Here is a 69,287-nt window from a genome sequence, read left to right as displayed (position 1 = left end):
GGAATAGCAAGAATTTATAGGTTGTCAGTTAATAGCTTTGTAACTGTAGGCAAGTCACTCTAGACTTCAGTTTCCTTACCTATAAAATGATGAGGTTAAAAGACCCATCCATCTCTCATTATAATAAAGTATACTCAGAAAACTTAAGGGAGAAATATTTCCAGCTGACAAATTGTAAATATCAAAATCGAACAATCAACTTTTCCCATTGTTGGGGTAGGTGGGATTGTCCATCCCCTCAATTCTTTTTAGCATTCTCCCTGACCCCCACCACCTGCCTTGTTATAGATCAAAACTCATTTGCAAGTTCTCCCCCTGTGTCATTCTTGAGTCCATTCTTCCATTAATCTCCCATGAAGATTCCACTCACCAACTTGGCGGCTGTCCTTTAGGTCTCGTACTCTTGTCTCTTACTCTTCGCAAGCATTTGGGCAGTCCATCTGTCATCCCTTGCTCTTTAATCTCCTTTCCCCATCATACATGACCTTGAGTTTGATGATGCCTCTTAGGTCATGTCTTAGTCTGGAGCCAATGCTGGTTACTTTTTTTTTTACAACTTCTCTCATTGTCTTTCTTTTGTCTTTTCAATGAACTGTAATTTAGATTTTTCCAAGGTCTTGGAGTTCCATTAAAATGTATAGATTTTAAAATTATAATATGGTGCCATAGTTTTGTTTGCTTGTTCATTTTTGTTATGAAACTGTTGCAAATGATGAGGGGAGACCCATAAAATCCTGATGCCTGAGGTCAACCAATCAACCAACAAACATTTGTAAAGCAATTTTTAAGCACCTGGAGCAAGGCAACATTGGACAAAAATAAGGATAACAACTAGTTGGGGTTTCAGAGATTAGACAGACCAAATCCCTCATTTTACTGATGAAAAAAACTTGTTAAAAGTGACTGGTAGAGGCAGCAAAGTGATTTAGTGGATTGATAGGCCAAGAGATGGGGAGTCCTAGATTCAAATCAACCCTCATACACTTTCTAGCTGTGTGACCCTGAGCAAGTCACTTAGATCCCATTGCTGAGCTCATACCACTCTTCTGTTTGGAACCAATACATAGTACTAATTCTAAGAGAGTAGGTAAGGGTGGCTTGCCTAAGACCATCTAGATAATAAGATAATGGCATAGAGAGTTGACCTCAGAGTTTGAGAGGGCCTAGGTTCCTTTACAACCTCTGACACTTACTGGCTATGTGACTGGGTGACAAGTTACTGAACTTCTCAGTCCTCCAGGCCTCTCTCTAAGACTTCAAGGTACAGGGCAGGTACTTCTCTGCCTTAGTGGAAGAAGGAGGAGTCAGAAGCTCCTTACTCTGATGAATCACAGGTCTGCTTTTACAAATAAACATACTAGAGGATATAATGCAAAAGTAAAGTTGCCTCTACCCTTGAGGAGATTGCCTTCTATAAGGGAGATAAACATATACAAATACACACAAAATTAGGATATGGTGATTTTGTGGTGGGAGTGGGAGGCACTAGTGTCTGGACGTATCAGAAAAAGTTTCATGAAATGAGAGGTGTCCATCGATTGGGGAATGACTGAACAAATTGTGGTATCTGTTGGTAATGGAATATTATTGTGCTGAAAGGAATAATGAACTGGAGGAATTCCATGTGAACTGGAACATCCTCCAGGAAGTGATGCATAGTGAGAGGAGCAGAACCAGGAAAACGAAGTAGGAGAATGTAGTAGACTTCTCTACTAGCAGTAAAGCAATGACCCAGAACAATTCTGAGGGACTTATGAGAAAGATGCTCTCCACATCCAGAGGAAGAACTGTGGGAGCAGAAACATAGAAGAAAAATCTATGATTGATCATGTAGTGTAGTAGGGATGTGATTAGGGTTTTGATGTTAAAGGATCGCTCTACTGAAAATATAAATAACATGGAAATAGATTTTGAACAATGATACATGGATAACCCAGTGGAACTGCTTGTTGGCTTTGGGGGGAGGGGGGAAGAGTGGGGATGGTGGGAATCATGAATCATGTAACCATGGGAAAATATTCTAAAATAAAAAATTTTTAAAAGACGTCACGTAGAAGGTGGCATTTGAACAAAGCTTTAGGGAAAAAATAAGAGAGTCTATGAGGTGGCAGTAAAGACAGGGAGCAGTCCAGGCATGGGAGACATAGCTTATGTAAAATCAGAAATGTGGGAGATAGAACATTCTCTGGGAATAATAGCAAGAAGACCAGTTTGGTTAGAGAGTAAAGTGGGTGAAGGAGAATCATGGATAATTGAGCTGGAAAGATAACTTGGAGCCAGCTTGTCAAGACCCTTAAATGCCAGAGGGGTTTAGATTTGATTGTAGAAGCAGTAGGAAAACACAGAAGTTTATTCAATAATGCAATAAACACTTATTAAGTGCCTACCATATGCTAAGTGCTAGGGATACAGAAGGAGATAAGACAGGATAAATAGGAAATAATTAAAAGAAGGCAAGTACTGGAATAAAGAAGGGTAAGTAGAAAGTGAGATTTTGTTGGGACTTAAAGGAAGTCAGGGAATGACATAGCCATACCTATGTTGTTAGGAAAATCATAGGATAAAGTGCAATGTGGAGAAATGAGACAGGAAGACCAATTAGGAGAATATTTCAGAAGCAGCCAGGTTGCACAATGAATGAACACTAGACCCAGCATTGGGAGGACCTGGGTTCGAATTTGGCCCCAGATACTTCCTAGCTGGGAGACCCTGGGCAAGTCACTTAACTCTGATTACGTAACCCTTGCCACTCTTCTATCATAGAAGACAGAAGGCAAGGGGAGAGAGGTAGACAGACAAAGAGACCGAGAGAGACTATTGCAATAATTCCATAGTGGGAGATAATAAGGGCCTAAGCAAGAGTGAGTGGTCTTGTGTATAAAGAGAAATGACACTGTTTGGCAACTATGTAAGGTGAAAGAAAGTGAGAAATTGAAGACCTTAGTGCTACCCCTTCCAACGCTAGCCCTCTCATATGTGCTGTCTTCCTTGTTGCACATGAGGAGAGAGACTGTCTTGCTTGAGTCTTGTGATGAGACCATGAGGAGAGTAGGAGACTGGAATTCTACTCCACCAAAATAAGGAAGAAGGCTTGGTTTGAGGGGAAAGAGGAGGAGTTCTGAGCTTGAGATGTTTATGAAAGTCCAATAAGTAATTGGGGTGATGTGGGCCTGCAGCTCAGGAGAGACATCTACACTTCTGCGAGTGACCTACATGAAGTTGATCATTAAATCCATACAGCTAATGAGGTTTCTACATGAGCAAAGGAAGAGAGCAGAGGGCCTGGGACAGACTTAAGAATATACCTTCAGTTAAGGGTAGGAGAAAGATGATAGAAAAGGAGACTGAGAAGGAGGATCAGACAGCTAGGAAGAGAACCCTGAGAGAGCCATGCCCCAGTGAATGAGTCTTCCTGTATTTGACCACTGCCCTAACTGCTTAGGCTTCACACTTGGGCTCACTCAGGGAGGACCCTAGTATTTCTCTGTCTCTCCCTCCTCTGCTTCTATCACTCAATTAGTCTATCAGACAGTCCTGAGGGCTGGCAAGGTCCTGGGTAAATCAACTCACATAAAGTGATTTAGGGTTGCTTACCTTTCCCAGGAATGTAGTATATTATCAAGGGCAAATAGCAGAGGAGGGGAGGACAGTTTAAACCTTAACAAGCAAGAGGGACTCTAGGAAACAACCGCAAGTCCATGATGGAGAGGGGAAGGGAAAAAATGAACATAGTTGTTCAGTTGTTTTGGTCACATCCCACTCTTTGTGACATCTTTTGGAGTTTTCTTGGCGAAGATCCTAGAGTGGTTTGCCATTTTCTTTTCCAGCTCATTTTAGATGAGGAAACTGAGGTAGACAGGATCAAGTGACTTGCCCAGGGTCATATGGCTAATGAGTGTCTAAGGCTAGATTTGGACTCGGGTCTTCCTGACTCCAGAACTGGCACTCTATCCACTGTACTATGTTTATCTACCTGTATTTGTGGGAGAAACAATTTGATCCTAAGAGACTATAACTAAAGCCAATTGTTTGCACAATTTTGCCAGTGCTATACTATTGGGTTAAGCTGACTGCCAACATTCTGAAGTAAAGCTTTGGGAGTTACAACCAAGGTTTGGTCAGCAACACCAAGGGATGGCTGGCATCTGATGACCTGACTGGCCCACAGGGATGGGAGAAGTCATCAAGAAAGGTCTAAGCAATGAACCACAGGAAGCAAGACAAGTGGACAGTTGGCATCAGAAAGTTCGGACAGTAGGCAACAGACAGACATCTTCCTGGCAGGCCTGAGGAACATGGTGTTGTCAGGGAATCTGGCACCAGAGAATAGGCATAAATCCAGGCAGGCAGGCAGTTGCCATTGGAGAGAGCAGACAGTAGGGATCCAGCCAGAGACTGGACTTCATGGGAAGCACTAAGGAGTAGGAATGGAGGAAGGGCAAAGTTTCATTCATAGGGCCTAGGGTCCTTAATCTAAGATTATAAGGGACCTCAAAGGCCATCTAATCCATTCCCCTTTCTCCACTTTGAAGATGAGGAAATTAAGACACAGGAAAACTAAGTGAATTCCAGGTCATTCAAGGTGTAAACATCAGAGGTGGAATTTGAACTCAAGTCCTTTGATTCTAGAACCCTAAAGCCTCTGGGGGTTCAAACCAAAATGGGAACCCAATTATCATAACAAGCAGAGATCAAAACTATCAGGGACCTGAGATGCCATCTAATCCAGAGGATCATAACTTGGCATCTGAGTTTTTTCCAAAATTATATGTTTTTCAATTACATATAGAAGCAATTTTTGACAATTGTTTTATGACATTTTGTGATTTAGATTCTCACCCCCTCCCCATCTTCCTCCCCCTTTCCCATATCCCCACCCCTCCCTGAGATAGTAAATAGTCTGATATAGGTTATACCAGTGTTTTCATCTAATACATATTTCCATATTCCCCACATTGTGACTGAAGACACATATCACATAAACAATTTTAAAAACTCATGAAGGAAATAGGGTCTCTGGTATTTTTTTTAATTTTTATTTAATTAATTAATTTAGAATATTTTTCCATGGTTCCATGATTCATGTACTTTTCCTCCCCTCCTTCCACCCTCCTCCCATAGCCACTATGCAATTCCACTGGATTTTACTTGTGTCATTGATCAGTACTAAGGTCATCATTTAGAGCAGCGGTTCTCAACCTGTGGGTCGCAACCCCAGTTGGGGTCAAATGACCAAAACACAGGGGTCACCTAAAGCCATCAGAAAATACATATTTCTGATGGCTTTAGCCGCTGAGAAATCGCACTACTTTACAACAAGATCTCAGAAAGAACGGGGACCCTGCTGCCCACACATTGTACTAATATTAGTTACCTATCAGCAGTCCTCCCCCTATAAGGGGTGATTTACCCTCTTGCCTTGAGACCAGATTCAAACAGAGAGAGCACCTGGGCGCTGGCTCCAGAGGGGTTAAGAACCAGTCCTGGAGCGGATAACTCCTGGAGCAGATAATGGAGCCGAGTAACCCCAGCAAAGTGAAGACTCAGCTTAAGCTGGAGGGAGATGACAGAAAGAAGAAAGCAGCGTCTGTGGACTCCTTCCCCAGGTAGGACTTACCTCCCGCCCCAGCGCTCAGGCTGCCTCCTGCTGGATTAATATTTCTCAACATATAATTAAATATTGTTTTTGTGATTAATCACTATGTTTAAATTATGTTTGATTTGTAGCAATGAGAATGCATAATGCATATCAGGTATTTACATTCCGAATCATAACTGTAGCAAAATTACAGTTTTGAAGTAGCCACCAAAATAATTTTTTGGTTTGGGGTCACCACAACATGAGGAACTGTATTCTGGGGTCACGGCATTAGAAAGGTTGAGAACCACTGATTTAGAGTCTACATCCCCAATCATATCCCCATTGGCCCATGTGATCAAGCAGTTGTTTTTCTTCTGTGTTTCTACTCCCACAGTTCTTTCTCTGTATTCATGAAGGGGGAAAAAAGGATGGATTATATACTTTGATGTGCAATCAGACTCCAACAGTTCCTTCTTTGGCAGTAGATAGAATTTGTTTTTATCATGAGTCTCTTGAAGTTATCATGGAACCTTGTTTTGCTGATAGTAGCTAGGTTCTTTACAGTTAATTATCTAACAATATTTCTGTTACTGTATATCATGTTCCCCTGCTTCTATTCACTTCACTTTGCATCAGTTCATATAAGTCTTTCCAGGTTTTTCTGAACTCATCTGGTTCATCATTGCTTATGGCACAATAGTGTTCCATTACAACCATATACCACAGCTTGTTCAGCTGTTCCCTAGCTGATGGATACCTCCTCAGTTCCCAATTCTTTGCCACCACAAAAAGAGCTGCTATAAATATTTTTGTACAAGTAGGTCCTTCCCCCACCCCCCTTTTTTAATTATTTCTGGGACACAGACCCAGTAGGAGCATTACTGGATCAAAGGTATGCACAGTTTTATAGCCCTTTGGGTATAGTTCCAAATTAGCAGCTCTTTTTGTAGTGGCAAAGAATTGGAAATTGAGAGGATGTCCATCAATTGGGGAATGGCTGAACAAATTGTGGTCCATGTTAGCGATGGAATACTATTGTGCTATAAGAAATGATGAACAGGATGATTTCAGAAAAAGCTGGAAAGACCTATGTGAACTGATGCAGAGTGAAACAAGCAGAACCAGGAGAACATTGTACACAATAACAGCCATATTGGTCGATGATTATCTGTGAAAACTTAGTCACTCTCAGCAATGAAATGAGCTTGGACAATCCTGAAAGACTTAGGACAGGGAATTCTATCCACCTCCAGAGAAAGAACTGTGAGAGTTGTCTTTCATATCAGTATATTTACAGTTTTATTTTGGAATTTTGGTTATGTATGACTGTGCTCTTACAACAATGACCAATATGGAAGTGTATTTTTGCATGACAATGAAATAACTTTTTAAAAGAGCCACTAAAACTATTTATGAACAAGTAGGTCCTTTTCCCTTAACTCTGATCTATTTGGGATACAAACCTGCATTTGAGAATTTTAAAAGAAAAAATATTTTTATTGCTATATTTCAATGTTTCCTTTGCGATCCTATGTATTTTATTTTACATATTTAAAAATATGATTCTGAGAAGGGTTCCATAGGCTTCACCAGATTGGCTGCCAGGAAGTTCAGGAGACAAAAAGGGGTCAGAACCTCTTATCTAGCCCAACTGAACTATTTTTCAGAAGAGGAAACTCAGGCTCAGAGAAAATAACTTTCTCTTTACTCTTACACCAGAAGAGCTAGTCCTCCCCAACGACCTCTGAAGAGCTCATTTAATCACAATAGTTGTTTATGATCATGTGCCCCTGAGACCCCCCTCAAAGGGGCAAGTGGACTTTAGAAACACTGCCCTGGGCTAAAAAGAAACAAGTAACATCAAGCTTGTCTTTACTCTCTCTAATCCAATTCAATGACTAAAATCATCTTCCTAAAGGGCAGAACTGACCCTGTAACTCTCCTTCTCAACAATCTTCATTGGCTCCCTATGGGCAGGCTCGCCCTCATTTCATCCTATGAATTCAGCCTCGTTTCATTTTTTAAAAATAAATGTAATCTCTCTTTTATATAGGCACATCCTGTCTAATGTTAACTGGTTCCATGGAAACTCGATGTTAGGAGAAATGTTCAGGAGGGCAGTTAATGCCACAGCAACAGTGTTATAAATGGGTGCTTGGCTTCTTGACAGCTGAGTTACAGAGTTACAGCAGTTTCCCAACTTTACCAAAGGGAGGGGAACTGCTTAGAATGTATTAATGGTGTTCTCAGAAAAGAGCCTTGACCTGGGATGCCTAGTGTTGGGGCTGTGGTCCCACCTTTACCATTCGCCACTTTATTAGGGAGAAACAGAAGGAACCATGGAAAGGCTACTCACTGGTCTTGGAGTCAGGAGATCTCCAAGTTCAAATCCTCTGTGCCCTGAAGGAGTTAATTCACTGAGCAGTAAAATGGGGGAAGTATCCTCATCCTTCCCTCTGGGATTGTCCGAAGGGGCCCATGCAATAAGGAATGGAAATCCAATTAGCACCCTATAGAAATATTGGTCATTGTTTATTGAAGCCCTTTAAAGGCTACTGGGCAGAAGGTCTAGAGAGGAAGATTTAGTTCTGTCTAAAGAAAAATCTTCCCAATATTCAGAGCAGTCCCAAAGCAAAACAAGTAGTGAGCTCCCTGTCCCCAGCATTATTCAAGTGAAGGCTGTTTGATGGCTTGTGGGTATACTGCAGAAGAGATTCCTGTCAAGGTACAGTTTGGACTCAGTGACTCTGAGATTTGTTCCAGCTTTGAGATTCTTTGCTGAAGAGTAACATTAGCTGACCCCAGCCTAGGCAAGGGAAGGTGAGGTGGTTGGGGGGTGGCACAGAAGGATGCCTGAGGCTGGGGTTAAGCAGCAGGGGCTCTCACATGGGAAAACCCTTGTCTTTGGGGTTTGCCCAGGATGAGAAAGGAGATGTCTTCTGGGAAAGGGGGCAGCCCAGTGGGAGCCTCTTTTTTGTGGGGGGGCAGAGGTTGAGAACAGGTTCCCCCATCCAAGGAACTCAGCTAACCCAGAAAGTTGTGATGCACTCCATCCTGGTCCTCTGGAGCCCCCCACCACCACCCAGCATCCCTCCTTCCCAGGAGATGCTTTTAAAAGCCCCTCTCTGCGAGGTGTGCGTCTCCTCTGCAGGCAGCTTTCAAACGAGGGGCTGCCTTTTGCCCTCTCTCCCCAGCCCCATCTTTAAGCTCCTTTTAAGGAACTATTCATCTTATAGGTGCCTTGATCCCCCAACTAAATTTATCAGCTGATCATTGCAGCCAAGAGTTCAGCTAAATTAAACTTTGGAGACTGGAAGAGTGTATCAGATGGATTTCAGTGGGGAGCCGGGGGAGAGCCATGCCCTCCCTGCCTGGCCAGACCATAAGAGGCAGTGGAGAATAGTGTTGAGAGGAAGTGATGGGACTTGCAGCCAGAAAGACCTGGATTCAAATCCCATCTCAGATATTTCCAGATGGGGAAACTGAGGCCCAGGGAAGTGAATTCACTTTGCCCAAGTCCACCTAGAAAGAGAGGAGTGGGAAACCACATCCTGGGACTCCAGAATCATAGCAACGACCTACATGCTTTCCTCCCCTGTGCCTTTCCTCCTCACGTTGCCTCTGCCTAGAATAACTACTTTCACCTCTCTCTCCGCTATGCATAGCTCATCCTTCACAGTTTGACTCCAGTCCCACCCCCAGTTAGTGTTCAGTCGTTTTCAGTCAAGTCCCACTCTCCAATGACCCCAGGTGGGGTTTTCTTGGCAAGGACACTGAAGTGGTTGGCCATTTCATTCTCCAGCTCATTTGACAGACTGAGGAAACTGAGGCAAGCGGGATTAAGTGACTCGCCCAAAGTGGCACAGCTAGTAAATGTCTGAGGCTGGATTTGAACTCATTAAGATGAATCTTCCTGATTTCCAGCCCAGTAGTCTACCACTGTGCCACCTAGCCGCTCATACCATACAACAAGCATTTATTAAGCACCTTCTCTGAGCAGAGCACTGTTCTAGGTGCGAGGGGAAGACGATATCTGCCTAAACGTGTCCCTCCCTCCTGGATCTTCTGGTTTAGTAGGGGACACCCACCGACAGAGCTGTAACCCACCAGCAATCCACTCCTTTCCAGATGTGTGACTTCTGGTAAATCGCTCTCTTTTTGGACCTCAGTCCCCTCCTCCATAAAATGGAGACAATATTATCTGTCCTGCTTATTTGGAGGGCTATAGTGGGAATGGAACGTGATAATAATCATATTTCTCTTTCCCAAAGTGCTACGTGAGAGAAAATTATTATTATTATTATTATTATTACTCTTCCTCTCAGCAAATACCAATTTTTAGACAATCTTTATGGTCTTTGGCAGAACAGAGAAGGGTCTGAGGCCCCTCTCAGCTCTGATGTGCTGTGCTCCATTGCTAGTTCTTTTATACATCTTTTGTTGTTGTTGTTTTATTGCCATCTTTTGATTTTTACATCTCATGCCCAGAGAACCTTCCTTTGTCAGAATAATTTTTTTAAACCCTCACCTTCTTAGAATCAACATCTTGTATTGGTTCCAAGGCAGAAGAGCAATAAGGGGCTAGGCCGTGGGGGTGAAGTGACTTATCCAGGGTCCCCCAGCTAGGAAGTGTCTGAAGCCAGATTTGAACCCAGGACCTCCCCACTCTGGACTTGGCTCTTAATCCATTGAGTCACCCTGTTGCCTCCAGTTAAAATGATTTTGAAAGAAAGAACGTTTCAGTGAACCCAAGAGCTACACCGACCTTGTCTGATGCTATGTGCTCTGTGCCACACTCCTAGCTTCCCACATTCACTCAACAACCCATTCCTACCAAAGGCACTTCCCTGGGGACAGAAGGAGAAGACACTGACATTGTCTTCCTAGCTGACACAGGCACAGATAAATAAACTAACCAGAGACTGGAATCAGAATGTCGCTGGTACAGGGAAGTCCTGGATGAGGAAACTCTATCCACACAGGTTGGTGCCTTCTCTGACAATCAGCCTTCAAGAGCTGACAGGGACCCTGAGAACTGAAGTGACTTGTCCAAGGTCACACTGCTAGAACTTGAACTTGGGTCTTTCTGACTAGAGAGCTACTACATCACACTGAGTGCACCAAGTGGACAAATTAGAGGGCACTGAGTGAACAAAAGAAGGACAAAGTGCTTTGGTGACGCAGTGGATGGAGCACCAGGCTTGGAGTCAGGAAGGTCCAAGTTCAAATGCAGCCTCCTTTAAGAACTAGGTGACCCTGGGCTGTGTGACCCTGGGCAAGTCACTTGACCCCCATTGCCTAGCCCTTACCACGCAATACACAGTATTGACTCCAAGACAGAAGGTAAGGGTTTAAAAAAAAAAGAAAGAAAAAAGAAAAAAAAGAACTAGGTGACCCTGGGCAAGTCCCGACCTCTGTTTACTTCAATTTCCTCATCTGTAAAATGTGGATTAGTACTAGAAACCACCTTTCAGAGTTCTTTGGAGCAAAAATGAGATAACATTTGAAAAAACTTATCACAGTGTCAGCCACATAGTAGGTGCTATATAAATATTGATATTTGTCTAAATAGCTCTAATTTCCTACTTTTATTAGTAGTAGTATTTTATTTTTCCATATACATTGAAGAGGGGGCTCTCAAAGAAGGGGACCATTCCTCTTTTTATACCTGGTAAAGTGCCTTGCACATAGTAGGTGCTCAAAAATGTTTGTCAGTCACATCTATAGTTATAGAAATGTACCATAGAAGTCGTGTTTAAAAGCACTTGCCTTTGCCATCCTGAGATAGATTAGAGCTAGAAGGGATCTTGGAATAGGGAAGGGAGGCCAGAAGCCCGTGCTGACCCCAGCCTAAGAGCTTCCCTCAGCATCTCTCCTGTTTCTTCCAGCAAGGCTCAGAGAGAAGTCCAGCCATAGCTCAGCCAAGCTTCCCCCTCCTAAACCCATATGGGTTTCTTCTGATTGAATTACATAATGCAATTTATTTTCATATACTGACTGGAGTTTCCCTCAGAGCCAGCCTGGAGAAAGGACTTTCTCGGTGAGGGGAACCCAAGCCTAGAAGGGAAAAGCCATCTGTCTAGGTTTAGTTAGGACAGGTCTGGCCTAGAGCCCCAGCAGAGTGGATGGCTGACCACGAGGCGTGATTCAGGGGGCCAGCAAAGCCACCCTCCGCTTCGGTCCCCAGCTCAAATAGCCAAGACCTGAAATCCCTTTCCAACTAGACAGCCCCCCGATTCTCCCCGGGGCCACAGGGCGAGAGCTAGGGCTTAGAACCATGACCCCCTCCTAGAAGAGAAAGCCATGGGCCACCCTTTAAACAAGATCAGAAACTTCAGGGGCAAGGATGTTAGGTAAAGGGAAGAGAGAGGAGAAAGGGCACTGGAATAAAGCGGGAGGCAGAGGCTGGACCAACAAAAGGGACCAAACCATTCAAGATGGCAAGTGATTGGAATGAAGGTATTGCAGTGGATTAAGCATCAGACATGAAGTCAGGAAGACCTAAATTCAAATCCAGTCTCAACATTTACTGCCTGTTTGACTCCAGGTAAGTCACTATTTGCCTCAATTTCTTCATCTGTAAAACAAGCTGGAGAAGGAAATGACAAACCACTCCAAAATCTTTGACAAGAAAGCCCCAAATGGGGTCAGGAAGATGAGAACATGATTGAAATGAATGAACAACAAAGCCTCCATAACTGAAAGACAGAGAGGTGACTTCTATTTTCAACATACAGAATAAGAAGGCATCGATCAACAAGCTCTAACAGAAAGATCACTAGCTTTAGAAACTGAGGTCCTGCGTTCAAATCATAGCTCTTCCTCTTTCTGCCCATGTGACCTTGGGAAAGTCCTTTAAACACACTGGGCTTCCATTTCCTCATTTGTAAAATGAGAGAGTTGGACCACATGACCCAGGGGAGGCAACACGATGAGTGGAAAATAAACTGGCTTTGGAGTCAGAGAACTTGGGTTCAAATCCTAGCTTCAAATGTGATTCCAGACAAGTCCCCTAACCTCCTTGGGCACCAGTTTCCTCAACTGTAAATTAAAGGGGTTGGACTATGTGGTCTCTAAAGTTCCTTCCAGCTTGAAAGCCATGATCCTACAATCTCAAATCCCTTCTGGCTTTGAGATCCTATGTTCAAACCAATTCAACAGACATTTACTGAACTGAATTTACTGGGGGCAACAGGTGGGGGGACACAAAGTCTGGGCTTTAAGACATAATCCCTGCCCTAACTGGGTTTATAATCTAGTAGGAAACTAAGACAAATAAATAAATAACTACAATGTGCAATGAGTGGCATGGACCTATCCAGGCTCAGACTGACTCTGAGAACCCCATGAGATATTCTCCCATGCAGAAATTTCTAGGGGCTCAGAATGAGGCAATCAGAGGATCTGTGAGTAGTTGTGCCATCTTGATCGCCAGACACTGAAGGACGGAATAGGAGCTAGGCATACTCCATCTCAGCCCCTGGGTGCAGAGTGCCACCTTAAATCATACTCGGCCACAAATGAACCCTCTTCCTAGCAGCAAGCTCAACCCTCCAGGGATCTACACTCAGAAAAGCCCACAAAAGTGCCAGGGATTTAAGCGTGATGCATTTCCAAAGGCCTGTGGATCTGTACCCACATACATTCCCCTTGCCCCAAATTGATCACAAACTCTCAGCTTCCATACTATTAGCTCAGCCCATTCCTCATCATCCATTCCCTTTCTCTTTGTACTGACTTTCCATTTCCATTCACTCTCTGCATACTCTCAATCCCAATCGCCTCCTCTCTGTCCACTGTGCACGCCACAGTCCCAAGGGTCAGCTGAGGCCCCTTCCTCTACTGATGAACATCCTGCCCCCTCCTTTATTTATTTGCCAATTACAGGCAGCAACACGCCCCTAACAGCTGTCTGTCTTTTCAAATCAAGATCCTATGAGCCTAACAATAAATAAATTGGGTGCCAAGAGAGTACTAGGAAAGCTCTGAAGGGAGACTCCTGCCTGGCTCAATGTTTGATGGAAAAAGTGACATGTGATTTAGGCTTTTATGGATGGACAAGAAGGTGAGTAAGAACATTCCAAACACAGGGAACATCATGGGCAAAGGAATGTGGATGGAAAAACCTGGGGCATTTGGGCAGTAGTTTCCCCTGATCTCTCTTCAGTCTTGTCCAACTGCTTGTGACCCTGTCTGGGGATTTCTTGGCAAAGATACTGGAGTGGGGTGCCATTTCCTTCTCCAGCTTTACAGATGGGGAAACTAAGGACAACAGGGTTAAGTGACTTGCCCAGAGGCATACATGTAGTAAGAGTGTGAGGCTGGATTTGAACTCATGATAATGAGGCTTCCTGATTCCAAGCCCAGTGCTCATAAGGGAGATTAGTTGGGTACATTAACATGAGGAAAAGGCATATTAACCTCAAGAGTTTATATTCGGGGAAAGGAGAAAAACATTGAAACACCCAAAGCAATTAGAAGGAAAAATCAGAGAAGAGTTAAGGGAGCGATAACAGGTACTCCCAAGTTTGAATCCAACCTTACATGCTAGCTGTGGCACTCTGAACAAGTCACTTGACTTCTTTTCATTAATAATAAACTTTGATTAAGCACCTACTAAGAGCTCCTTGTTCAGATGGAACAGATATCAGCTTCATTCTATTTGGCCCCAAAGGGCAGACCCATAAATCATGGGGAGAATTTGCAATGAGACAAATTGGGTTTGTTTTCAGGAAACCCTCCATAATTAGAGCTCCCCGAAGTGGAGTGGTCTGTCTTGGGAGTCAGGGAGCTTCCCCTCAGGAGAAACCTTCAAGCAAAGACTCAATGACCCTTTTGGGGGGATTGTTACAGAGAGGATTCCCATTCAAGGAACAATTGGACTGGGGGGCCTCAGAGGTCCCTTCCAACACTGAGATCCTGTGATACAAATGTTTCATAAGCCACCTACTGTATGCTAAGTTCTGGAAATAAATTACAAAGAAAGAAACCATCTCTCCTTGTCAGGAATTTCTATTCTAAAGGAGAAGCCCATAAATGAATATGATATAAATATAAAGCAAATAACAAAAAAGGAATTTGGGGGCGAAATCACTACCAGTTGGGGGACAGAGAAAGGCTTCCCATAGAATACAATCATAGGGTGCATGTAAAGCAGGAGAGAGATTCACACAGGCTAGAGGCTTGGGGACGAAGGGGATAACTCAGAGAATATCCCCATGACAGTAATGATCGTGTCAAGCAGGTTACAGATGCTAAAGGAGTTCAGAAATCTCCAGCGAAAGGAGTTTGGAAGAGCCAAAAACTCCTCCCTGGAGGAGAAAGGACTTGAACTGGGTCTTGAGGCTGGATAATGATGAAATTTGGATAGCCACCGAATATGAGGAGGCAGGGGGTGGTTACAGCACAAGCAAAGGCTGAGAGAAAGGAGAGGGGGAAGAAGAGAGGAAGGAAGTGAAGAAGACCTCTGGCCTGCCATAATGGGGTTTCCCCATCATCTGGGGAATCCTGGTCCAAGGCTTTGGGAGACTCTAGTTACCTCCTGTGTCCTGAGACTGAAAGTCCTGCAGGTGCTGGGTTCTGACTTCATCTGCACTGCAGATGATGCATCAGGCCCTGACCCGTCGGGGTCATTCCCAGAGGCAGAGGCAGCTCATCTTTCACCGGCCTGCTAAGAATAACACTTCTCCTTCTCAGGATGCTGCTTCCACTCTTAGAAGGAATCAAAGTGCTAAGCAGGGGGTTTTAGCCCCCTTGACCTGAGCAAATCCCACTGTGGCTCAGGATCCCCTGTCTATATCTGCCTCCCTCCTCTCCTCAATATTATACAAGGCGCGCACAAGCGTGTGCATGTGTGTGTCACACACACAAACCGACACCACTCCTTTCTACACCCAACTGGGGACTGCTCGGCTGAATGGGAATTGTATTTCTCTTGCTTCCTTCTCCCTCCAAACCACTTTAATAATATAGCTGATGACATGGGTGGTGTCGAGTGACTTTTCAGTATTCCAGCAAGTAGATGTAATGTGATCTCCACCCAACCAAGGGTTGGAGAAGGCACTAGGAGTCATGGAATCTTGGAATTAAAGAATCTTAGTGGAAAGTGCATTGGACTTGAAAATGGAAGGGATCTGGGTTCAAATCCAGACTTCAGATTTTACAAGCTATGTAACCAAGGACAAGTCAGTTCACCTCCATCAGTTATTTTGTTTTATTTTACCCTCAGCGTTTAGCACAGTGCTTGGCACATAGTAAACAATTATTAAATGCTTTTTTCATTGTTTGAAATGAATATGAAATGAACATATATGAACCTCACATACACAAAACAACTATGGGAGATGATGATGACAGATCACTCCCAGAATGCCCAAATGGGGGACTGCTGCCACTGTATGAAGTCAGAGCATGGCCACTCTGAATTCATCTGTACATATGACTACAGCTTTACAGCTTTAATAATCAAGAGATGAGTTTAAGCTCCAAAATGAATAACTCATCCTGCCACTCTGTTCTGTGCACATATCCCAGCCACTCAGCCTTGTTGCCTTCTCTAAAAGCTCTACCTACAGCACAAGGTCCCACTCAAATAGCAGGCATCTTCTTTGTTGGATTGTGAACACCCTGATGGCAGGCACTAGGGCTTAATGTCTCTACATTCACCCAATCAAGCTAGTATTGCACCCTGCTAAGAGTAGGTGCTAAATAAAAGTATGTTGAATGAATAATTGAACCACACGTACTTCATGAACCCTCCTCCAATTTCCCCAGCCCTGAGTGATCTATTGCTGCCATAGGTCTGCAACTAAGGTAAGGCAATCAGGGCTTTTCCTCAGCCTCAAAATTTAGAGGGTGAAAAAATGTAACGTATGTTCTCCTTTCAATATATAGTTCAATAATTATTGTTATTAGATAATTAACATAGAAATCTATTTTAAAACTTTAACATGTTCTCTATGAGAGGTTCAGTTAGGACTATTCATCCATCTTGGAGTTTTCTCCTCTTGGGATTCCTCTACTAGCTATCATCAGAGGTTGCTGGATAAAGAGGGGAAAGGTTTGAACTCTTAGTCTGTAACCTGTTTACTTCTTCCCTTTCTCCCTCTAGCCCCATAATAAAATTTCTACCCTACCCTGCCCCATCCCCACCAAAATGTTTCCCATGTCTTCCATTCTTTTTTTTTAAACTCTGACCTTCCATCTTAGAATCAATACTGTGCATTGGTTCCAAGGCAGAAGAGTGGTCAGGTCTAGGCAGTGGGGGTTAAGTGACTTGCCCAGGAAGTGTCTGAGGCCAGATTTGAACCCAGGACCTCTCATCTCTAGACTTGGTTTTCAATCCACTGAGCCACCTATCTGCCCTCTATCCCCTCCATTCTTTTCAGATGCCTCTTTTTCAAGCAATAATTCTCTCCTCCCTCAAACTCATAGTGGAATGTCCTAATGCTACCTTCTTTCCTACATACTGTGACCTCTTGAGTGTAGAGCCCAGGACCCCAAGACTCCAGTGTTTGGAAAAGTTACCATGAAAGGTTATTTTTCTTATCTCCAAAAGCCATTAATGACTAATTAATTCTTTCTTCCAGACCACAGAGGTTACCATAATTTGTTCATGTCTTATTTATACAACAATAAGAATAAGGGGCACCTTAAAGATTAGGGGCACCATGGTATAGTAGCTACAGAGCTGACCTTGGAGTCAAGAAGACCTAGACAAAACCGTGTGACCCGGAACAAGTCACTCACCCCCCTTTGTGTCTCAAACAAGTCTCTAACCGTAAGAGACAGAGAAGATTCCTACCTGCATGGGTAGAGGAAATTCCTCTCCAGGACTTCCCTACCCTAACACAATCACAGGTCTGGTGAATTCAGATAAAGGCAATTTGTTGCCCAAGCCAAGTAATGCTTGGCCTGGATGAGGAAATAACTAGTTAATGCTCTGCTCCTCTGAATTCTCCTCATTCCATTCTGATGCCTCTCCAGTCACACTTTTCATATGCTTTCTTGAATTTCAGTTATTCACAAATGTCACCCCTTTCCTCTACTAGATTATAAATTAGCGGAGAACAAGGACCATGTCCTCTTCATCCCCACATCACCCATGATGCCCTGCACAGCAATTCAATCAGTTGTCTATGAAATGAATAAATTGAAGTTCAGCTATGGAAAAACAAATGACTGCATAGCTCAGACTTAGTCAAACTGAGGTAGATAAAAGTAGGGCTAGTTTACAGCTGATGCAGACAGCCCAGTCTAGGACAAAGGGACAGCTGTGGAGATTCAGAAGGAGGCAAGTACGGGCAAGTTGTAAAAGAGAGCTGTCAGTGATCCGGGTGGAAGGTGCTGATTCAACCTAGGTGCCAACAAACTTTCCTAAGCAAATTGGAGGCCCTGATTCAACTTGACCGTTGGGCATCTTATTTGATAAAGACAAAAAGAGGGCAGCTAAGTGGACCAGTGGCTAGAGCACTGGACTTGGAATCAGGAAGACTCATCTTCATGAGTTCAAATCCAGCCTCCAATCCACACTCACTAGCTGGGTTAGCCTGAGCAAGTCACTTAACTCTGTCTCAGTTTCTCAACCTGTGAAATGAGCGGGAGAATGAAGTGGCAAACCACTCCATTGTCTTTGCCAAGAAAATCTCAAATGGGGTCGCAAAGAGAGAGATATGCCTGGAAAACGACTGAACAACAACAAAGGCAAGGCAATCAGGGCATTTCCCCAGGACATCAGAATTTAGATGGTGCAAAATTGACTCTATTGATTCTCTGGAAGTCCTTGAGCCTCAGTTTCCCTATTGGTCAAGCAAAGGTAATAATGCTTATACTAATTACCTCACAGAGATTTTGTGAGGCTCAAATGAGATAATGTGTAAGCCTCTTCCTCTCTATGGGCCTCCATATGCTCCACTGTATAATTAAAGGGGTGGGACTAAATTATCTCTGAGATAACTTCCAAGCTCTAAATCTATGGTCCTGTGTTTGGAAAGCCTTAAAGAGTTATATAAAAGTGAGCTATGAGTATTATTATCATAACTATTATTAGTGTTATTATTTATGAACACAGTAATATTTTATAAAATAATTGCTACATGGAGGGAAAGAAAGAGAGAGAACCTAAAATAAAACCTTCACCTTGACTGATTCTCCTTGGCATGCTTCCTGGAGTGGTTAGAAACCACTGTGGATGTCTCAGACTGTCTTTTGAAAGGGATGCTGGCAGAACAGGACAGATCAAAGAGGGGAGCAAGCAAAATGAGGGAGCCAGGAACTGATAGAGGGGGAAATAGTTCAAGGACTAAAGATCGTATTCTGGGGCATCAGCACTGGAGCCACCAGTCCCCTGGTGAGTCCATCTATATCACTTAGTCAAGATGAACGAGACATTTGCTGCAGCCCCTCTCCTATAGGTAGGGCCACCTGTCTACTCTTGCAGAGAGCTCTATCTAACAGTGGGACCAAGGACAGTGAAATCCTAGTTTCAATACTGTATTCGCCTGAAAACAATTCAGTTCAATAAAACGTATTCAGCTTCTACTCTGTACATGTGCCATCATGTTACTCCCCTGCTCTAGAACTTCCAATGGCCCCCTATTAACAAGGATAAAATACAATTCCTTAGCTCAATATCAAAAACTTTTCATCATGTCTTCAGATTGTTTTTACAGACTTACACATTACTCCCCTTCTTGTACTTTACATTCCAATAAATAGAGTTATTTGCTGTTCCCCCAACAGCATTCTATCTCCCATCTGAAATAGAAAAGTTAAGTGACTGGCCCTGGGTCATGCAGCTAGCATATGTTGGAGTAAGGATTAGAATCTAAATCCCTCCTATTTCCAAGCTCAGTGTTCTTTGCACTACAGCCCGTTCCCTTTACAAAGTACTGTCCCAGATAGACTATACTTATTCCTTATAATTCATTACAAGTCACCCATCAGTTAATAAGGCCCTCCAGAGCCTGAAAAAAAGACTTCCTCAGTCATTTGGGAAGCTGGGGAAATGTGCTTTGTCGTTCAGTCGTTTTTCAGTCAGGTCTGCCTATGACCCCATTTAGGGTTTTCTCAGCAAAGATGCTGAAGTGGTTTGCTATTTCCTTCTCCAGTTCATTTTTACACATGAAAATTTTGAAGCAAACAGGGTTAGGTGACTTGCCTAGGGTCATACAGCTAGTAAGTGTCTTAGGTAGGCACTGAACTCAAGAAAATGAGTCTTCCCCAGCCCAAGCCCAGTGCTCACTCTATCCATGGTGCTAACTAGCTGCACCAGGGAAAATGTGCTTAAAGCATCCCTTAATCACCACCATGACTGAGATTTCGGGGACTATTATTGCTTGGTGGAGACTATTTACTTAGTCCCATAGCCTTCTCAGTGTCCTTTAAATGCTCCCACTATGGAAAACCTACTGAACCTCTTGGTAAAACTGACCCTGCCTATGAGCATTATAGATATTTAATCTCTGAGCATCTCAGTTTCCCCAGCTGTAGAATAGGAATAATCAATAATACATACAGTCCTTCACAAGATAATCATGAGTAAAGATGCTCACTATTCACTAAGGAAAGACAACTCAACTGTCATTTCAGACAAACCCAAAGGCAAACTGCATCATTAAGGCAACTGGATGGTTCAATGCGTGGAGTTAGGAAAACCTGAGTTCAAATTTTACCTCAGACACTTATAAGCGGCGAGACCCTGGACAAGTCACTTACCCATTGTTTGCCTCAATTTCCTCAAGTCTAAAATGACAGTAATAATAATAGCCTCCCTCCTTAAATTAAATGAGATCATATTTATAAAGTGCCTAGAACAGTGTCTAGCATATAATAGGAGCGTCAGCATCCTGGCATTTATATAATGCTTGGCACATAGGAGGCTCTTTACAATAAATGCTTAAGGCCTTCCTCTTTCCCCTTCATTTCTCTGGACGATGTAGGATCAGAGATTTTTAAACAGCAGGAACCTTAGGACTCATCTCTTCCCACCCACTCCTTTCTTGGGATATAACCCTAGTTCCTTGACCTCTGATCATTGATGAGAGGGGCCCAGGTAGGACTCACTCTAGCTTGTTGTTTGCTCTCTGCTAACATTAGCAGGAACTTGGGGGGAAATGCCCAGCTTTCTATGGTCTTCAGAGAGATGAGACCTCTCTCCACCGGTCTTATATGGGGTAGCTCAGGTCTCATTACTACAAAGCATGGGTTCTTAACCTGAAATTCATGAATTTGGTCTTTTTTTAGTTTAAAAAATTGGAGAACTGTTTCAATGTTTCCTTTGAAAGCCTTTGTATTATATTTTAACATTTAAAGATAGTTTTCTGAGAAGGGCTCCATAGGCTTCACTAAATAGCTGAAAGCAGTGTTGGCGAAGTATTGGTATGTGTGTGGGGCTGGCACAGGGGAGCTGCTCCTTTCTCCCCCTTCTCAGCACCCAGAACATTTTCATATGCTCCACCCCTCTGTCCAGCCACCCAAAGTGAGCCCTTCCTCCCTCTGCTCTCTGGGATAATTCGAAGGGGCTCATAAGCAGCTTAAAGTTGCAGTTTGGGCACACAAACTCAAAAATGTTCACCAATGCTGGCCAGAAGAGTCCAGGCCACAGAAATGGTTAAAAACCTCAAGTCTAAAAAAATGGTCTGTATGGATTTGTGCAATTAGATTATTGGTCCTCGATCCACCCCCATCCACCTGGGAGATTGTTTTTTAATAGAACCCAAAGACAGAAGAATGAGTAATAGAACTGACTGCAAATATGATTTGGCTATATGTAATGATGGTGCAATGGAAAGAGCACTGGTCTTGGAATCAAGAAGACTCAAATCCAGTCTCAGCCATTTATTAGTATGACCCCGGACAAGTGACTTAACCTTTTTTCCTTCATGTTCTCATCTGTAAAATGAACTGGAGAAGGAAATGGCAAACCTCTCTAGCATCTATAGTGAAGAAAACTCAAAAATGGGCTTATGAAGAGTCAGACATGAGTCAAATGACTCAACCACAACAAATGACAAAATTTTCTTAAAGCCAATGAAGCAAAACCAACCAAATTTCATGTGTCAAAATAGCTACCATCAGGCAGCGCACCCAAGTTCTCCAGCCTCTCTCAGGCAGCCTTAGCCACACTTAGAATGTGACCCAAATTCTGGAGTTTCTGCAACATAGTTCAGATGCTTGGACTCAGATACCCTTATCAGCCACTCCTACTGGGATCTAGTAAATGTTTCTAGTGCTCCAGCTAGGAAGTATCCCCTACCTTTTATCTGTTCCATTTGTGGCTTTGTGTCTTGTCAGTTAAATCCATCTATCAGCCAATCCACAAACTTGATATATGCTTGAGAGGCTCTGTGCCAGGTAGATGGAACCTGAAATAATGCCTTTACTCAAGGAGCTTATATTCTATCAGGGGAGCTGAAGTAGAAAGATTTGCTGTAGCTCCTTTTTCCTTATTGCTATTCCATTGCTGGCTAGGATCTCTGGTCCTGCCCTGCAAAGACTCCCAGACCTGATTAGATAATCGGCTAGACTATATAGGACTCCAAAACATTCCTCAGGATCTGTCTATTGCTAATGGAGCAATGGGCAAAGAGAAAGTTCTAACAGAAAGAAAATTGTCCCCCATATCCCTTAATCTTTCCTCCAGCAGCCCTTTATTCCTGGTCATGGCCAGGGTCTTGCCCTACTTCCTTTCCTCCTCAGCCCTTCTGCTTTTTCTGATCTAGGCTTTATGGAGAGGGCCAACCAAAGACAAAAAGCATCAGCAGTTTCTGTTTGACAGATGAGGAATCTGAGACCCAAAGAAAATAGTTGACTGGCCATGCAAGTAGTAGGTGGCAAAGCCAGTCCTCAAACCCATGTTGTCTGACTCCATCATACCAAGCTCCCACAGAAGGGATTGAAGTTCTATAAATATTTAATACCTGGCTCTAGGCAGAGCACCATCCTGGGGACTGAATAACTCAGATGACGCCTCAGTATATGCCACATTCCACTTTAAGGGCTTCCTTCCAAATATTTTCCCCAGTGAACTCATTAAACAACTGTAATGGGAACCAGCCAGATTGTACATTAGAAAGGATCCTACAATGACAAACTAGGGTCTCTTGTACCTAGGAAAAACAGCCGCAAAATGGTCATTTTGTGAGCATGAGAGGAACGGGCTAAAAACAAGCCTGGGGAAAAATCAGCCCAAAGTTGTGTCAGCTTAATGGTCAAAAGGTGAGATGCTGAATTCCCATTATCGGACCACTGGGAGAGTTCATTAAGGGTTTGCAAAGTGGAGGTTAGGGAGAACAGCTTTAGAAAAGCTAAGCTGAGCTTTTCAGGAGCCCATGCTTTCCCAGCACTATGTCTACCGCCACTACCACCGTTATGAGCATTGCCATCTTCAGCAGCCCCTAATAACAACCACCACCAGTAACAACCCACTCCTACTGTAACCAGCCATCATTAGTCCTCCCCTTCACATGTGTTTGGGATTCTCTAAAGTACAGGTTCTTCATCATTTCTGTGTTATGAGCCCCTTGGACAGTCTGGTGGAACTAAAAAACCCTCTCAGAATAATGTTTTTTAATCTGTAAAATACAGAGTATTTCAAATCAAATGATATTTATAAATATGTGTGTGTGTGTATTTATTTAAACCCTTACCTTCTGTCTTAGAAGCAATACTATGTATTGGTTCCAAGGCAGAAGCATAGTAAGGGCTAGTCAATGGAGGTTAAGTGACTTGCCCAAGGTCACCCACCTAAGAAGTGTCTGAGGTCAGATCTGAACCCAGGACCTCCCATTTCTAGGCCTGGCTCTCAATCCAATGAGCTACTATCTGCTCCCTAAAGGATATCTTTAATTTATATCTATATCATCAGTACCTTCTATCTCTCTGATTGAAGAGTAGGGCTGTGAATTCCAAACCTCCATTCAAGGATAAAATTAAACTCAAACATCACATTACTCACTTGGCTGAACTCTCTTGGCCCTTCTCCAGCTGACTTCTCTACCAACCTGCATAGGATACCCGCCCCAGCCCCATTCTCCTTTTCGGCTTCCTTTTGTGTTTTGTCTTTTGGCATTAGATTGTAAGGTCCTTGCGCTCAGGGACTTTCTTTTTTTGCATTTGTGTCCCCAGCGCTTATAACAGTGCTTGGCACATAGTAGGTGCTGAATAAATGTCTGTTGACTATTATTAACATAACAGATGTCTGACAAATCAATGAATTGTTGATTACTTGATATAACTATGATGCCATCATCCTGGGCCCCAATAGCTTCTATGTTGAACCATGGTTACACTTTCCATTACCATTTCCATCACGGCCAGTAAGTAACTAACACCCCATTGTTGAGTCATTTTTCAATGACGTCCAATTCTTTGTGACCCCATTTGGGATTTTCTTGGCAAAGATACTGGAGTAGTTTGCCATTTCCTTCTCCAGCTCATTTTACAGATGAAGAAACTGAGGCAAGCAGAGTTAAATGACTTGCCCAGGGTCACATAGCTAGTAAGTGTCTGAGACCAGATTTGAACTCATAAAGATGAGTCTTCTTGACTTCAGGTCTGGGGCTCTATCCGTTTCTTACCTAGCTGCCCCAACTAACACTCTGGTTCCATTTAATAATTAATATCAATTAGCTTTTAGAAGGAAACATTTCTTTTGAAGATAGAGCAAAAACTATAGTACAAACATTTGTCCCCACTGCCCTGGGGGCACACTACCTCTTCTACTTTCTAGAAATATCCCTGAATGGTTGATCTGTCAACACACGAAGCCAACTATAAATGCCTTTCATTGGTTGCTATACCATCGACAGTGGGCCTAATCTTGGTTGGCCATTTAGTCAGTGACTGGGTACAGAGGAAAGCTAGAAGCCAAGGATATGTTCTCCTTTGATTCAACACAAGGTCCCAGGTGGCATCCTAAGAGTTTCACAGTACCATATTAGCTCCAGCTTTGGAAACACTGAGCTGCAGAGAACACTAGAGAATTCTAACCATTGCTTAGTGTCTCTCCCTTATCGTCTCCTACATCCCTGACGAGGGATAGGGAAAAACCCAGAGCTGAAGTCTGAGAGTCCTCACTTAAGACAATGTCCATCAAATATCCTTGATAGTTAGGAACTCCTGGCAAAAATTTAGCAGAGGGAAAAAATGTCCACTTAGTAAAGTAGTGGTTGAATAGTCCACAAGAGCTTAAGGAAAGTTCCCAAGTAAGAGCTAGAGCTTAGGAGATTCAGGGAAATATATCCAAGAGGCTTTGGGTACTATTTACTGCCTGTGTGACCTAGAGTAAGTCACTTCCTTCCAGGGCCTCAGAATTTTCATCTCTAAGTTGAGGAGGTTAAATCAGATGATCTCTAAACTATTCATTGCTTGTTTCCAAGCACTGAGAAAGCAATCACACTAGAAACTGGGGGATGTGAACAGGTTTGGGTTTGTTAGTTTATTTGAAGATCGTGTCTCTGATGTCAGAGGGAGTAAAACAATTCCCCAGGGGTAATAGAGAGCAATTGCTCTGGGTTTCGTATCTATAATATTAATGATAACTGGCATTTGAGTGGCACTTGAAGGCTGGCGAAGCATTTCGTGTACGTTATCTCATTTGCTCTCCACAATATTTCCCTGAGGTAGGAAGATATCTTCCTCATTTTGGAGAGGGGGAAACAGTGGCTTAGCAAGGTGAAGAGATTTGCCCACGACTATACAGCTAACACGTGTCTGAGGTGTGGTATAGTTTGAATTCAGATTCTATTGGCTCCCCAAGCACCCCCCTCCTCCTTACAAGAGAGTAATTACGTTTCAATGCCAGTGAAGGGGGAGAAAAAACAATTAAAAAAATCTCTGACACTTATGTAGCTTATGTGATCCTCACATCAGTCTGGGGAGAAAAGCAAAGCAGGTCTTGCTACGCTCATTTTATAAATAGGGAAACTGAGGCCGATAAAAGTTAAATGATTTGCCCAGAATCACATAGTAAGTTATATTTGATGGTAACATGGAACTCTGTTCATGTAAATTCAAAGCATCTGGCCAGCCACTCCTGACTCAGAAAAAGTTCAAACAGTAATGCACTCAAGGTGAAACATGAGATAGGTAAAGAGAGACAGACAGGTAGATTAGGTAGATAGATAAGTAGATAGATAGATAGATAGATAGATAGATAGATAGATAGATAGATAGATAGATAGATAGATAGATGGATGGATAGATACATAGATACATAGATAGATGCATAGATAGATACATAGATACATAGATAGATAGATTGATAGATACATAGATAGCTACATAGATACATAGATACGTAGATAGATAGATACATAGATAGATAGATAGATAGATAGATAGATAGATAGATAGATAGATAGATAGATAGATAGATAGATAGACGGATAGACGGACGGACGGACAGACGGACAGATAGATAGATAGAGCGAGCAAATGCTTGTTAATTGAAAAAATAAAATTTAATTTAAAATATCAAGGAAGCCATTAAGTACAGCTCAGTATGAAAACCCAAGGACAACAGCCCTTTCAGTTATGTTTCTGATTTTTTTTTTAAGAAATGTCCTGTAACATTTCTGTTTTGCTGCAATAGATGCACAGGTCTGACAATTGTCACTCTCCTGCTGGAAGTTCCAGGGGCCCCTCTGGCCTCTCAGATAAAATGCAAACATCGCTCTCTGGCATGGAGAGCCCTTCACAGTCTGGCTCCAGCTGGCCTCTCCCAACTTACAGCACATTACTCTCCTTCACATACCCTGCGTTCCAGCCAAACTGGCTTGCTTGCTGTTCTCCTCACAGGACATTCTCTCTCTTTGCCTTCGCACAGGCTGTCTGTTCCCCACTCCTGGAAGGAGCTTTCTCTTCACCTCCCCCTTCTAGAATCCAAAGCTGCCTTCAAAGCTAAGCTCTTGGGCAACCTCCTACAGGAGGCCCTTCTGGATTCTCCCAGCACTTAGAGGAAATGTTACTCTGGGGTTCAGTTGTTTTCCATCCGTGACCCAATTTGGGATTTTCTTGGCAAAGAAACTAGAGTGGGTCACCATTTCCTTTTCCAACACATTTTAGAGATGAGGTAAAAAGTTAAGTGACTTGCCCAGGGTCACATAGCTAGGAAATAGCTGAGGCCAGATTTGAACTCAGGCACATAAGTCTTCCTAACTTCAGGCACAGTACTCTATCCTCTGTGCCATCTAGTCACATGTATGTGTGTAATATTTATTTATCCTTTTCTATGGACCACTACTGCCAGGAGATGGCAAGCTCTTCAAGGGCAGGAACTGTTTCCCAAGTGCCTAGCTATGGCACACCCAGAGAAGGCAGATCTGAAACCCAGCTCTCTCAACATCAAAAGACAAGCATTTATTATGTACCTACCATGTTTCAGGCACTCTATCAGGTGCCAAGGGCACAAAGACAAAAAGTGAAATAGCCACTACCCTCAAGGAGCTTACATTCTATAGGAGTTGTTTCTCAGGGAGAAGACTTGGTGGGATACTGAATGCCTGCCTGTTCAGAAATAAAACAAACATGTATTAAGTGCTTACTGTATGTCGGACACTGTGCTAAGTGCTTTGCAGTTACTTTATTTGATCCCTGGGAGTTCAGTGCTATTATTATCACCCCCATTTCAATGTTCAGGAAACTGAAGCTAAGTGACTTGCCCAGGGTCCCACTATATTATTAAATGTCTGAAGCTGGATGCGAACCCAAGTCTTTTTTTTCTAAATAACTTTTTCCTTTTTTATTTTCTTTTTAAAATTTATTTAGAATATTTTTCCATAATTACAAGATTCATGTTCTTTCCTTCCCCTCTTCCCTCCCCCACTCCCAGAGCTCACACTCAATTCCACTCAGTTATACATATCTCATGATTTAGAACCTATTTCCATATTACTCATATTTGTAATAATGATCTTCTAAAGCCCAAACCCCTGTCATATCCCCATCGAACCATGTGATCAAGCAGTTGTTTTTCTTCGGTGTTTCTGCTCCCACAGTTCTTTCTCTGGATGTAGAGAGCGTTCTTTCTCATAAGGTCCTCTGGATTGTCCTAGAACCCAGGTCTTGTTGACTCTAGTCCAGCACTCTACCCTCTACACCATTTAATCACCTCTGTCAGGGATGAAGCTATGTCTTAGCACCCAGTGAGGCATAATCAGACTCAACCCTTTCATCTTCTCTGACCCTATAGCAGTGGAATCAAAGGAAGAAGTTTTGTCTTCTCTTACAGGCAAGGAGAATAAAAGAGGATCTCAAGACACAAGGAGTACAGATGCCATGATAGCTTTTGGCTCCAAGGTCACTCTTAGAGACAGTACTAGAATTTTTTCCTTCCTCAAGTGGAGGGGGCAAGTGGACAGGGAAGACAGTATTACTATCAGTCATACTGGGTAAGTGGGAGCTTGTGGTGACTGGGCAGAATGGTGGGCCCAGGTAACAAATGGCACAGAGACTCCCTGGCAGTAATGGCTGCTATAAATGATGGCATGGGTCATGGGGTGGATCATCGGAGGACAGAAGAGAATGGCAAGTGCTTGCCACCAGGAGGAAATATCCCTTTTGAGAAGGAAGTATTCTTCCCCAATTCTCTAAGATACTGGCACCCTGTGACAAAGTCCTTTGTGTCCCTGGCAAGTTCCAGCCCTGGCTACCCTCAAGGACACTGAGGCGAGGGTCTATTAATGGAGAAAGAAACTGCCCATAGAATGATTTGGGGCTGTTCTGAGCCCTTCCCACCTAAGCTATTAAAAAAACGCAGATAAACACCCCCACAACCATTTACATAACTCCTGTACTGATTAAATCAGGCACATACCCAACCCTAAAGTTAAACAGAGGGTGAAACATATAGCAGAACATGGTATGTAGCAAGAAGAGATCCAGACATCCTAAGAATAGCTAGGTGGGACCTCAGAGCTCAACTCCAATAAGATGATGTTTGTAAATCACTCAGCATAGTGCCTGACACATAATAGACTCTATATAAATGCACATTGTTGTTATTGTTGTTGTTGTTCCTAAATTGCCTCCCTTTTCCTCCCTTCCCCCCATTAAAGAGGAAACTAAGGACCAAAGAGGTGCTTTTAAACCCTTAAGGCAGTAGAGGGGTAAGGGCTAGGCAATGGGGGTTTAGTAACTTGCCCAGGGTCACACAGTCATCTGAGGTCAAATTTGAATCCAGGTCCTCCCGACTCTCTATCCACCATGCTACCTAGCTGCCCCCCCCCCCCCACAAAGAGTTTTAAAAACTTGCCCCAGGTCCCAGAAGTAGCAATATCAAAGGCAGGCTCTGAACTCGGGTCCTCTAATTCCATGACAATGGCTAGCATTTCTATAGTGCTTTAAGGTTTACAAAGCATGCTACAAATATGATTTCATTTTTCCTCACAACAACTCTGGGAAACGGGTGCTATTATTATCCCCATTTGGCAGATGAGGAAATTGAGACAGGCAGAGATTCAATGACTAGCCATGGGTCACACAGCTCTTAGGTCTATGAAGGAGGGTTTGAACTCGAGTCTCTGACTCCAAGTCCAGCATTCTATTAGCCTAGCTGCTTCAGTTAGCAGACTCCAAAGGAGAAAGGAGGCCAGGAGAAATTTCAAAGAAAAAGACCAATTTCAACTGGAAAGGAGGGAATTGTAGTCAAAGCAGAATTCCTATAGGAGGTGCCCTCTGCATTGGGCCTTGAAAAAAGAGGGTTTTTAATAGGTGCAGAGAGTGAGAGAGAGGGAGAAGGAGAGGGAAGAGGGAGACAGAGAGAGTACAAGAGGAGAAGGAAAGGGGAGAGAAATCATTTGGTCAAAACAGAATTATGTAAAAGGCAACTGTAAAAAGTAAGTCTAGACAAGCACTTTGGAAGCAGTTGACAGAGAGCCTTGAATGTCAGAATCATCTACATTTTGTTCCTCTGGTAATGGAGAGCCAGTGAAGGGTTGTTTTTGTTTTGTTTTAAATAGAGGAGTGATGTAATCAGAGCAGAGCAAGAGGAAAAATATTTTGGCAGCTGTGTGAAGTCTAGAGGCCCAGAGACTTATCAGGACTAAAGACTTAGGACCAGAGGAGATCTCTGAGGCCATCTTACTCAATATCTTCATTTTACAGAGAAGGAAACTGAGGCTCAATGGAAGTAAAGTGACTTGTCCAAAGTCACACAGGTAGAATTCTTAGAGCTGGGACTTGAAACAATTTCTCTTTCCTTCAGTACCAACTTTCTTTCCTCTGTACCAGGAAAGAGGTGACATGCCTGAACAGGGTTATGGGGGGGGGGATCTCCGTGGAAATGGAGAGGAGGTAAAGGTCTTGGGTGGGGGTCATTGGGTGGTGAGGGGGAAGCAAGAGTCAGACAGTCCAGCCAGCCCACTTCATGGGTATCATAACAACTCACAGCCTCTGCTGACTTGGTCAGTGACCAAGAAGTGATGAGCTCTGTATCCTGTTCCCTCCCGTAGCAGGTGCAAATAGTGTGAACTAATGAAATATCGCAGAGAAATTAACAGCTGACAGTCTCTTCGCCCCGATTGCTACTGCCAAAAGCCAACTGACCTGCACACCCTCCCTCCCTCCCTCAGGAGAGGGCCAAGAAGAGGGGGAATGGAGGAAAGGAGGAGAGCCTGTTTACTGAGTGCCTGCACCTGTGCTAGGACCCTGCAAGAGAGCGGAGAGACAAGCCCTGATGCCTGCTTGCCACCCCAATCTAGGACCTCGGTTGTAGCTAACTGGACTGAAGCCATAGCCTCTTAATGGGTCTCTTGTGCCTACAGTCTCTCTCCCCTGGGTCCGTACTAATAATCAGGGTCATTTTCTATTATTATAAATTAGTATCATTTCTCATTCTGCTTGGCCCATCATTTCCTCATTAGCAAGCAGGGACTGTATCTGATCTCAACAGGATTTAGGCCTCCACCCCATGGTCCCCTTTTCCAGCTCCCCTTTCTGTTTTGTCTTCCCTCACAAGATCATAAACTCCTCGAGGGCAGGGACTGTCCTGCTTGCTTTTCTTTTTATCCCCAGCCCTTGGCACAGATGCTCGATTTACAGAAAATACCTAAGAAATGCTCTCCCTCCTCCTCCTCCTCCTCCCCCCCCCCCTCTACCACTGTCTTTCTGTCTCTGCCTCTCTTCTTTCCTCACCCGCTCGCCCTCTCCCTCTCCCTCCCATCTCTTTCTTTTGGCTACTTCTCTCTTTTCCATTCCTTTATCTCTTCCTTCTTTTTTGATGATGCTCGCCTATCAACAGTCATGATTCAATTCACTGTCCTGCCACTTTTTCTATCTCACATTCTTTGGACAATGACCCAAGTTGATAAAAGAACTGCTCTTTGTAATTAAATACAAGTATTGCCCGTCAGCTCATCCTTGAGCAGACAGGAGGATGAGGAGGAGACACTTCATCCCTCTCCCAGACACTTTAGGTTTCACCTGCAAACTTCATTGGAAGAGTACTAACAGAACTATTGACAGACCTAGGATTGCTCCATAGAAACCCAAACTTTTCTGATGGAAGCTCATAGCCTCTGGGCTACATGGAATGAAAAGTTCCCACAATGGGATAACACTGGGGCAACTAGGCAGCACAGTAGAGAGAGAGCGGGGCCTGAATGTGGGAGGACCTGGGTTCAGATCTGACCTCAGATACTTCCTAGCTGTATATCCTTGGGCAAGTCGATTAACCACTAGCCCGTCTGTCTTAAAATTTATACTAAGAAGATAAGGGACATACAGGCATAATGATGATGATGACTAAACTGCTCATACCCCCTTCAACTGAGCAAATCCCCCTCCTAGAACTTTAGGTTTAGAATTAGATGCAACCAAAGAGGTCACTGAGTCCAAACCTCTGCTTGCCTAAGGTCACAGAGGAAGGAGCAGAACCAGGACTAAGATCTGATACTCTGAATCCAAATCCAGCACTTTTTGCATTAGACCATGTTGACTCTGGGCCTCAGTTTCCCCATCTGTAAAATGGAAAGTTGGACTAGCTGGCCTCTGAGAATTCTTGCAGCTCTAAATCACATAACCTTTGCATGTGTACAGGATGGATTGCTCCCCAGTAGTTTCCTAAAGAGCTGATTACCTAGTCCTTCAAAGGCTTGTGGGGAGTGCCATCCAACAGGCCTTTGTGACATGCCTCCTGTGTGCAAGGTATTGTGTGAAGAAGATGGAAGGTAAAAAGAAAAATATTTCCTATCAGAATAAGCACATTATCAGTATCTGATATATCCTTCCAGAAAGTTCCCCTTTGATGCCCTATCATGCCATGGAGGTGACCCTGGGCTCCTAGTAGTGAGATATAAGGCTCAAGGGCAGGGCATAAGCTTGGACAGATTCTTTCCAGCTGGTTGTGCATTGAGACCAGTCCTGAGAGAAGATTTTCCATTGTCCAGGGACCAGCCAAGCTATATTGCCAGGATGTTGGCCACCAAGTCTTAGATGGTTATGGCTATGAGAATATGGGAAACTGAGAGACTAGGATGAACATAATTGAAAGGTCTAAAGCCAACACTGATAAAGTACAAGCTCAGAGACCCATAAGATCATGGGTCTAGAGATAGAAGGGACCTTATTTTACAGATGGGGAAATTGAGAGCTGTGATTTGCCTATGGGTAATAAGTGACTGAGTTAGGATTTGAACCCAGGTCCATTTACTCCAAAGCCAGATACATAGCTCCATTAAATAATGTCCTGTTTCCATAATATTTCAAGGTTTACAAAGCATGGTCTTCATGACAATCCTATGAGATAAGGAGACTGAAGGTTCAGATAGCAAAATGGAGAATGAGAGAGATGGCATAATTTGCCAAGGGTCACACAACTAGTCAGAGCCAGGACTAGGTCTTCTGACTCCCAGTCTGGTGTTCTTTTCATGAATGCTGATGGAAAACAGCCTTGGGTGAGATTGAAAGAACCAGCATATTCATGGAGAACTAATTGCTTAAGTGAGTTTTTGCTTTTACCAGACATTCTGGACTTCCAACCATTATAGATCCTCATGGCCCCTTCTGGGCATGTGTCCCTCAGGTTTAGCCTGTGAAGAAACTTCTGGCCTCTCACTGTTCCTGGGAATTATATACAGTGCTACCTACCTTCTAGCAGAGAGGTGATGGACTCAGGCTACAGAATGTATATATAGTTATATACACTATACACACACACATATATTGAACCAAACTAAATGGGCAATTTATGTTGTTTCTCTATGTGTATATATTTCTTTCTTTCTTTCTTTCTTTGAAATCCTCACCTTCCATCTTAGAATCATTACTATGTATTGGTTCCAAGGCAGAAGAGTAGTAAGGACTAGGCAATGGGGGTTAAATGACTTGTCCAGGGTCACACAGCTAGGAAGTATCTGAGATCAAATTTGAATCCAGATCCTCCCATCTCTGGACCTGACTCTCAATCCACTGAGCTACCCAGATGCCCCTGTCTATGCATATTTCTTACAAGAGATTTGTACTTCTCTTGTTTTCCTCCCAGTGGTGAGGGATGGTGGGGAAATAAACCTGAAGAGGGATAGAGGAGGAGAAGCAATGATGATGATTATAATGATGAAAAGAAGATCATTGAGTCACTTCTTTAATGCTCAGAAAGGCCAAGAAGAATCTCAGGCAAGCAGGACTACTTAAAAAAGCTACAGGATGAACTTTCTATCTACTCCAAAAGAAAAGCAAACTCTACAGAATAGAGATGTGCAGTTAAACATGCAGTGCCACTTTTCTGCTCTTTTATGGATATATCCATAGAACAAAGGAAATGATCCATCTCATTTAGATGAATGAATGAAAATATCCATCTTTCTTAGTGTCTAAGTTGCAGATCTTTTTAAAGGGTGAGGTATATAAGTATGACTGAATTTGTGATCTGTCTGGAGGTTAGCCTGAGAGGGGCTCAAGACAACCATTTAGTTGGCAAGGAAGGAGCTACAGCCAGCATTGAAGTGGGACCAGACAGAGTCCCTTTAAAACAGACAGGAACCAGGAGGGAGGGAAGGCCATGTGCACCGAGATGATATCACCCCCTGGGGAGTTTCCCAGAAGCCCATAGGGGGTAGGCATGTGGAAAAGACAGGCCAGCCTGAGATGCTAGTTAGATGGGGTCATAGGAGCAGGCACTTAGAGTTGGAAGGAACTTCAGGGATTATCTAGTCCTGTCTCTTCATTTTCACAATTGAAGAAACCCCAAGTGAGTCCTGAAGATAGGAAACAACTTGCCCAAGGTCACACAGCTAGTAACAGAGAAGATTCAAATTTGTGTCTTCAGATTCCAAATCCAATATCCTTTTGTTCCTAAACCCTCACCTTCTGTCTTAGAATCAATACTATATATTGGTTCTAAGGCAGAAAAGTAGTTAGAGCTAGACAATAGGGGTTAAGTGACTTGCCCAGAATCACAGTTGGGAAATCTCTGAATACAGATTTGAACCCAGAACCTCTTGTCTCTAGGCCTGACTCTCAATCCACCAAAGCACCTACCTGCCCTGCAAATCCAATAATCTTCAGCAGGTACCCTAGAAATCATGTAGTTCACCTGTCTCATTTTACAGAAGGGGAAACTGAGGTATAGAAACAAATGATTTTCCCAAGATCACAGAGGTAGTAAGTGGCAACATCCAATTTTGAGTTCAGGTCTCCTGATGTCACATTATCATTCTTCCCAGTATGCCTTGCTACTTGTCAGATACAAGACTAACTTAAGAGTCTTTCAAAGTTCTAGCTTCTGTTACTGGTGACCAAGTATTTGGGAAAATGCCTCAGCCCTAAATTCTTCATTTGTCAACCTGGAATAAGCAATGCCTGGTCTTTGTCTAGCTCACAAGAGAATATGAAAATTTACTGTATACATTTGGTTTTATTTAATGATAGATAAGCCAAACACTCAGTCCCCATATAGAGGCTGTGCATGTAGCAGACAGAGTTTTTGACATGGAGTAAGAAAGTACTGTGTTCAAATCTTTTCACCACCCTGATCCTGTGTAATAGTTGTATGACTGTGGACAAGTGACTTAACATTTCTACAGCTCAGTTTTATCATCTAGAAATGTAGATGAGACTTGAGATAACTATGGATGTTGGGGGATTCTGTAAACAGCTGTGCAAACCTTGAAACACTACAACAAAATCAATTATTACTCTTTGCCAGGGTTTAGAAGGTTGGAAATATTGGGTAGGAATGGAAGATCTGGTATAACAATTACATTTAGAATAATGAAATAAAGGGGCAGCTGAATTGAGTGGATTGAGAACCAGGTCCAGAGACAGGAAGTCCTGGGTTAAAATGTGGCCTCAGACTCTTCCTAGCTGTGTGACCCTGGGCAAGTCACTTAACCCCCACTGCCTACTCCTTACTGCTCTTCTGCCTTGGAACCAATACATAGTATCGATTCTCAGATGGAAGGTGAGGGTTTTGATGATGATGATGATGATGATGATGATGATGAAATAATATTTCTGTTGAGGTCACCTGCACTATCTTTCCAGTCCCTCAGGTTTCCAACGCATAGTTATCCTCAACTATTTACTCTTCCTTCCCCTTTTCATCCTAATCACTTACCAAGTCTTATCTGTTTTACCTGCAATGTGTCTGGCCTCCATCTCCTTCTCTCCACTCACCCAGTCACCATCCTAGTTTAGGCCCTTCCCACCTCTCCTCAGGGTTACTGAAACAGCCTCTCCATAAGCCTCCCTGCTTCCAGCCTCTCCCTTCTCCAATCTAACTGCCATATGACTATTCCTAAAACCCAGATCACCCTCTTATTCAAGAAGCTCTGAGCCTGCCTCTCAGATCAAACACAAACTCTTCTGTTTGGCATTGAAAATCTGGCTCCAGCCAGCTTTTCCACATTACGCCCCTTCATCCACTCTACATTCCCCATACACAACATTCAGTCATCCATCCCCATGCCTTGAACCATCCTTGGAATGTTCTCCCTCCTTACCTCTATCTCGTGGGCTCCTTAGATGTTTCCTTGGGAGCTCAGTTCAAGGCTGACCTTTGACACAAGGCTTCTCTTGATGCTTCCAGCTTCAAGTGCCCCCCTAACCAAAATCTCTTTGTCATTATTCTAGGAATATTCTATATTTTTATCTGTGTGCATCTCATTTCCCCAAAACAGAATGGAAGCTGCCTGGAAGCAGGAACTGTTTTGATTTTATATCCCCCAGTGCTTGGCACATAGTAGGGACTTCATAACTGTTTATAAACTGTTCATTCAATGGATGGATTTGTTGAGAGGGAGGAGTGGGCAGAGTATAGAAAAATAATTTTGAAAAACCCAAACTTGAGTTCAGAGGAGTATCCACATTTATGCCAGGGGAATTCAGTGAAAACAGCCGTGGGTCTGGATGACAAACACTTATTAAGCATGTACTAGGTGCCAGGCATTGTGCAAATACTGGGCATACGAATAAAAGAAAAAGATAGTCCCTGCTCTCAAGGAGCTTTCTCTATCATGGGCTCAGAAAAAAGTTACCCTTGTAGGGGCATGGTGTCAAAGTGGAAAATCAGAAGCAAAGCCAATAGAGGGATGAACACAGCCTGGATCCTTCCACAAAATAACAGTCTCAGGAGGAACTCACCAATGGGAGGGCTGGCCAGAATGAGAGAGGGATGTTCCTAGGTAAGGTCAAATATATGTTTCAGGAGGAAGAGGTCACAGGCACTCAACATATGGCTGAATCAGAGGTAAAGAAGAGAGAGGGGGCAGCTGAGTAGGTTGGGGTATTGAGAGCCAGGCCCAGAGATGGGAGGTCCTGGGTTCAAATCTGACCTCAGACACTCCCTAGCTGTGTGACCCGGGGCAAGTCACTTAACCCCCACTGCCTAGCCCTGACCACTCTTCTCCCTTGGAACCAATATACATTATTGATCCTAAGATGGAAGGTATGGGTTTAAAAAAAAAAGAAGTAAAGATGAGAGATGAAAAAGCTAGTGACAATGGTAGAGGAATGGAAGGGGCTGCCACTTGCCAATGGCAAGCTCCCTTTGGGGATGACAGTCAGTAAAGGAAGAGAACAAAGAAGAAAACTTAGTATAGAGAGAAGGTGGAAAAGAGGGCTCTGAAAACTGAAGCTTTCTTTCCTATGATCTCTGAAGCAGCCAACATGAACCCTCAGGCCAGTCTGAACTATATCACCTTCCTTAGGAAGATCTACTTCTGCTATATGATTGTGATGGAATACTACTATCATAAGAAAAAATGAACAAAGTGACTTTTTAAAGCCTGGAAAGAACTATCTAAATAAGACAATGAACAGTGAAATGAACAGAACCAAGAGGACATTATACACAGCTACAGAACTAATACTAGAAGACTCAACTGAGAATGTTACCTCCAGAAAGTGAACAGAAAGATAAAACGTGAAAGACTTAACATGGCCTCCATGATGTTATCCTATATGATGCAGGGAGGGTGAGAAGGGATTGGGACACTAATGAATGAGATCTATTATGTACATATGAAAAAAACCAAGTTAAACATATTGGAGATCAGCGATTTCATTTGTGTAATATCCTCCTTTTCTTTATATATGGAAATGCTTATTTTGTTTGAATTTGTAAAGATTTGGACTAATAATTTTTAAAAAGGAAATGAATCATTAAAAATAAATTGTCAGTTTCTAATAATTACTAAAAAAAAAGAAAAGAAAAAGGAAGACCCATTTCTCAGCTACCCAAACCCAAGTTCATAGTACAGTAAAGAGAATGATCTATCTCGGCTATGAGCCCCCACTGGCATATCTCTTTATATCAGACCAAGCCAGATGAACTCAGATTCAAGATGAATTCAAGGCAAAGACATTTAATTAAAATTGACTAAAAATCTAATAGCAAAGTATTGGATCAAATACTCTTAATATTCATCACCAAATAGTCACCATCCCAGCATGTTTCCTAGGAGCATGATTCAGTTCCCACTGAGTCCTGAGTTACCTAAGTAACCACTTAGTTATTTACCTTATTCAATTACTTAGTAACTTTTTTACTTAGTTACTTAACTTATTTATTTTATTTGCTTAGTTACTTAGAACTTATTTAGTAGCAACTTAGTTATTTACCTTACTTAGTTACTTATAACTTAGTATTGACCTAGATACTTACCTGAGTTACTTAGTAACTTAAATTAGTTACTTCCCTTGCTTAGTTACTACCTTAATGACATAAGTACTTTATATACTTAATTACTTAGAACTTATTTAGTATCAACCTAGTTGTTTATATTAGTTACCTCAGTTACTTCTTTACTTAGAAGCATAACTTCATTACCTTAGTTACATAGTAACTTAGTCATTTAACTTAGTTATTTACCTAATTTGTTTACTTCCCTTTCTACTTATTTTTACAACAGAAAATTTTGGGATTTGCTTTTGGTACAATAGCTGCCTAGGGTATACCAACCTTAAGAGAAGCCTAATTCCCAGGTTTCACCTCTCAGTTACTGCCACTGCTTCTACCGTCTGACCCAATGTGGTCAGAGTAAAGCATTGTCTAAGCTGCCATTTTCTTCTCATTCCTTCTATGTCATCCAACCTTCAGATGACTTCAGGCTTCCAAACTTTGTGCGTATTGAACCACATAGCCCATTCAGAAGTGGTTTGGTTTAGTTTTTCTGGAAGAACCATTCAGAGGTCATCACCACACTAAAAAGCCTACACACAGGCTTCTGGGAGGTGTAGTCCAGAGAGAACCATCAGAGCACACACTCCCTTTTTGCCCACATTCCTACCTAATCACTAACAACTTGGTTTATTTTCTCCTTTAAAAAGTAAAAAGTAAAGTAAAAAGTAAAAGTAAAGTTAAAAAAAGAAGAAGCTATAAAGCCTAGCTCCTCAAAAAATGCCTGCCTCCCTTCCCCACCCCTCTCTTTGTCTCTCTGTCTCTGTCTCTGTCTCTCTCTCTCTCTTTTCCCCCTTTCCTTGCCCTCTCCTTTCTCTCTCTTTCTGTCCCCCTTCTCTCCCTCTCCGTCTCCCCTCACTCCCTCCTTTCTTTTCCCCCTTCCTATTGCTTTCCCTAGAAAGACTGTAGCATCCTACTGGAACTACTGAATTTCAGGCCCCTTGGGGAAGACAACTTTTGTCTGACAAGATGGCTGTCTGATTCACTGTAAATAGGGGGACAACAGAGAGGAGAGAGCAATATCATGGCAGTCCAAGTATTTGCTGGTCACAGTTCTCCTTCACTACTTACTTGAGAGCATTCATCAAAACTCAGTCCTTGGCCTTTTCTTTACTCTCTCCTTAAGAGAACATATGTGTTTTCTGAACTTCAGAGATCCATCCCCTCCATGCTATGATACCCTAATCTGTCTCCCTATGCTTTAGCCAGCACTGTTCTTGTATCTCCAACTAGTCTTAGAATGTTAGAATTAGATGGTAAGAGGTTTTAGTCATTTCTTCTTGAACATCTCCCTCTCACATCACCCTCAATCTGAAGGCTTAACTGCAATATTAATTCACTCCAGAGTGGGATGCATAAGATCTCAAGGAAATCTAGAAACCATGTCATATAGAAATTAGTTGAAGAGGCTATGTGGACTGAGAGCCAGGTCTAGAGATGGGAGGTCCTGGATTCAAGTCTGGCCTCAGACACTTCCCAGCTTTGTGACCCTGTGCAAGTCACTTAACCCCACTGCTTAGTCCTTACTGCTCTTCTGCCTTGGAACCAATACACAGTATTATTCTAAGATGGAAATTAAAGGTTTTATGATTAAAAAAAAAGAAATTAGGTGAAGGGAACTGGGAGTACTTAGTCTGAAGAAAAGAAAACTTAAGGAGGATGGGATAATTTTCTTTAAGTTTCTTAAAAGCTGTCGCATGGAAGAGATATTAGATTTTTTCTGCTTGACCTAAAAAATCAAAATCAGAACCAAGGTATTCAGAATAAGAAAGAACTTCCTCAAATTGAGGCTTTCCAATAAGGGAATGAGCTAATGTGTGAGGCCCATCACTGGAAGTGTTCAAGCAGAAACAAGAGGACCACTTTCATAAAGTAAATTTATCCCTCAGGTAGGGGGTCAAACTAGATGACCAAGCTAGGGATTTATGGCTCTTCCATCTATAAGATTCTAGGATTCTAGGTGGGCCTTCATCTGGGCCCAAAGTTTTAGGTGCTGAAGGAAGGCAGATGCCAAGGATTATTAATAGGCCCTACTTGATCAGCCCAGAGAGGGTGAATGTGATACAGGCACCAGGCATCATGGCCCAGGAGTATCTGACACCAGTGGGGGAGGGCAAGAAGTGAGGGAGAACCACTTGCCCAAAATAGCTGGACCCCAGGAGCCTATATAGGAAGAGATCCCGCCCTGAGATTTAGCTTTCCTTGATCACCTCCTCTCTCTCACCCTCTCAGTGAGTCAGCTTGTGCACCACCCCAATCAAAGGTGAGTGGAACAAACACCAGAGACTGGAGGAAGCTATTGAAGAAGGGAAGGGGAGGATCCTGGAGGATGGGGAACCTGGATTGAGAGGATAAAGGAGTTTACCTGAATCTAGAAGAATGCAACGGCAGGGTCTCCTGGTTCAACTAGCCTAAAGAAAAACATGGGAGAAAGTAGAGGTGAAAGAAACAGAAACAAGGCAGTGTGACCCAGTGGAAAGAAGGCTAGTTGGACATCAGGAAAACCTGGGGTCCAATTGGGGTTTTACCACTAACTTATGAAGGAGCAGGGAGGTTGCTTCTTCACCTATAAAATGGGAGGGGAGGAGGTAGTGCCAAACTAGATGATTTCAAAGGTTTCTTCTTGTTCTTGACTTCTATTGTTCTATGGCCAGCTCCAAGAGGTGTATATGAAGTGGGGTGGCCCAGAGGATATAGCTAGAGAAAAGGCATAAAGCCCTAGAAAATGGCAAACTGGATGAAAAACAAGAGGAAAATATTGCTAGAGATAGGGGGATGAGTAGGGTCTTTTGGCTAATCTGTGCATCTGTGATTTTGTGGGCTAAAGTTGGCCAGAAGCTCCAGAAAGGAAGGAGTGAGTTCCAGTTGTCAGGGGCTAAAGAGTACCTCTGACCTCACCCAACTTTCCCTCCTTACCCCTTCCCCTAGATCCCCTAAAAACTCCCCGGGACTAACTCTTGGTTTCTAAATAAACTTCATGGTTTTGTGGAATAAGAGCTAGTGTAAGACTCCAAGGATGAGAGTTATAGCCATGACTATGCTGTTGACTTATTGGAAAGGCTTGAACAAGCCACTTCATCTCTTGGGTCTCAGTTTCCCCTCCTATAAAGTAAGAGAATTGGATGAAATGGCCTCTGAGATCCTCCTTTCCAGTCATAACATTCTTTGATTTTAAGTGTTGACAGAGGTAAACCTATGTGGATAAGGAGGGAGTTAAGTAGGAGTGGAGATGGGGTGGGTAGGTGACCCCCTACGCACCCCACTCTCTTGGCTCAGGTTCTCTGAGGATCCAAAGAAAGCAGGTGGAAGAAGGGACTAGAGGTGGTATTGGTAGCAGCAACGGCTGCAGAATTTGGGGGAAAGGCAGAATGCCAGGGGATATCAGGTCAAAAGCTCTAGCCTGTGCCCCATTCCTGCCAGCTGGCTGGTTGGTAGGGTCCAAAGGGGCTGACTCACCTCGAGCATGCCTGACAGGCAAGTTTGCTAAAGTTCCCAGTTGAGGGCAGCTGTCCAGTGCCCCAACATTGGCAGAGGAGAGGGGGCAGGGCCAGCAAGAGGGAGAAGCATAGGCAACTTGAGGTCTCAGTCAACCAACCACCCTTTCTCCTCCCACCACCACTTCCTGTGTTTCCTTGGCCCTTCTCATCCACTATGCTTTATCTCCCAAGGATGACTTGGGGAAAGGATGATAGAATTATGGATATAGGGATTTTAGAAGCCATCAAATTCATCTCCCTTGCTTTACAATGAAGGAAATTGAGACCCAAAGAACTCAGTGACTTATTAGTCATAACTAGAAAGTATCTGTGATGGAATTTGAACCCAGATCTCCCTGACTCCAAGCTTTGTACATTATCCATGGTGCCTCCTCAAAATATGCTAGAAGGTGTGAATGTCCCTTTTTGCTCCCTATTTTTGCTGGGAGGTTCAGCATTCAGAAAGCTGGTGGTGGAAACACCACCTGGAAAAGCTTTGAATGCAAGAGAACTAAGAAAAGAGCTGGAATGAGCCTGAGAGACCATCTATTTTTTCAAATGAGGAAACTGAGGTCAGAGAAGGGCAATAACTTGCCTAAAGCAGGTCACAAAGAGTGTTGGTAGCAGAGCCAGAACTAGGACCAAGTCTTTTCCATAGGTTTGGGGAGGAAGGGCACCCAGTTCCCAGCACTCTGAGAAACAATTCAATAAGGTCTGAAGACCATCACTCAGTGTCATTCCATAGGTCAGCAGAAGGTTTCCTGAATTGGGGGCAGTGCCTTCCACCAGCTTGAAAGGACAACTCTTTTCCAGAGAGTACTGTATTCCCAACATGCACAGTCTGCAGAGAACCCTTCCCACCCACAACCTTCCTGGTCCTGTTTCACACCAGATTGGAGGAAGGACCCTGCCTGGCCAGAAGCTGGAGATGTAGAAAGGATACAGTTGAAGTGGGAAGCCTTAAGGCTGCTCACCTGCTACATGTGCTCAGGGCCAGTGATTTCACTTGCCTTCTACCTGGGAATTCTATGATACCATGAACTTTAGTTTGCTCTTCAGTAGAAGGCTGGGACTACACCGAACCAGCTCAAAGTTTCCTTCTGTTCTAAGCCCTATCATTTGATCTTCTCTATGAGCCTCCATTGTCTTATGGATAAAAAGGGATTTGTCTTGGATGACCTCTTAATACCCTACCAGCTTTAAGTCCTTTACCAACTACCACCATCATACTTGCTGTTGGCAAGAAAAGGGATGAGGGAGCCTTCTGGGTCCTGAGGAATTAATTAGAAGCCTAAATCTAATGTTGAGGCCATCTAGTTCAACTACCTCATTTTGCAGATGAGAGGAACCTGAGAAATGGTGAGTGACTTGTCCAAGGTCACACAGGAACCTTTGCAAGAGGCAGAATTCAAAATAGGGTCCTAAGACTTCAATTTCAGCAAGCTATGTATCCACTGGGGTCAGCAGGGATTGAAGAAACAGGCCCCTATAGTGACTCTGTAGAAAGGAGTTGGGGAGTCAGGAGAGGGTTGGAGGTAATTCACTGCCCCTGATTGCCTCAGCCTGGATCCTAAGACTGGAGGGGTAAAAAAAAAAAAGTGGGATGGGTGGGGGCTCTAATGACTGTTAAAAATGCAGCACAGATTGCTGCAAGAGGGGGCAGAGGGGTGGTGTCCTCACCTTCGCCCCTCCCTGTCCCTCAACAGCAGCAAGCCTCATTTTGAGGGGGGGGGGCTGGCTCCAGGCTGGGCAGAGCAGAGCAGGGCCGGGCAAGGGGGGCTGCACAGGAGTGTAGGTGCAGGGATGGCACCCTTTCCAGGATCCAGCCCGGGCTCCTGCCTTAGCCTAGCCAGTGGGAGAGCGTATACAAGGGAGTTGAGGGGAATGGGGCTAATACAGGATGGGAGGAGGGACTTGCTGCAGTCCAAGCGTCCTCTCTGCCCACTGAGTCCAGGGACAAGGCGCCCTACGGGGTGGGCAGGGTGGTCTGTACCAGCCTGTTAAGTGCAGCACCATCTCTGTGCCCTTGACTGAGTTGTGCCCGGTGTGCCCGCCCAAACTCCCTCCAGCCCCCCAGCGAAGCCGAGAGGGGCCAGGGTGCCCCCCCATCCCGCCTCGACGCCCTGGGGATGGGCCTTGGAGCGAGCCTGGCCCGGTGCCAGCCTCCCGCCCTAGCCCTCCCCGGCGCGCGGCCCCGGCGCAGCATTGCAGCGCTGGTCATATGAGCAGGAACGCTGAGGGAGGCACTTTTTAAGCTTTTCGTACTTGCTCGCCTAGCCCGCTCCGACCCACACCGGCAGCATGTCCATCACAGACTTGCTCAGCGGAGACGACATCAAGAAGGCAGTGGCGGCCTTTGCAGGTGAGCTGCTTCTTCCCCACCCCACTCCCCATTCCTCCCACTCCACCCCACCGCCTTTCCCCCATGCCCCATCTCCTCCCCTTAGCAGTCCTCTGACCCAGCCTCAGCAGCCCCAGCAGCCCCAGCATCCTCGCCCACACATCCCGGAGATGGAGGGACCTGGGGCTTGTGGCTGAGCACTCTGGCACAGAGTCTGGTAAGGGGACTGGAGGGAGGAGGACACAGTAGTCCCCGGGACAAGGAGGACCCAGGCATCCTCAGGAGCGCGCTGGGCAGCTCCACGGGTCCTGTCTGGTAAGCTCCTCAGCCTCAGAACTTCCTCACAGGCTGGGGTAACTGAACCTCGGGTGCGTGTGCGTGTCGGTGCCGTGCCCATGCCCCAGTAAGTTCCCAGGCTAGCGCAGCGACTAGTCCAGGGCGACCCTGCTCCGGGGAAAGGGTGAGGACCTGAAGGAGTAAGGGGGGCAGGACCAAAGCTAACCAATAACCCCATCCCGGGAGGGAGTCAGCCCAGATGCAGGAGTTCAGTGGTTGCTAGGAATTTTCATCCCCACAAAAGTTCCATGGAGTCTGTCCACCCAGCCAGGGACCCAATCCCCTTCTCCTTTCTGATGGATGACTGAAGGACTACTGTTCCCTCCATTTTTTCACTCTGCATCTCTCTCCTTCAGCTCAGCTCTCAACCCAAATAGCCCTTCCTTTCCTGAGCTGGGCACCCTAAGTCTCCCAGCTGTACAGAAAAGTCCTTGGGGCTCCTCTCTGGTACCCCACCCCCAGGGCTGTCCGAGATTGGCCACTAGAGAGGTGACCTTCCCAAACTCACGGAGCTCTGAGCTGAGCTAAGACCGGGACTGTTCAGGGCCATTCTCTCTCTCAGCAGCCAAAAAGTTCAAAAAGAGGATGGAAAACAGGTTGGGGGCTTTCTCTGCCTGGTCCCCTCTTTCTCTTTGCCCCAGTACAGAAGCTCTGGCCAGCACCCTAAACCTTGTCTTTCATCCAGTTCTTCATCTGTCCTCCCCCCAAATCTTGTCTCTAAGACACACCAGCTCTAAACCCTCCCAGATACAGCCATTCGGGGTGAAGACCAAGACCAGATCATGGGCACCTTTGCCCCCAAGTCCTAGGGAAACTGCTCTTCAGCTTTCTCCTGCCTAATTCCCAGATCACAAGTATTGTCACCATCCTGATTTCTCTGGTACCTGCTAAGAAACCCTGTGAGAGCCTGGGGCAGCCCAGGCTGGGGTGCTAAGTACCCCTGGCTCTCTCTTCTCATCGTGGTCTCCTAACCTTGTTATGTGACCTTGAGAGAGCTGCTTGCCCTCTCTGTGTCTATTTTCCTTACTCCACCACAGTAGGAAAACTGAGAAGTCCTGGCTCCTTCCACCCCACCCCAAAAGAGCCGGGAATTCAGATTCAGAGGACTTGGGTTCAAATCTTGCCCCTGCCACTTAGCAGCTTGCGAGAAAGTCAGTTGACTTGATTAGATGACCTCTAAGGTTCTTTTCAGTTCTCAGGCTTTAGTTCTCTGATCTCATTAGCAGCCACTTTCTTTCTTTCTCCCCTGACTCCCGATATTTCCCAAGCCCAAACTCTCCAGGCCCCTTTCTAGTCAGGATTCCGTGCCCCGTCCCCCCTCCCAGCCTCCCCATCCATGTAGGGCGCCCTTCAGAGAGCAGTACCCATTGCCTGGGCTAGGAGACACTGCCTGCTGCAGAACACCATATGTCTCCTGCCTTCCCTCCTGATTAACTGCCCTGCTCCCTGCAGCTGCTGAATCCTTCAACCACAAGAAGTTCTTCGAGATGGTGGGCTTGAAGAAGAAGAGCAAACAGGATGTGGAGAAGGTGTTCCACATCCTAGATAAGGACAAGAGTGGCTTCATCGAGGAGGATGAGCTCAAGTGAGCCAGACCGCCCCTCCCCCACCCCACCCCCAGGCTGGGAGGCTTTGCAAGGGAGGGGAGAGGGTGGGCTGCTTCCTGGCCCCCGCCTCCCCCATCTGCAGACTTCTCAGGCAGTAATCAGCCCACAGCCACCAAGGGAGCCAGACCTAATGGACTGGGAGACAAATGATTCCTCTCCCTCTGGTCTCAGGGAAGGATGGGGTCATTGCAAGAGGGCGGGACTAACTGGGCATTTAATATTTCTAATGGAATGACGCTGTTCAATAATTAAACACTTCTGAGGGCTCTGCTCTTCCTCAGGAGAGTCAGAGAGGCAGGAGAGTCTCCCTAGAGTTCCGACTCAGTTTCACGGTCAATAGCACCCCCTCACCAAAGCTCCTTGCCACTTGCTATCTACATGACCTTGGACAAGTCACATATTGTTCTCTGAGCCTTAGTTTCCTCCCCTATAAAATGAGGGGAGTCAAGCAAGGGTCCTTCAAGCTCTACACCTATGATCCCTTGGCCACGTTCTGGCCACGGGAGCAAGTTGAAGTAGGCGGAGACTCGGAGGTTATCTGGTCTCATCCCTTGTTTTCCTACTACCTTGTAACAGAGGCTCACAGAAGACAAGTGTCCTGCACAAGGTCACACAACTAAGAAGGGAACCCAGGTCTCCCCACTCGCACAGAGCCTGGACAGCAAGGCATCTTAACCTTGGCTCCGGGAACTTGAGGCTCCTTTTCAAAATCTATTTTGATGTTAAAAAATCAATTGTCAAAAACTGTTTCCACATGAAACTGAAAAACTAAAGTGTGTGTGTAGGATAAAGCAGCTTCAAGCTCTAGCCAATGATGTACTTTGAAGCTTGGGGGAGGGGATATACCTCAATATTATGGCTTCCTTTGTAATCCTATGTTTTATTTTGTGTGCTAGGAAACGTGGTTGTGAGATGGGTGGGGTTCACCAGCTTGCCAAAAGTTCGAGATCCTTGTTCTAGAACTAGAAGGGACTTGGGAGGTCAGCTAGTTAATTAGTGCATCCATCCCCAGGCATTGGTTAAGCACCTACTGTGTGCCGAGGGCAGTGAAAGGTGATGAGGATTCATTCCACTGAAGGAAAAACCTACAATGATAAATTAACATGGAATGTGCACAAAAAATTGTCAAATGATTTCAGGGAAGTAGAGGCAACACTCCATTAGCAAGGCCCCGGCATTCCTGGGAAGATCAGCTTCTCAAACTGAGCCTTGAAGAGAGCTAGGGTTCCAGGAGGCAGAAGCAAAGAGGGAAAGTGTTGGAGAAATAAGGGAATAGCTTACACAAAGGCAATGAGGTGGAATATGGGAAATAGCAAGGAGAACAGTTTGGCTGCAGTAGAGGGTGTGAGGAGGAGCAATGGGTTGGCAGCCTAGAAAGAGAGACAGGAGCCAGCCCATATAGGGCTTTAAGTGCCAAATAGAGGAATTTGTATGTTTTTCCTGGAGACAATAGGCAATCTCAGAAGCACTAAGTCTCTCCTTTAGAGGAGAAACAAATGAATGAACAGAAAAAGGAAATGACTTACCCAGGAAATTAACTGCAGAATCAGGACTACAGCACAGGTCCTCTTGACTCCAAATCCCACATTCCTTCTACCACACCCCTCAATCTACCTGGTATACTTAGGGCCAAGTCAATCTCAGCCTGACCCTTCTCTGCCTTCTTCTTGCTTTAGATTCATTCTGAAGGGCTTTACACCAGATGGCCGAGAACTGTCTGACAAGGAAACCAAGGCACTCCTATCTGCTGGAGATAAGGACGGTGATGGCAAAATTGGGGCTGAAGGTGGGTAGTGATGGAGGGGATGGGCACCAAGCACACCGTGGGTACCCTTTTGGGAAGGAGTGGAGAAATGGTAGACAGGTCCCTGAAATAGAACGCTAAGCCTAAAGGACAGATTTTCTTGTTGTCCAGAGATCAGAGGCAGCAGAGATAACCTCTTCCCAAAGAAATAGTGGGATGCTCTGAGGGAAAAAAAGCATTGGGCACAAAGTCATATGACCTAGAACTAAGACTTGGGCCAACCTGCAAGCTCTGTGACCTTGGGCAAGTTACTTCCCCTCTCTGTCCTCAATTTTCCTACCTGTAACATAAAGGGACTGGGAAGCACTTAGGTGGCTCAGTGGATAGAGTACCAGATCTGGAGTTGGGAGGACCTGGGTTCAAGTCTGATCTCAGATACTTCCTAGCTGTGTGACCCTGGGCAAGTCACTTAACTCTTTTTTCTTAGTCCTTGCCCTTCTATTTTAGAGTTGCTACTATGACAGAAAGTAAGGGTTTAAGGGGGCAGGGGAGATTGGACTATATGGCTTCTGAGGTCACATATAGACAAACCTCACAACAACTTTATTAGGTAAGTAATGAATTATTATCCATAGTTTATGGATAAATAAATGGAGGATTACACTAGTTAAGTGACTTCCCATGGTCAAATAGCTACTAAGGATAACAGTACAGGAACTCTTGAACCCATATCTCCTGACTCCCAATTCATTGCTTTTCCCCTTACACTGTTCTGCCTCTCTTCATTGTCTCTTTTTCTGGCTCTTCATCCTAACTATTTCTATGGAAGGTCACCCTTTGCTTTGCTAGGAAATGGGAAATAAAACCTATTTTGGCTTTAGCATCCAGGCTTGGTTCCCAATAATAATACCTCTCTGCTTCAGACTCCACAGATATTCTTGCCCTCTTTCTCCAAATATCAGAGTTAAAGTAAAGAGGCATCAAGATTTACTCCCTGTAAGGGCAGCTAGCTAGTACCGTGGATAGAGCTCCAGGCCTAGAGAAAGGAGGTCCTGGGTTCAAATTTGGCCTCAGATCCTTCATATCTGTGTGACCTTAGGCAAGTCACTTAACCCTATTGCCTAACCCTTACAACTCTTTTGCCTTGGAACCAAAACCTAGCACTGATTCTAAGATGGAACATGAGGGTTGGGGCAAGTTGCTTAGCCTCAGTTTCCTCATCTGTCAAATGAGGAATCTGAACTTGATGATATCTAGGATCCCTTCTGAAATCTATGTTCCCAAGTAGAGGAACCAGCCCTAAAGAATAGCCTCAGTTTGGGTGTCCATTCTTTGATTATTTTGGTGATCAAGTTCCCTACACACTGGTATAGGCCACCATAAAAACAGATCCAGTGCCAGCATCCCAGTTCCTCCTATGTCCTAAGCTCTATCCACATCATGCTTTCTACCTCCTTCATTGGCAATCCACTTGAGTTGCTCACAAGTACTGGAGAAGGCTGGAATGGTTGACTGGGTTGATGAGTGGTTTCTGTGTACTGCCTGAGAGAACACAGAACAAGTGCTCAATCCATGCCCCCCCCCCCTTCCCTCTCTCTCTGTCCTATGCTTTGATACTAAAGACTCATTAATCATTTGGTGACCAGGGTGAAATTCTGCCTTCTGCAGCTGCTCAGGAGAATGAATCAGATATCCTGAGCAGAGAAGCTCAGAATGGTAGAGCTGGGAGGGACTTTGGAGAGCATCAGGGCCAAGCCTCACATTTTTAATTGGGAAAACAGAGACCCAGATGAAAAGAAGTGATCTACCCAAATTTACACAGCTAGAAAGCAGTAGCAGGAGGATTCAAATCCAGGTCTTTTGACTCCAAGTTAAGTCGCCTTGCAAACATAACCTGCCATTGAGAGAAGTTCAGGAGATGGAGACATTCCAGCTCCTCAAAGGGCCCTTGGACAAGTCATTGACTCTGTTTTGGCTTCAGTATCACCCTCTGTAAAATGAGAGGGTTTCTCCAATGATCTCAAAATGATGGTTCTATGACCCTAACTCCATCTTCAACTTGGTTTCCTAGAGGTAGAAGGTTCCCTAGAAGACCCTGGGAACTAGAGAATATGCTTCATATCAGGATAATATAAGGAAAAGAACACTGAACTTGGAATCAACACACCTGAGTTCAAATCCTGATCTTGCCACTTGCTATTTATGTGCCTCTATGATCTATGGCAAGCCAGTTAGCCAGTCTGACTCAGGTTACTCATCTGTAAAATAAGGAGTTGGGCTCAATGACTTTTAAGACATTTCTGGCTCTAAATCTATGGTCCTCTATTCCTGTATTACTTGACTTCTCTGAGCCTCGGTTTCCTCATACGTGAAATAAGGAGGTTGGATAAGACGGTTTCTGATGTTCCTCCTACTTCTAGATCTGTGATCCTTCCTTGAGAGCTTCCTTGAGAGGAATGAGATTTCCTCTTTTTGTATGTGTGTCAGTGCCCTTGAGAAATATCCCTCTTTTAGGAAGCAGCTGAATAGTAAGTGGAGAGAGGCCTGAACTAGGAAATAGGAGATCTTGAGTTCAAAGCTAATTGACTCTGGGGCCCTGCAGTGAAGGAACATGAAGTGACCCTAAGGCTCTTCAGCTTTCTCATCTAGAACTTCAGGGTTTTCAACTTAAATGGTCTCTGAGGCCCCATTTAGCTCCAACTTTGGGTAATTGCATAATTGATCTAGCAAGGATAAAGCTGGGCAAGAAGCAGACTAATAAATTATTCCCCACTCCACCTCTCACTAGCTAGGATTGTGACCTTGGACAGGTGGTGCCCCATCCCTTCTTCAATCCACGTCCCCATTTATCCATCAGGAGGAGGGGGCTGACCACATTGGCCCACAGAAGGTATCCATGATGCTCTGTGGTTGCCTGAAACCCATAGTCCTACAAACAATCCCTATAAATTAGGGACTCCTCTCTATTCAGTGGCCCTTCTCAGGGAACCAAAAATTATTGATAGATGTGCCTTAACAGTGAATTCCCACTGCCTGTAGGTATTGGGCATGTAGGTATTCTGAGCCCTGCTTAGGCACAGAAGGAACTGAAATATAGAGAGGGAACAGGCCCATGTTCCAGGAGGGGAAGGGTGGTCTGCAGGGGGGAAAAGTACTGGAATTGAAAGTGAGAGAATCGGATTCAAATCCTGATTTTATTGATAACTATCCTTGTGACCTTAGACAAGTCTTCTGATCTCTGAGCCTAAGTTTGCTCATCTCTAAGGCAAGGAGACTGGATGGTCTCTTACCTGTATGAGCTTTTAACATTCAATGTTCTAAAGTCCCTCCTCTCCCTGCAATTCTGTTCTAAAGGTCCTTCCAACTCTTCAAACACAGTCTGTGCTTTAAGATCCCTCCAGACTGTGGCATTCTATGTTTGAAAATCTTTCTAGCTCTGACAGATCTATTCTTCAAGCTCAGAAATTCTGTGTTCCAAGGTCCCTCCCAGATCACTTCTTGTTCCCCTCCCAGCTCTGGCCTCAGGTGCCTTCTGTCTCTAATGTTTTATGACCTAAGGCTAGAATCACAGTACTCAGCCCAGTACCCTAACCCTAGCAGCACCCAAAGCTTTCAGACCCATAGCATCTTACTCTGTTGGATAGCATCCTCCATATTTTTCACATGAGGGTCCTATGCCCAGAAGCCCAGAATCTCAAAGCTCGACTAGCCTTTTAAGAACCTCTAGTCCCCTGTGTATCTGGGAAAGCCCTCTCTCTCTCTATCATCCTTAACAAGGAGTCATTCAGCTTCTGCTTGAAGACCCCTAGGGAGATAGAACCGATTACCTCATGACTGTCTCTAGGCCTCAGTTACCACGTCTCTCAGAGATCTGGAAGATCTCTTGGCTAGCTCATTTCTAATGTCTTTCCCACTATATAAGGTATTAATTGATGCAATAATAACAACAATAACCACTAGCATTCATTCAGTGCCTCGTGCACATCAGGAATTAGGCTAAGTAATTCACAAGTATCTCATTTGATCTTCACAACAACCCTGGAAGGTAGGTACTCTTAATGAACCCATTTTACAGTTGAGGAAACTGAGATTTGCCCAGGATCATACAGCTAGTAGGTATCAGAGGCTAGATTTGAACTTAGGTCTTCCTTGACTCTCCACCAAGAACTATTGACTCTGCTACTTCACTGCCATAAGAACTAAGATCATTTTAAGGACAGCTTTTGGATAAGGGAATCTTTGAGGCCCCTTACAACACTGAGAATCTGAGAAAGGGGTTAGGAAGGAAATCCATGTGACTGAGAGTAGCAGCTAAACCCTGGAGCTAGATGAGAAAGAGCAAAGATGATAATGCTTTCTGTGAATGTTACAAAATGTAAAATGCTGCAATATACATGGAATGAGGAGAAACAGAGTCAGACAGAGACGGAGAGAGAGAGAGAGAAAGACAGAGACAGACAGAGAACAAGAACATTTACCAGGATCATAGATTTTGAGCCAGAAGCAACCTCAGATATCACCTAGGCCTGGGCTTCTGACCTGTTTTTGTGTCCTGGCCCCCTTTGCCAGGCAGCCTGGCGAAACCTATAAACCCCTTTTCAGAATTGTGCCTTCCAATAATTGAAAGAAATATTACATTTCAGTTGGAGGTCAGCGAAAGTAAGGCTGTTATTTGGCTCCCTTCCAAGCTTGTGGATCCCTGGAAATCTAGCCACAGACCCGTCAGGGGTCAAGCAGCCCCTGATCTAGTTAAAGCCTAGAACAGACTCAAGGAAACTGAGTGGTTTGTCCATGGTCATACAGATAATGAAAGTGGATTCCCATCCTTGTCCTTGGAATCTCAGCTGAGCCCTCTTTTCCGAGTACCCTGCTGCTTCTTCTTTTGTAGGCTCCCTCCCAATCACTCAGGGAGGTGGTCTGGAGTTCTTATACCCATTTGACAGATAAGGGTATGGAGATGTAGCAAAGTCAAGGGATTCTCCAAGGTCACACGGTTAAACCAGAACTGAGGCCAGAACTCGGATCCCCTGACTCCTCCATGCCTTCCACTGAGGCAGAGCCTAAATTGGAGAGTTATTAATGGATTAACAGCTCTTTCATATTCCCACGTGGATTTGCATTCAAGACATCCTGTCTCTGCACCAGAAAAGATATAGCCAAGGGAGGAAAGGAAGATGTTATTATATAACTGACCTGTGGTTCCGAAGTCCCAGAACTTAGGGCAGATGAAGGCATTTTCTCTTTTGTTATTGCTCCCCTCTCCCTCCAAATAATTAAACCACTGAAATTATTTGCCTATGGCACAAGGAGCCTCACCCATTAGAAGCCAGAACTGGCAGTTGAGGATTAGCATTCCCATTATCGTTATTTTGATCTGGCCACTGTTTGGAGTCCTTGCATTCTCCTCTTTTGCTGCTCTGGAATATCCCTTAATTGTGATGATAATAAATGACATTTTTTTAAACCCTTACCTTCTGTCTTAGAGTCAATACTTTGCATTGGTTCCAAGGCAGAAGAGTGGTAAGGGCTAGGCAATGGGGCTCAAGTGACTTGCCCAGGGTCACACAGCTAGAACACAGCAGAGGTAGGACTAGAACCCAGATCACTACTACTCCAGGAAACACACTAACCACACATATACACATTTATTCATGGAGTTTGAATTGGAAGGAACCTCAGTGGCACTTAATCCAATCCCTTCATTTTGTACATGAGAAAAAAAAGAGTTCATTTGAATCCAGGCCCTCCTGACTCCTATCCAATGCTTCTAGCTACCATACCATGGAAAGGTAGAAGGAAAATTTCAAACCCACATTCTCATCAGGGAGTTATGGGAAAATGACTAGATGTGTCCTAGGATCATCAATTTTGAGCTGGAAAGATTTCAATCCAGCCCAACCCCCCTTATTTGACAGATGAGGAAATTGAGATATGGGTACCTCACCAAGGCAACTAGTGTCAGAGGTGGGATTTGAACCCAGTCCCTCTGATTCTGGAGCCCATTCTTCTTCTGTGACAAGCTATGTAACCCTGGATTAAGAACTTTTCCTGAATCTCGTTTTCTCTGTCTGTAAAATGAGGGATTTGGTCCAGGTAATCTCTCAGGGACTTTCCAGCTATAAATTTAATCAGAGATTTCCAGCCCATGCCATCTCCTTATTGGTGAGGAAACTGAGGTTTGGAGGGCGAAGTGACTGACACCAAGGTCACCCACCAAGGCATTATATTCATATATGGCATTATATATATATATATGTATATGTATATGTATGTGGTATTGTACATGTGTATGTGTATGGGACTAGACCATATGGATATATGCATAGCATTCTATTCTAATAATATATGACTAAACTATCCACATGGCATTCTATTCTAAGCAAATAAATGTCCTACCATTTTGTAGAAGGGGGTAAAGAAAGGCAGTCTAACCCTTTCGATCAGGAGTCGTGGCTCACCAGTCCCTGGCCTCAGTCTCCACATCTCTGAGATCCAGATGCTGGGCTGGTGGCCCAGCTCAGCATCCTTGATCCCAGGGTTCTGTGGCTCAGAGGAAGAGATGACAATGAGAGATGGGCACCTTCCCAACCTCTCCCTCAAATTCCCTTCTCCTTTGAAGTTCCAGGCCATCACTTTGAGCTAATCTGCCTGTCAATAGGTTCTAAATTTGTCAGATCTGCACAGTCTGCGTGCACGAGGACAGAGAGAATTAGGCTCATTTCAGTTTCCTGAGGGACAGAGAAGGACAGAGTCTTGTGATCCTCCTCCACCGCCTTCCTTCAGGGCCTTTATTGATTGGAAGGGGAAACTGCTCCAGGAAGGAGAAGGCTCCAGGCTTTCTACAACAACCAGCAGAGTGCAGAGCAAGGCATATTGGGTATATTCTAGATGGTCAATTGTCTGCTCAATTTCCCTAAAGGAAGGTTTGCCCACAGCCTGTCATATTATAGACAAATGACCATATATAATACTTGTCCTGTACGCTTCACAGGAAAGGCAGCCAGGAGTGAGGAATTAATCCAGCTTCAGATAGGAAGCCCTGTGTTCAAATCTGTATGATGCTGGGAAAGCCACCTAATTTCTCAGTATTGCTTGGCAACTCTCAAAGACTTTCATTTGGGGCACCTGGGTGGCATAGTAGATAGAGTGCCAGGTCTGGAGCTGGGAGACTTGATTTCATATCTGGTCTCAGACACTTGCTAGCTGTGTGATCCTGGGCAAGTCACTTAACCCCCACAGCTGTCCTTTGTTAGCAGGACAGAAAGTAAGGATTGTTTTTAAGACTTTTAGTTGCAGAAAAAGGAGCTCAACCTACATTGGTCAAAAGTGTTTCTGCTGGGGGCAGCTGGGTAGCTCAGTGGATTAAGAGCCAGTCCTAGAGACGGGAGGTCCTAGGTTCAAATCTGGCCTCAGCCACTTCCTAGCTGTGTGACCCTGGGCAAGTCACTTGACCCCCATTGCCTAGCCCTTACCACTCTTCTGCCTTGGAGCCAATACACAGTATTGACTCCAAGACGGAAGGTAAGGGTTTAAAAAAAAAAGTGTTTCTGCTACCAGGGAATCAGAGGACCAAAACAACAACACCATGTTCTCTATATTATAATAAAATATGAGACAGTACTATTATTATACTGGCAATTTACATTAGAATACTGTGTACAAAACAATGTCTTTAGCATTCCCATTGGCTTAAAAAACCTTTACCTTCCATCTGAGAATCACTATTGTGTAATAGATTCAAGGCAGAAGAATGGTAAAGGCAGTGGGGGGGTAGGTGACTTGCCCAGGGTCACACAGCTAGGGAGTATCTGAGGTCACATTTGAACCCAGGACCTCCCATCTCTAGGTCTGGCTCTCCATCCACTAAGCCACCTAGCTGCACTCCCCTACCACCCCACTGACCTTTATAAACATTTTCCCAATAGAGCCCAAAGGGCAGAATGTTGGCTCCAACAGGAACCCGTGGCTCTGGATTAGAATTCAGATCCTGCCATGTGCTCCCCTAGTGGTATCGGAGTATCCCCAGACTTCTGTTTCCTTAACTATAAAATGAAAGGACTGCTCTGCCTGACCTCCAGTGTGGGTCAATGATCCATCCATACCATAGTCTAGGAGGCAGAGATTCAGACCTATGATTTCATTCAGGCAGAGAACAAACAATAAGGAAATTTGGTAACTCACCTATAACTTATAGTAGTGCCTGAGGGTGAATTTCTTTTTCCATTTTATCTTTACAACATCCCTAGGAAATAGATGCTATTATTATCCCCCTTTTCTTTTCTTTTTTCTTTAAACCCTCACCTTCTATCTTAGAATCAGTACTGTGTATTGGTTCCAAGGCAGAAGCATGGGAAGAGCTAGGCAATGGGGTTAAGTGACTTGCCCAGGGTCACACAGCTGGGAAGTATCTGAGGTCAGATTTGAACCCAGAACCTCCTGTCTCTAGGCCTGAGCCAGCCAGCTGCCCCATCCCCATTTTTCAGATAAGTTTAAGCTTAAGCAACTTACTCAGGTATCTAGAAGAATTCCACCCAGGTCTTCCGAACTCTGAAGAAGGACCCCCTCCTGTTTATACTTCTCTGACACTCCTAAGAGACAAACAGGAAAAGCTTTATTAGCTTCTTCTGTGTGACCAGGCAAGTCACTTCCACTTTCTGGGCCCCCAGAGTCCCTTTCGATTTCTGGGTTTAATCACAGTGGCTCATTAATTAAGCTTCCCCAAGTGTTTTCCTCAGAGGGATGCATGAAAGCAAGAGGCATGTCCTCATTTGACCAAGAAACCAAGGCTCAAACATTCAATGATTTGCTCAGGGTCACACAATTCATTATGAAACCAAACCTAGATGTCATTCAAAGGCCACTCATTAGCTTTTCCGCTGGGGACCAGCATGCATATGACATCGTAGGGTTTCAGAGACTTATCGAGATGAGCTTGCTTGGCCCCTATTCAGCTCCAAGAGGTGGGGACTGCAGACAGGACTCTTCATACCTTATTGTGCAAAGAAGCCAACTAAGGTTCAGAGGGATTGGACCAAGGCCTCCCAGCTATATTATTATGGGGAGAGCTCCAGCCTAGAGACAGAAAGACCTGAGGTCAAACACCACCTCAGACCCTTCCTAGCCTGGGATCTGGGATCCTGTGAGCCTCAGTTTCCTCATCTGTTAATGAGCTGGAGAAGGAGGGGACAAACCACTCCAGTATCTCCACTAATAAAACTCCAAATGGGGTCACAAAGAGTCCAACAGGGCTGAAAATCAACTAAAAACTCACAACTCTAAGTGTCCCCTGGGCCGAAAGCCCACATTTTCTGAATCCAGCACTGAGGCTCTCTCTAGCCTCTAGCAATCAATCAACAAGTGTTTATTAAGGGAACCAGGTCCTCCTGTATTATCAGTGCTGAACACACTTACGGGTGCACAGTAGGCCAGTTTGCTGGCTCACTACTCTGTGCCAGGCACTGGAGATACAAAGACAACTGTGAAACAGTGCCTGCCCTCAAGCAGTTTACAGTCTATAGCACCCACTAGTCACTGGGGACCAGGCTAAATGCCTTACAAAGACTGTCTCATTTGATTTCAATTGCAAGAATCCTTAGAGACCTACTCCCTCAATTTGCAGATGAGGAAACTGAGTTAAATGACTTGCCCAGCATCCCACAGTGTTTTGCCTCCAAGTCCAGCAGATTTCTAATATTGTATCTAATATTTCCAATAACAAAATAGCTAATATTGTATCTAATATGGCCAATAATAAAATAGATAATAACAAAATAGCTAATATTGTGTCTAATATGGCCAATAATAAAATAGATAATAACAAAATAGCTAATATTGTGTCTAATATGGCCAATAATAAAATAGATAATAACAAAATAGCTAATATTGTGTCTAATATGGCCAATAATAAAATAGATAATAACAAAATAGCTAATATTGTGTCTAATATGGCCAATAATAAAATATCTAATATTGTATCTAAAATAGCTAATATTGTATCTATCTAATAATAATAAAATATCTAGCATCTAATAATTCAGTAAAACATCTAATAAACAAATACAAAGCATTTGGGGGAACAAGGCACTAGTAGCAGGATATGGTATTTGAGCTGAATCTTGAATGAAACTAAGGGGCAGAAGTGAGGAGGGAGGAGAGCATTCTTAACCTGGGGGATGCTCTGGGCTGTGTGAGAGGCAGAAAATGGCAGGTTGTATATGAGAAACTTTAGGAAGGGCAGTTTGGCTGAACTGTAGAGTGTGTGAAGGGAAGTAATAGGGGGCTGGACATGAAGGTTGTGGCCGGGTTGGGCAAAGGTCTAAATGCCAAACTGAGGAGGCTTTCTGGATCCCAGAGGTAAGAAGGAGTGATTCATGTTTATTGTGTGGAGAGAAAGGTGCAACATAGTCAGGCTTCCCTACTAGCTCCATTCTCGGTTTCTTGAGATTCATCCACCATCCTACTTTCCTTTGACTTCAGCTTTGTCTGTATGTACCAAATACTCTACTCACTGTAGCCCACTTCCTTGAAAAGAGGGTAGACTCTATTGGCCAGCAGCTTATTGTCTATCTCCAGACAGGAAAAATTATTTGGTGATTTGATGAATTTGAGAAATTCATCAGTGCCCCCAAAATGCCGACCCAGCTCTAGCGAGAGACCAATGATTATTAGGGCATTATTGACCCGGAGGGCTCTCTCCACTGATGTGCCACAAGACTCTTCCCTTGGTTTTGTTCAATAGATGGCACATAACTTGATGGAATAGTTTTTGTGTTAGAGAAGATGCTCTGAATCCAGAAGGATTTCAATGGGCTGGGATAATGGAATGAATGTAAAACTAGGCAATTTAAAAGAGATAAATGTAAAGCCAAATGCTTAGGTCCAAAAAAACCAAATTTCTATCAGGGAGACATGACTGTGTAGAAACACAGTCTGGGAGGGGAGGCAGGGGAGCTGAGTGAAATACAACTTCAGTGTAAATCAGGCATATGGAAGCCCCCCCCCCCATATGCTAATTCCTTGTCGGATGTACTAGCATAAATTTAGTACTAGGAGCATGGAAGTGAGGGTCTCCCTGGCCTCTACCCTGCCCAGACTATGTCTAGAATATTGGGATCAGTTCAGGACACCACATTCTAGAGGTAGCATTGAGGCACTAGAGGATTTCCAGAAGGAGATGAATGGAATGACATGTCTTGGCCCCCTATCTCACATGGGTTGGTTAAATGACCTGGGGGAGTGGGAGGGAGTGTTTTTCCTGGAAAAGAGAAGATTTCAGGAAGACATGTTCACTGTAACCTTAACTTCCACCCACTTGATCTCATCCTGGCCTCTTGAGACCCCACGATGACAAACCCCCCAATTCTACTATAGTGCTAAAGATACCTCTCAGGGACTGTCCATTTCAAAGCAATCACAATTCTATCTTCTTATGGCCATCCATATCTATAGCATTGAAGACAGTGCCTTGCACATAATTGGAGCTTTACTTCAATTCAGCCAGTGGGTCTCTGTGTAGTCCATTATGCTAGGTCCCAGCATTCAGAGAGAAGGATTTCATCTGGACACCAATAATGATCACCCAAAAGAATCTCCAAATACTGTTGTGACCAGCACGTGACATAAAGGGCATGTTGGTTCCAAACCTGCCAGGAGGCCTCAGACACTCCATATGGGATGGAGGAGGGAGTGAAAGAACGCACAAAGCCAAAGCTAGGTTTTGGAGCAAGCCTTACAGCCTCCTCATTTTGGGAACTTCCAGCCTCAGCTTTTATTTGCAAGGCAACCCATTTTCTTACTAACACTGGTGAGAAGCATTGCAGTGGTTCACATCAAGGATTGGTCGATACTGTTGATACAGGTAGAACTGGGGATTAGGGGAGAGAGATGATTCTTAGAAAATGTGGCATTATATGAGCCTCGCTGAGCTCCAAGAAAAATGCCATCTCTCTAGTTAGTGTCCCTTCCCTGCTGCAAAGGCCATGGGATGTGTTGGTTTGGAGGCTGCTGGCAGGATAGGATAAGGAGAGCTGGAGTGGGCCCCTTTGGAGAAAGCCAAATTAAGCCTCATGAACCTAGCATTGACTCCCCCTCCCCGAATTCATTCTTTTATGGAAGGTTTCAGGACTGATTAACCCTGTGAGTTCCCACTATGGTCACAACAAGAAAACTGCCTTTGCTTTAACTGTCCCTTGGCCATTGCCATAAGGATCGGCTTTGACCGTATTTTTGATCTCAGGGTTGGTATGTGCTGATCTCCCCTTCAAAATACATTCTAGAAGTTGATTGAATTTGATTTCTAGGACTCTAAAATGTTGAGCTTCTAGAGACATCTGAAGTCATTCATACCAAACCCCTCATTTTTTCATCAGGAGGTGAAATGAGGTCCACAGATGGGAAGAATGCTATTAGAGATTTGGGTCAAGGACCTCAAACTCGAGCATCAGTGATAGTTCCACTGTACCACCCTCAGTAAGCCTTTATTAAGCTCTTACTATATGCCAGGCATCAGGCTAAGGAAACTATCCCTGCCCTCAAAGGAGTTCTATCTACTAGAGAAAAAATGTGGTTAGATGTCACAGAATAGAGAGCAATGTAGACTACTTATGCAAATGTTATAAAGGACCCCAGGCTCCCTTCCATCATTATCTTTTTTTAACACTTACTTTCTGTCTTAGTAACAATTCCAAGACAGAAGGACAAGCGTTAGGCAGACATGGTTAAGTAACTTGGCCAGGGTCACACATCTGGAAAATATCTGAGGCCAGATTTGAACACAGGTCCTCCCAACTCCAGGTCTCTCTCTCTATCCATTGTGCCACCTAGCTGCCCCTCTTCCATCATTCTCAAAGGGAGTGCTGAGCTGCCAAATGAAATGTTCTGGGATGGGTGAATGTATATTGCCAGTGGTGATGGCAGACAACAAAGGCTTTCTGGAGGATGTAAGGTTTTCAAGTACAAGTAGCAATTCAGTAGGAGAGGAGGTAAGAAGGTGGATGGGAGATAGGGAATACTTCAGGCTATGGAACGCACTGGAGAGACTCCAGAGACCCTCCAGAGACTGACTCAAGCCGAAGACACTGATGTTCAGAGGGCAATCATGGAATTATAGTGGATAGGATCAGAGAGCTAGAGCTGGAAAAGATGCCATCTCCTAGGCCATCTAATCTGAATTTCGTTTTACAATTGAGGCCCATCCAGAGAAAGGTGACTTGCCCACTCTCACATATGAGCATCGATTTAGAGATGAAAAAGTCCTCAGAACCAGTCCGACCTCCTCCTTTTACAGATGAGGAAACTAAGTTCCCTTGCCCCTAGTAATGAAGTCACCATGGATAGCCCTGATATGCATACAGCTACACAAAAGGGAATGGACAATATTGCCATGGAGGAAGAATGTAAAAGGGAAGAGAGCTAAGAAGAGAAACTCACCCTAAAGGGTCGAGGAAAAGGCTCAGAATCAATTAAGGTGACAGGAGGAGAAATTAGAGAGAGAACTATAAAGTATGGCATCTCCAAAACCAAGAGAGGTGGGGGATGAAGGGAGCCAACAATTTCCAATGCTGCATAGGGGTTAAGAAGGATGAGGTCTCTTTTTTAAGGCCACTGGATTTGGCAACTGGAAAAGTATTGGTGATCTTAAAGAGAGCAGACCTGGGGAAGGACAAGGACAAAAGTACCATAGAAAGTGTTGGCTCTGGAGTCAGACAGCCTGGGTTTGAATCTTCCCTATCCCTTTTTGTTGATTGTGTGACCTTGGCTCTCTAGTTTTCAGTGTCCTCATCAATAAAAAATGAAAATGGGAACTCAAAGACTTCAAGACCCCCTCCAGTTGGAAATCTATGATCCCATGATCCCTCCTGTCCCTATCCCTCAGCCTCAGGCTTGAAATGACTTTGTTGTGTTGTAGGCTAGAGAGTTAGGAAGAAAGGGAAACTCAAGGAGAATAGAGCTGCAACAAGATTTCGTGAATCTCTGCATTCATTGGATGCCAGGAGGTGCCCAGTCTGTGCCAGGCCTGGTGAAGAATGCAAAGAAATCTAAGGTCCAGTCTTTGCCCTCTAGGAATTTACAACCTGATTAGGGAGTCATGAAGTAAACATAATAAAAATCAAATAGCAAGTTAAGAGTTAAGGAGCCAGGCAAGGTGACAGCTTCAGAGACATCATGATGCAGCAGATGTCTGCTGCGTGCCAAGTGAGCGACAGGCGATCGTTGCTATGCACTAAGAGGAGAGAGAGGTCACAAGGTACAGAATGGTCAAGGATAGCTTCTTGAGAGAGGCAGGGACCTTGGAGCTTTAGAAGGATAAAAGAGAGCTCAGCTTTCACCAGGATCAAACCCCTCATTTTGCAAATGGGGAAACTGATTCCAAAGATGCCAAACAACTTGCTCAAGGTCACTCAGTGTTATGTGACTCAAAGCCAGGTCACCTGTCCCTTGCCAAGTTGAACATAGAATTTTAGAAAAAGCCCTTCTAGACCATTGAGTCCAACCATATTTCATTTATAGATGTTATTTCTATATTATAGATGACAAAATGGCAGCCTAGATTGATGAACCAATCTGCCAAAGGTCACATAGATTGTAAGCAGCAGAGCTAGCATTTGTTCAAGGGATCATAAACACATAGATTTAGAGCTAGAAGAGACCATAATCCAACCCTCTCATTTTATACAGAAGGAAACTGAGGCCGGGGAGAAGTGGTATGCCTGAGATCACACAGGTCCAGATTTGTCAGAAAATCATTGATATAGGGGGCAGATAGGTGGTTCAGTAGCTTGAGAGCCAGGCCTAGAGATAGGAGGTCCTGGGTTCAAATTCAGCCTCAGACACTTCCTATATGTGAGACCTTGGACAAGTCACTTACCCTCCATTGCCCAGCCCTTACCATTCTTCTGCCTTGGAACTAATACACAATATTGATTGTAAGATGGATGGTAAGGGTTTAAAGAAGAAGAAAATCATTAGCCTAGAGTCAGACCTCAGAGATCCATTAGTCCAGCCCCCTCAAAACATGGTCTCAGAAAGGTCATTTACCGAAGGTCACACAGGTAGAGCTAGGATTTGAACTCAGTTCCTCTGACTCCCAACCCAGTGCTCTTCCCTCTATATGTCACTATACCAATTCCTGAGCTAGATTCTGAGATTTGAACTTATATTTGAGGGGCACTTGCCACCAACTTATTTCAGCAGAAAGGCTCCCTGGCCCCCAGGACTGGTCCAGGGCTGCCCCTGGGTTTGTGAGCAGCAGCATGCATGTAGCAGGAGCATCAGGCAATTGGCTAGGACCTAAGCAGCTGCCCTGCCCCTGCCTGGGATTCATTTCTCCTCCATCTCTCCTTTGCCCTCTCCCCATTGACTTTGTTGCTTCTTGCAGAATTCACAACTATGGTGGCTGAATCATAAACGGCTCTGACCACCCCAGGCCCTCCGACTGCCCCTGAACGACCGGATTCCAGTCGCCTCCTGCCGACCTCCTTGGTTTCTCTCCTTTTTATTTATGCTATTTTTTACTCCAACTGTTCCCTTCAGCCCTGTAACTCTATCACTACTCTGGAAAACGCTGGTAGAAACAATAAAGGTCAAATCCACCTGACTCTTGACACTGAGGAGTCAACCCTCTTTTGCTTGCCATACAAAGGGTTTGGTTTGGGCTTGGAAAGGGAAGAATGGGGGGGGGGAGGTGAGGGGGTGAGTGGAGGATGAGGAGTGGTCAGGGAAGGCAAGACTCACTGTCAAAACAACTCCCCATTTTACAGGTGAGTAACTTGAGACCTAGAAAGGGGAAGTGACTTCTCAAGGACTCAAGCTGTTTTTACGTGTCAAAGCTGGGATTCTGGTCCAAGTCTTCTCTCTTAGAAGATGTTAATCTGAAAGAAACTTTAGAAATCATTTAAGCCTGTGGTAAAGAGGAAAGAGCTATTTGGAATCAAGACATGGCATGTTCAAATCCTCACCTGGCCCCTTTCTACCCATGTGTCTCTCTGCCAGTTCCTTCACCTCCCTGGCCCTTCATCTACTCATTTGTAAAATTAGAAGATCAGGCTAGATGACCCTTTGAGTGTCTTCCAGCTCAAAATCTATGATCCTGTGAAATCTGTAATTTCTCTGGGTCTCAGTCTTCTCATCTGTAAAGTGAAAGAGTTGGGGCAGCTGGGTGGCTCAGTGGATTGAGAGCCAGGCCTAGAGACAGGGGTCCTGGGTTCAAATCTGAACTCAGACACTTTCTAGCTGTGTGACCCTGGGCAAGTCACTTAACCTCCATTGCCTAGCCCTTACTGCTCTTCTGCCTTGGAGCCAATACACAGGACTGATTCCAAGACAAGGTGAGGGTTTAAAAAAAAGAAAGTGAAAGAGTTGGAGTAGATGGCCTTCAAGGACCCTTCCTGCTCAACATCTGTGATCGTAAAGAACATTAGAGCTGGAAGTGACCTTAGAGTTCATCTCTGCTAACTCCATTTACAAAGAAGTAAACTGAGGCTCAGGAGGGCTTTCCCCCTTATGACTTGTCTGTGTTCACAAAAATGATCACTGTCCAAACTCAGCACTTTCCCCATTTCCCATTCTTTTTTTTTTAACCCTTACCTTCCATCTTAGTCAATACTGTGTATTGGCTCCAAGGCAGAAGAGTGGTAAGGGCTAGACAATGGGGGTCAGGTGACTTGCCCAGGGTCACACAGCTGGGAAGTGTCTGAGGCCAGATTTGAACCCAGGACCTCCCATCTCTAGGCCTGGCTCTCAATCCACTGAGCTACCCAGCTGCCCCCTCCCATTTCCCATTCTTAAGGCATCACAGTATTGTTTTCCTCCTCATTTTTCAGATAAGGAAACTAAGGCACAGAGAAGTTCAATCACTTATCTGGGGTCACATAGCTTAATAAGAGCAGAAGCAAAGCTTTGGGTTGCTATACATATAAACCCACCTCACCACACTTCTTGGGACACATTCCAGAATGTGTTTGAGAATATGCTTTTAATATTAATGGATTATCTGTCTTGCCTGTTCTTTTATTTTAAAAAACCCTTACCTTCTAGGGGCAGCTAGGTGGCTCAGTGGATTGAAAGCCAGGTCTGGAAATAGGAATAGGAATATAGGGTTCAAATCTGACCTCACATAACTTCCTGGCTGTGTGCTCCTGGGCAAGTCTCTTAATTCCAGTCACCCAGCCCTTAGTGCTCTTCTGCCTTGGAAACAATACTTAGTATCAACTCTAAGACAGAAGAGTGGCAAGGACTAGGCAATGAAAGTTAAGTGATTTACCTAGGGTTGCGCAGCTAGGAAGTATCTGAAGCCAGATTTGAACTCAGGATCTCCCATCCATCAAGCCACCTATCTTCCACCTCCCCCCCCCCCCCAGCTCTGTTTCGTGACTGGGCACTTGTCCTCAGCACTGTAAAAGTCCTTTCCCTCAAGGTGCCTATACTCAACTTGGGGCAAAGAGAATGCAGAGGTTAAATTACCGGGACACTCAAAGAGGCCCTGATGTTCCCTGCTGCCATCACACTGGCCAGGAGTGTCAAGGTCCCTTGACTTCTGAAATGGGGAAACCTAAGCCAAGATTGCAATACAAAGCCCTCCTCCTCCAAACTTTAGGCATTTTCTGTTCCCAAGACCTCAGGCGGGCCGCAGGAGCAACTCAGACAGCCAAAGCGGGAAAAGCAAACCTCCAGAAGAAAAGTAGCGAAATGGGACCCGACCTGGAGGCAGCCTCTCTCCTGCTCGCCCCCCTGTAGAGATTCTGTCAGAAGCCACAAAGAGGGGTCCGTGGAATGAATGCCGGCCCAGACACTTTGATGCTCGGCTTTAATCTGCTGCAGGCAGTGGTCGAGCCGGCAAAAAGGCGGCTCTTTTCACCGAGTTTTTGGTTGCGCCTTTCTCGCCCCCACAGCTCGGTTGTCCTACCTCCGGGGCGTGGGGAGGGGGGGGGGGGTCACTGGCGGATAATGCCTGGTCTCTAATGAAGCTGTTAAGCCCCAGCCCCTCTCCGCTCCAAGGGGAGCCCAACGCCCAATTCCTCTACCACTAGGAGCAGGATTCTGGCCAGTAAGAGGGAAAGTAGGAAGCCCCCCTGGCGAAAGGGTGACAGCAACACGCCTTCCTGGAATCTGCCGCCACAATCTCCAAGCTGCCCAGAGGAGCGCCAGACTCAGGGATAGCAGGAAGCCAGGAAGGGGTCAGCACAGAACCAGAGAGCCAGAAGCAAAGACTCCTCGCAGCCCCGGGCGAAAACAACCCGAGATCAATCATCCTCCAGAACGGCAAAGAAGGTCGACTTGGAGGTGAGGTGAGGGAGCCGCAGAACAGAGTTTCCGACAACTTGGAAGAAACCTCCGAGACTCCGAGGCATAAGGGAAAAGAGCTCCACCGTGCCTGCCCTCTACCTCTTCCATATTCCTGACAGCTGAGTAGTGAGTCTCCCGGCAAAGGTTCCCCAGTGATGGAGAACATTGGACCCTCTCTAGGAATGGCTCTAATTGTTAGAAAGGTGGTTTTCCCCTTATGCTGAGCATAAAACAGCCTCTCTTGGTCTACAATTCAGTTCAGCAACTATTTAAGTACCTACTCTGGGTAGGCACTGTGCTAGAGGCAAAGAACACAAAGCCCAAAATGAAAGAGCTCCTGTCCCACCAGGAGATTATAGTCTCTGGGGGAGAAACACTGTGGACACAAAGAGACAAAGAGAAGATAAATGGGGTGGGGAGAGACCACGAACTCCTGGAGCCATCAGGGAAGGCTTCCCATAGCAGCTGTTACCTAAGCAGAGAGCCCTGAAGGAAAAGAACACTTCTAAGAGGTAAGGGTGAGGAGGGAATCTCCCAGGCATAGGAGACAGCCTGTTCAGAGGCACAGAGATGAAACACATAAAGCCGAGTTTAGCTGAATCATAGAATGAGTGACAGTGAATGATGGGAAATTAAATCCAGAAAGGAGGGTTAGAGCCAAATTGTAGAGGACTTTAAAGGTCAGAGAAAGAAATCTGTATGCTGTCCAAGAGGAAACAGGGAGCTATTATGGGTATTTGAGCAGTAGAGCGCTATGATATTTGGAGAGTACAGGCAAGGAATGATGAGGGTGTTAACCAGGGCAATGGTCATGGGAGTGGAAAGGAGGGGGATAGTTGCTTGGCACATTGTACCCTCAAAGTAAGCACTTGCTGACTGATTGATTTATGTAAACTAAATCTAAGAAGATTTGGAAATACATTAGAAATAGAGGAAGACGGAGAATAAAGAATCAAAGATGACTGGGAAGATTGCAATGCCTGGAAAGATTTCAACATAAACCATGAAATTTAGAGGAGGGGTGGGCTTGGAATGGCAGAGATAATTAGAGCTGAAACTAGGGTGGGGCAATTAGAGTTTAGTCCCCAGGGTGCTGAATTAAGAGGGCACTGAATTTAGGGGTTCTCTCAGCACTTGCTGTTCCTTAGTAATACAAAAATAATAGAGCTTAGTCCCTATTTAGCAGCAAAAATTAGTTAAAACAGAAAGTTATGAGATGGTGGCCAGGTTGGACATTTCTCCCAACCTCCCCTGCAGTGATCTCTTGTTGATATCCTGAAATCTCTGTCTCTGCCCACTAAGGAACGAAAACCCCTCACCATTATAGGCTTTATATCATTTGATCCAACCAGGGTTCACACTACTTATCTCGGGTACTAGAATGAAAAGGAATTCATTACCTGAGATGTTTTGTTTGAGATACCAATGCAATATCTGAGTGGAAAAGAGCATAACCCGGAGAAGCAGGACAGGGCAGTGGCATCAAGCCATTGCCAATGTGGAAATAGAATTCAGGGAAGAGATTAGGGCTAAATATATAAAGTCAGGGGCCATCTGGTTAAATATCATGATTGAACCTCAGCGTGAAGGTGAGAATACTAAAAGAGACAGAGTCAAAAGAGATATGAGAAGAGGGACCAGGATAAGGCTTCACAGGCTACCCACTGTTAGGGAGTAGGAAATGGATGGTGGTTTTAGCAAAAGATACTGAGAAGGAATTATCAGAGAAGCAGGAAAAGTAGGAAAGAATCATTTCCTTGAAACCAAGGGAGGACAGTGTGCCATATTAGAGTGTTAACAGAATCAACAACTACAAAGAAGTCAAGACCACTGGGGGGAAAGCCAACAGATGTTCAAAAACTCAGTTCAAAAGCTAAGAGATGTTCTGAAACCTTGGGCCTCAGAGCAGTCTCAGGTGCCAGACTGCCAAGTTTGAAATTCTTTTTTACATTGGTTCCCCAGGAGCTATCCCCTTCTCTCCATCCTGTACTTGGGAGGCTTATTCATTGATCCGAAAAGTATGTAGTGGGCATGAGCAAAGAGAAGAGTCCCTAAGACTTCATTTCCCACAATGCTTGGGGACAAAAGAACATTGCTCCAAGGGAGAAAACCCTGTACTACATTTCCCAGAAAGCTGTACACCTTTCCAGATGAGATGTCACCAAGGGAAGGCTGATAGGTGGAGAGTCCTGGAAAATTTTAAAATTGAGGATGCCAGTGCTAAATGAGGAAAAGGAGAAAACTGAGGGGGGAGGGGGGCACAGACAGGGCATGGGATGAAGAGATGGAGAGTCACCTGGACTCTGCATGAGCAGACTACCTCACATAGAGTCAAAAGAGTGGGCAGCCAGAGATCTCGGAGTCTATGGAGTGGTACTCTCATGGCATCCCAGATCCAGGACTTTAGAGTCAAACCAGAAGGCTTCAGCAGTTGACAGCCTGCCAAGAGATATTAGCAGATTCATCCTGTTTGACTACATACACCAAAAGTTTTCCCACTCTACCTCCCTTCTGCAGGAGCTTTCTATTCCATTGTATAAGATGTATAAGAGATTATACCCCTTCATGCATGGGTAGAGAATAACTCTACAATCTGATTCCTTGTGTGTTTATTTACTTGTTTATTTGCATTTATATTGTGTATGAATTAAATGTTTTCACAGTCGGGTTGGGTTTCCTTTGTATGATCTAGCAATAAAGAAATACTAGATAGGGGCTCAGGTCATGAGTTGCATCACTAATTTCCCAAAGCAACCACATTGAACCTTGGAGATTGAGGAATTCTGGAGTAATACGGGACCCATGCCACATAGAGATTATTACATTTATTCCTGTTAAATTTCATCTTCCTAGATTTATCCCAACATTCTAATCTGATTAGAACTTTTTGTCATAAAGTATGTCAAGTATGTCTCCAACCTCCTGTCTTGTGTACCTTTAATAAGAATGGCATCTATGACTTCCTCCAAGTCATTCTCTACATGTTGAACAGCTTGGAGCCAATGATAGATCAGTAGAACACCCCCCTAGGGAACTCCCTGCTCCAAGTCATCATTGATCTAATTAGAGCAATGTTTTGGATCTGATGAGTTATTCAACCAATTTTGAGACTATCTACTGTGTAACTGCCTAACCAAAATCTCTCCATCTTGGCCATAAGAATAGCATGAATGTAGCTGCACTCTTTGTGCTGGCAAAAAAAAAAAAGGAAAATATGGGGATTCCCTTCAATTGGGGAATGGCTGAACAAATTGTGGTATATGTTGGTGATGGAATACTATTGTGCTCAAAGGAATAATAAACTGGAGGAATTCCATGGAGACTGGAACAACCTCCAGGAAGTGATGCAGAGTGAGAGGAACAGAACCAGGAGAACATTGTACACAGAGACTGATACACTGTGGTACAATCCAATGTAATGGACTCCTCAATTAGTGACAATGCAATCATCCAGAATATAACTCAGAGGGATCTATGAGAAAAACCACTATCCACATTCAGAGGAAAAACTGTGGGAGTAGAAACACAGAAGAAAAACAACTGCTTGAATACATGGGTTAAGGGGATATGATTGGGGATATAGACTCTAAATGAACATCCTAGTGCAAACATCAACAACATGGAAATAGGTTCTGATCAAGAACACATGTAATATCCAGTGGAATTGTGTGTTGGCTACGGAAAATGGTGGGGGAAGGGGAAGGAGGGAAATAATATGATTCTTGTAACCAAGGAATAATGTTCTAAATTGACTAAAAAAAAAGAATAGCATGAATGACTTTGTCAAATATTTGGTAGAAATCT

General features: G+C 44.3%; 1 protein-coding gene across 1 annotated transcript; it reads left to right on the top strand.

The window, feature by feature from the left end:
- The first annotated feature begins 39,805 nt into the window (after positions 1-39,805).
- PVALB (parvalbumin) lies at positions 39,806-62,803 on the top strand. Its single transcript, XM_007503428.3, has 5 exons — positions 39,806-39,960; positions 43,451-43,535; positions 45,303-45,435; positions 47,134-47,243; positions 62,578-62,803. Exons 2-5 carry the CDS (start codon positions 43,475-43,477, stop codon positions 62,604-62,606), a joined length of 333 nt encoding a protein of 110 aa, XP_007503490.1. The 5' UTR covers positions 39,806-39,960; positions 43,451-43,474; the 3' UTR covers positions 62,607-62,803.
- Positions 62,804-69,287: the final 6,484 nt, after the last annotated feature.

The sequence above is a fragment of the Monodelphis domestica genome, chromosome 5, assembly GCF_027887165.1.
Source record: "Monodelphis domestica isolate mMonDom1 chromosome 5, mMonDom1.pri, whole genome shotgun sequence".
In the NCBI taxonomy this organism is placed as follows: domain Eukaryota; kingdom Metazoa; phylum Chordata; class Mammalia; order Didelphimorphia; family Didelphidae; genus Monodelphis; species Monodelphis domestica.
Note: the sequence above shows the minus strand (reverse complement) of the source record. Positions and strands in the feature narration are given on the sequence as shown.

What these genes read in the sequence shown, in the direction of transcription:
- PVALB (XM_007503428.3), top strand. Translation starts at nt 43,475, where the DNA reads ATGTCCATCACAGACTTGCTCAGCGGAGACGACATCAAGAAGGCAGTG. An exon ending in ATCGAGGAGGATGAGCTCAA is followed by an intron (nt 45,436 to 47,133) that starts GTGAGCCAGACC and finishes TTCTTGCTTTAG; the next exon opens with ATTCATTCTGAAGGGCTTTA. An exon ending in TGGCAAAATTGGGGCTGAAG is followed by an intron (nt 47,244 to 62,577) that starts GTGGGTAGTGAT and finishes TGCTTCTTGCAG; the next exon opens with AATTCACAACTATGGTGGCT.